Below are 72,089 nucleotides of genomic sequence, written 5' to 3'. Positions count from 1 at the left end.
CACAAGGGTTTATGTTCACCCTTAGCAGGTGCTCATGTGAATGGAATAATATAAATGGAGTATTTCAACAAAACTTTAGAAGTATTTGTCAAATTTGAGGATGGAAAGAATGCATCTGAGACCCCAGCCTTACGTGCGGGAAGCCTTTTGTGTTGATTGAGCTCTGGGGTTTGTAGGAAGAGACATTTAAGCTAAATGTGTCTGCTGGAGGCTGAGTAACTCTCAGGAAATTTGGAAAGGCATTTTCTCATTCCCAGCTGAAAGGCTCTATATGCCTCTAAGTGCTAAGGATTTAAACTATGCCAAAAGAGGAAGAGAAGAGGTTATAGTATTGCAAATTAAGGAGATGGCAAAGAGGTTTCAAATAGCTTAAATGTACTTATTTTCAGTGCCTCAAGAAAAAAGAGAGAAGGTGACATGACAGTTTAGGTACAGCAAATTCACTATTACTTCTGCAATCACTAAAACTCTGAATTTCTAAAATTCAGGTTCTCAAATTAATTCATTTTTAAGTTAATTAAATTTCATTATTGTCTTGATAGGAATGAAATGTTTCCTGGTACTCTGACAGAAGAAGTGATGCTGTTTCCTGCAAAAGACCACCTGCCACTTCAAGCCTACAGCCATGTATAGTGCAAACCCAAGCCCATTCCTTCTTCTTCATTTTAGTGATGTCCTTTAAAGCTTCATTCATAATGTAGGTCAATACCATGAAAGAAATGTACCATTTTCTAGCGCAAGGTTTGTAAATTGGGATGGGCAATTATATTACATCATGTAAGGATATAAAATATTGATTGCTATAATAAAAGCTATGATGTACTGGTAGTACACTTAGAATGCGTTCCCCAATAGTACTACATATGTAAAAGATTCACATCCCCACATGACGCCAGTTATTAGAATAATCCCTTGAGAAAGCTTGCAAAGAAGTGAAAAAGCAGTCCATATGGCATGCAGCAGTGTAGCATGTTTCAAAGCTGCAAGACTGTTCTGAGGACAATCTGTATCTTATTTTTACACAGAGTGACTGTTTATGCATCTTAAATTTAATTATTTTTTCCATACACATCTGGCTGCTGCTTAGTACCTCGCAACCAAATAAACAGCAGAGAATTGCACACCATTGCCGTGGAAGTGTTGGAGGAGAAAAGCAAATGTCACTCCTTGTTTGTGGGCAGAAGCCTTTCCAGGCAGCCCTATGAGTGGCAACTAAAGGTCATATTTATGCTGTGTTTCCCTGGTGACTGCTCATTTTGAATGGGTGTCTCTAATGATGAGGCAGGCCTTGGCCTAATGAAGTGGCAGAGGGGATGTCCTTCAATAAGTATTGACCATAAAATGCTACCAGGAACCATTAAAATAATGTTTTCCTGTACCTTCTTCCTCTGCTTTGTTTTAATCTATGCTGTTGTCCTTAATTTATTGAATAGTCAGTGATTAACCTATGAATGAGCTGATAGTAGAGGTACCTATATTATAGAAAAAATATCCAGCACGTTTCTACGTACTGGCACTATTTCCAGGTTAAAAATTTTCTTTCCTCAGTCTGTAAAACACATAGGATCTGTGCTACTGAACAAGGGAAAGGGTTTGTAACCTCATCTCTGCCATCAGCCAGCATTGACAGCTATAGGAAAGATATAAGGAGCCATTTATTACCTAATGTACCCCGAACAAAATTACACCCAACAGCCAGAGATTGTTCAAAATCCTGCAGCAAAAGACGGTTTTTTGACCCTTTCATTAACTGACCGTACTTAGTGTACGGAGATGTCGCTATTTTCAATAGGTCAATATCTTCACTTAAATGAAGGGCTGTGGCAGTTTTATCTCTGTGAAAGTCTTGTGCTCCAGTTTTTCTCTCCCACTGAATATTCCCTGTTTGCTGTGCCTGAGACTACAGATGGCCACAGTCCACATCTCGTATTTCTAGGTGGAAACGGCTGCAGTCACAAGCCAGTGTGTCGTGGTTTAGCCCCAGCCGGCAACTGAGCACCACGCAGCCGCTCGCTCACTCCCCTTCCACAGTGGGACGGGGGAGAGAGTTAGGAAAAACCTCGTGGGTTGAGATAAAAACAGTTTAATAGGACAGAAAGAAAGAAGGGAACAACAACGATAATACCAACAAAAGAATGTACAAGAACAAGTGATGCCCAATACAGCAATTGCTCACCACCCCGTGATCAACAGCCCGTCCCCGAGCAGCGATTTCCGCCCCCCGGCCAACTCCAGTTTATGTGCTGGGCATGATGTTGTATGGTAGGGAATATCTCTTTGGCCAGTCTGGGTCAGCTGTCCCGGCTGTGTCCCCTCCCAGCTTCCTGTGCACCCCCAGCCTGCTCGCTGGCAGGCCAGCACGAGGAGCTGGACTGTCCTTGACCGCTCAGCAACAACCCAAAACATCAGCACATTATCAACAGTTCCTCATCCCAAATCCAAAACACAGTCTCACAGTAGCTTCTGTGAAGAAAACCAGCTCTATCCTGGCTGAAACCAGGACACAGTGAAAATCCAGGATGCCTGTTAAGACTTAACAGGTGTGCTAATGACGCCATTAAACTATCATATCATCGTGAATTCAGAGTTAACAGGTAGGAATCTAAGCAGGTAAAACAATGGAAGAGCAGGACAGAAGCACTCGAGTAGTCTGACCCCCAAGCTGGCAGTAATGCTCTCATAGAAAGAAATGACAGCTAACTCCACAAATCTGTCCTCCTGCCCTTCCCTCTTTTCTGTTCAAATGTCTGAAAGGTCTGCAGATTTCCAGTTTTTGGGAAACCTCAAAGATCTGCATTACTCCATTTTTTGTAATTTTTGAGACAGTGGCATGAGACCACACAGTACATTTTCAAAAGAGCTGATTTTGAAATTACTTTTAAATATGTATCAATATAAAATGTAATTAATATACAATAGGATATAATTTTAATTGATTACTAAATTAAAATAATAATAATTATTATTTTAATTAAATTATATAAGTCATATTATTTTCTTGCAAACTAGCAGAGATTTTATAGATTATCAGGACAAGAGGCACCATGACACCTTACTTTCTCATTAATGCTGCTTACAGGGTCATCAAGCAGCTTGTGTCTTGGGCTGGTCAGTGGTGGCTGAGAGCAGTATTTGTAGTTCAGCCCTGAATTATACTCTGAGAGCTGCTGAATTCTGAAGAAACCTCTGAAATTGCTAATTACTTCTGATGATTGATAAGGAAAAATCCCATTTTCTGGTTTTAGTCTATCTAGCTGTTGACATCTAGTACTTGATCTCACTTCGTCTTTACCTGCTTACAGTTCAGAAATCAGTACAAGGAAGTAATTCTTTTTGTTAAAGCCAGTGGATTGCACTTCTTCAGACTGTTTTCCTGTAAAACATCTTCCTAAACTTGGATTCATTCTCACAGGTTTTTCTGAGTAGCCGCTGGGTCACCAGCTCCTGCTCAGCAGTGGTCATCAGAGGCCGTACGGTAGCCCTGCCCTGTACCCACAGGTTCCCTGATACTGCAGGCAGCGGTTACACCATTTTTCTGCTCCTACTATGTCTTCTTCTGGACATACACCCAGGTATATCATGGTGTCTGTGCTGAGACTTCACATAGTTTATCTCCCTTGACTCTAACCTCTTGGCCTATGTTATTGTACTCCAAAACTATAGTCACTATTCCAGAACAGGTCTTTTTATTTTTCAGATGTCTGAACTTGAACTTCTGTCCAGGAAAACTTGTGAGCTCAGCTAATCTGGCAATTTATTCTGTATTCAGCAGGCAAGCACTCTCATTTTGGAGAATATGCTCTCTAGTCTTCTTGCGAAATGTAGAGACTTATATGCAGATTTTTAATTTAAATGTAACTTAAAAAATTCACTGAGCATAATTTTCCATTTCAAAATATGCCTGTTTAAAATTCAATGTAAACTTAGAACAATCTAAAGTTAAGCAGATTGTAGAAGCAATTTAAAAATTTGACTCAAACTTATTTTAATATTTAATGCCTATGAAAACTATGGACTAGCGATGTGGAGAAGAGTTAGTACATCATAAGCCTAATGTAGGTAGAAAGAACTCCTCTCTGTTGACGATGGGAGTTGTGTGGCAAATAAAGCACAGATCAATCACCGAGAAAAGCCTCAGTTGTTAATGCCAGCCTGAAGATCTCAATTTGGTGTCCACTGCTGCCTCTGCTTCGTGGAGTGAGCCAGGTCCCTGCGCCTGGCTTCTCAGTGGCTGGTGAGCATCAGCTTCTGAATGCCTGACTTGAGCCCACCAAAACACTTGCTGAAACTGGTGGGAGCTGGTATATGCAGCGGAGTGTAATTTCTCAGAGTGCACTGAGCATTTGTAGTTATTTTGCATCTTAAATCCTCAACACTCCATGTCCCAGATAAAAAAAAAGGAGGAAAATCCCCACTTTCTTAAATATTTTGGGTTCACTAAATAGAAATACAGTAATGAGCATCACCATATTTAAAAAAAATTTGTTTCCAAGAGTCCTGTGAGGAACTTGGGTATTTGGGTTTCATATAGAATACTTAGAATAGTGTGAAGTTAATAAGGCAGGAGATCCCGCACTGAACAATAGGGATGAAACAGCATATCGAACAGTCACTCATTAAGGGTACAGAGTCTCTTTCATGCAGTAAATGAGGCACAGATGCAAGGGAAAACAAAAAGTTTATACCTAAAAATTGCATCATAACTTATAAGCGTATGGGGGCTGAACAGAGTCCGTACAGGTGCCTTTGGAGTTCTTGAATGCAGTTTTATTACTACATTAGTGCAATTTTATATGGAGCATACAGTTACGTCTTTCACTGTGCTCCAGCAACCAGTAAATGCTGTTTCAGTCTTACTGTTTTCAAATGATTCAAGCTACACATGTTAAGAAAAGAACACAAAATCTGACAAGAACTTTTTAATCTTTGTATTAGCATATGTAAAGCACATAGATGTTTTGACAGGGTAACTGTAAAATATTATTAGTTTATTTACATAATAAAAAAGCTCAAAGTTTCCTAAAATATCCCCATGCAAGAACTGAAAGATGTTTTTATCTTGTGCTTATTTTCAAAGAAAAGTATGCAAAAATATTATGTTTAAAGCCAAAAGCAAACTTACCTCCAGTGTTAAATCCCTCACTTGCTCTGAATGTAAATTGCTTTTATTTTAAAGGTTTTTATTTGTGCTATTATTGATACTCCTGTTTGCTCTTTATGTCAAAGCAAAATAGGATAATCGCTCGCTCTTTGCACAGACCTTGGAAGATACAAAGTTCCAGAAAGCAGAAGGAGGACTGCAGACTTAAAGTTTGTTTTTGTTGTTTGGCATCATAAATTGAGGTTATGAAAGATTAAGTAGCTCTCTTCAATGTCACAAATAGTGAAGAAAAAAAAAGGTCATTCAGGATCTCGTTAACCTGTATATGGATCACAGAATGAATTAAGCTTGGGCTGTTCGTAATGTGAACATGAAAAATTAAATTTTTATATTCTATCTATTTTTTCCCTACAGAAATTGCTAAAAATACTACAGAAGTACAGAAGATACACAAACGTGAAACACAGCTTTTTGGTGATTCAGCATGTCTAAAAAGCAAGACTGGGATTTGTGGCTTTATGACAAAAAACCACAATAATTGCTGTCCTCAACTTTTCCCAGTTTTGCAGATGATAAAACATCCTGTTATTGGTGTTCTGAAAGGAAGCAAAATAAGCTGTTTGCACTGAATTTAGGTCCTGGCCAGAACTTTTAAAATTCTGTTTTAAGAAATAGCTCCTGCTTTACGTACGAGATCTTCTGAGGAGTAACGGATTATACTATAAACTACCCTGTACAGAAGGTGAGGATTGAACTAATGGGATTTGTAAAGCACTCAGCTTGTTTTACAAAGGGTAGATGTTCCCTTGATCAAGTTCCCTCAAGATACTTGACTTAGTCCCCTCTTTATACAAAAAAGAAAAGAAAAAAAAATGAGGAAGACAGCAGATTTCCCAGGTTGAGGGATGTCAATCTCGCTCTGAGCTGGCTTTCACAGTGCAAAGTTGTGTTCTTTGTCCTGTCACCCCAAGGATGCCCCAACAAGAGGGTGTCCAGCACTCCGTGGGAGCTGTGCTGAGCCCAGTGCCCTGCTCGCACTGGCCTGGCTCTCCAGACGGATGGCATCCCCTCTCGAGAGAGGACACGGTGGCCGTGGGGCCCTGATGAGCAGGGCAAATGCTGCCCACCCGCAGTCAGGTCCTATGCATAACAAGCTGGACATGTGGAGAGGGAGAAGTGTTGGGAAAACACGTTCTGGGCAGCTGGGACAGGGACTCTGGAGATGGCAAGGTCCCAGTGCCAGGGCCACAGGTGATCCCGCATGCCTGGGGAGAAGCGGAGCGAGGACAGCCTCTGCGGGCCGGCAGAAAACAGCGAGAGCAGGACAGGCCCCACCGCTCTGGGGCTGCAGAGAGGGCCAGAGGTCTGCCCTGGGAGGGGAACCCGGCTGCAAGACACAGGCTCTCTCCGGAGACCGCCTTCAGGGGGGTCTTATGGGGTCTTGCCGCGCTCCTCAGGCTCAGGAAGGATTCGTGTTCACTCTCGTGCAATCTGCTGCAGCAGTCTGACACAAGGCAATGGCTCGTTTTGGGAGCGGGGGGAGGGGCAGTCCTCCCCTTTTATTTCCCTCTGGTTTGGGTTTTTTTGTGGTTTGGTTTTGTTGGGTTTTTTTTCATCAGTTTCCCTCTCAGTTTTGTGGGAAAGATCAAGTCAATGCCAGCCAACTACCGAATGACAGCAGAATTCAACCGGAATCACTTTTGGGACTTTTACCACCTTTCCTCTGTTAGATCTAAGCAGTTGTCGTGGTTTAGCCCCAGCCGGCAACTAAGCACCACGCAGCCGCTCGCTCACTCCCCCTCCCGCAGTGGGACGGGGGAGAGAATTGGGAAAAAAAACCTCGTGGGTTGAGATAAAAACAGTTTAATAGGACAGAAAGAAAGAAGGGAACAACAGTGATAATACCAACAAAGGAATGTACAAGAACAAGTGATGCCCAATACAGCAATTGCTCACCACCCAGTGATCGACAGCCCGTCCCCGAGCAGCGATTTCCGCCCCCCGGCCAACTCCAGTTTATGTACTGGGCATGACGTCGTATGGTAGGGAATATCTCTTTGGCCAGCCTGGGTCAGCTGTCCCGGCTGTGTCCCCTCCCAGCTCCCCGGGCACCCCCAGCCTGCTCGCTGGCAGGCCAGCACAAGAAGCTGGACTGTCCTTGACGGCTCAGCAACAACCCAAAACATCAGCACATTATCAACAGTTCCTCATCCCAAATCCAAAACACAGTCTCACACTGGCTTCTGTGAAGAAAACCAGCTCTATCCTGGCTGAAACCAAGACAGCAGTCCACCAAACATGTAGCTACCAGCTACCACACATACCATGTGTGTATCCTCTGGCTGCAGTAATTGGTTTTGAAAGCAAAGCAGAACAAGAAAACAGTCAGATTGAAACTACGGAAATTATGGCAGAGGCACAAAAATCACAGGGCAACTTTTAAACTACTTTTAATACAGCTGTTGCCTAATAGATTTTTGGGTAGGGGAAACAGAATTTTTATGCCACCTAACCCCTTTGTAATAGCTTCCAAATATACAGAGGCTCATTTCACTACAATAACGGTTTCAGCTTGCCCTGCAGTATACTGCCTAGAGCTTTGAGGATGTCCTTGAGGTAATAAGCAGATTTAGAGTGCTTTAGTCTTCTAGAACTTTCCCCTCGGCAGACATTTCACGTTACCTGTTTGCATAAGCTAGAACGTTTGATAACATTTCTACCTAAGCGCCATTAATGGATGATAATGTTTCTGTGAAAGACTGTACCATACATCACAGAATCAGAGAACAATTTAGACTGGAAAGGACTTCTGGATGTTGCTAGTCCAAGTTCCTGCTCAAAGCAGAGTCAAATTAAAATTTGCATCAGTTTGCCCAGGGCCTCATCTGCCTTGGAAACTCCCCAAAGAGAAGACTCCAATACTGTTCTGGGTGTGTGGTTGCAGCACTTAACCTCATGGTGAAAACTTGTTCTTATCATAGAATCACAGAATATTTTGGGTTGGAAAGGAACCTTAAAGGCCATCTAGTCCAACCCCCTGCAATGAGCAGGGACATCTTCAACTAGATCAGGTTGCTCAGAGCCCCGTCCAGCCAGACTTGGAATGTTTCCAGGGATGGGGCATCTGCCACCTCTCTGGGCAACCTGTGCCAGTGTTTCACCACTCTCTTTGTGAAAAATTTCTTCCTTGTATTTAGTCAAAATCCACCCTCTTTCAGTTTGAAACCATTATCCGTTGTCCTACTGCAGCAGGCCCTGCGAAAAAGTCTGTCTCCTTGTTTCTTATAAGCCCCCTTTAAGTACTGAACCAAAAAAAATGTGATGTAAAATCAGAATTTCTCTTGCTGCAACTTGGGGCCATTGCCTCTTGTCCTCTTGCCAGTTGCCAGATCCACCTTAGTCTTTTCTTCTCAAGGTCAAAAAAGCCCAGCACCTGTTACCTCTCCTCATATGCCATGTGTTCCATCCCTCTGGAGGATGTGAGTGGCCTCCACTGCATTTTCTCCAGTTTGTCAAACCCTCTCTTGCAGTGGAAGAGCCAAAGCTGATCACAGTACTCCAGATGATACCACTGTACTGGTGTAGAACAGAGGGCAATAATTGCTTCCCTCAACTTTTTGACAGTCTTACTAATGCAGCCCAATATGTGGGTAGCTTTCACCACTGCCAGTATGCACTGCTGACAGTGTCATGTCAGCAGAACATCTTATATACTGCTTAAATACCCATCGGGCTAATAACATACAAGACCTAATTTTTGATATTTATCAGTAGATATGCCAATATATACATACCTTCCTAGTGGATTTTTGAACAGAAACCACTTTGGGGACAGGTGTACTAGACAGGTGGGTTTTATTCTGTATTCAACATCCTTGAGTTACAGAACACAAGTTATTTATTTCTGAAGTTCCTTACTACAAGAAGAATTTCCAGACAACACCTGAATCATTTAAAATATAGTATATTGAAAGGGAATTGAACTCTCCTTGGGGAGCTGCCTGCAACACAGCCAGAGCCTGGCCCTTTCCTGAGGGGAAGCATGAAATGCCCGACCTGTGGAGGGTCCAGCAGGTAGAAAGACCTCATGGATACACAGATACCCACATCCCCCATCGCCCCACAGCCTCCAGACCATGGGCTGTGCGGCCAGTGCCCAGGGCTGCTGTGGGAGTCCTTCAGTCCTACACCTGGCCGTGCCTGTTCCAGGACCACCCAGAGATCCTTGAGCCCATGGTGCCCTGGCTGCACTGGGAGATGGAGCTGCTCTTTGGGGCTGAGCGCTGGGAGGTGGCTGTGGTGGAGGACCTCATCATGTCCAGCCTGTCCACCTTTGGGCTGAATGAGGAGGCCCTGATACAGCTGCTGGAGCACACCCTGCAAGGCTCCACAGCCTTGTTTGTCTGCTGGCTGATTAACTTCGTTGCACTTCAGTGCAGCGAGGATGTCTGCCGATGGTTGGACTTGGAAGATTACTGCATGGCAGGAGGGCCAGGATGTCCACCCTGCGGCCAACCTGAGCCCTGCTGCCTCCCTGGGGAGTGCTCACATCTCCAGCTTGGCCCCCTCTGGCAGCCCCCCTGGTCCCCCATGGCTGAGCTCCCCAGCACCTTGGTCACTGCCCTGTGGGGTGACCTCCATGAGGAGCCCCCCAGGCAGCTGGAGGAGAGGGCTGCGTGTCGTGTCCTTCCTGTCCCAGACAGGGCAAGGGCTGCTTGCATGGGGGGTCCCAGCACACCCGGAGGAGAAGGTTTGGCAGCCCCCAGGCCTTTTCACAACCATCACGAAGCCACCTGACCAGCAGCGCTAGGAAAGTACCCCAGGAGCTGGCAAAAGCAAGGCCAGACCAGCAACTGGGGCACGTGGTGATCCCTAAGAGGGCTTGGAGGCTCTGAGCAGTAATTTAATAATTTCTGAAGAAAGTAGAATTATGAAAACTACAGATCGAGTCTTAGTCTGTCGTTACTAGCAATGCAGTGGTGTTGCTGCTGGAGAGGCTGGAGGTGGGCATGCAGACGATGAGGAAAGTGGCTCCAGAGCACAGGCTGGTGCTGCTGCAGCCAGGGTGCTCAGGCAAGAGGAGGCATGGAGGTCCTCAGTCCTCCCAGATGGGCACAGCAACTTGGGGTAGAGCCCCAGGAGACACATCAACCTGCCCTGAAGGTGTGCTGGTTGCTTTTTCAGCCCCAACACCTTCAGACATGTTTTCTGCCAGGGTCGTGCTCCTGACCACATCCCTGGGGCTGAAATCTTCCAGCCACATCCTGTGATGAGACAGCTGGAGGTGATCAATGACCTCAGACTAGGGGGCTGGAGGACAGTGTCCATGACAGGTTTGTCCAGACCTTTTTCCTGGTGGAGATGGAGGAGCCCAAGTCCCAGCAGGTAGGAACTGTCAGGGTTCCTTGCCTCATGCCAGCAGGCAATGCCCTGGGGCTAAGGAGTGGTTCCTCCAGGGAGGAAGAGGAGGGACAGTGAAAAGGGTTGGGGACCCAGGGATCCCCCTGCCCCTGCCAAGGCACTTCCTCTTGCCTGGAGGGAAAGTCACAGAATCACAGAATCACAGAATCACTAGGTTGGAAAGGACCTTCAAGATCATCAAGTCCAACCATTAATCCAGCACCACCATGTTCCCTAAACCATGTCCTGAAGCGCCACATCCACACGTTTTTTGAACACTTCCAGAGATGGCGACTCCACTACCTCCCTGGGCAGCCTGTTCCAATGCTTGACCACCCTCTCAGTGAAGAAATTTTTCCTAATATCCAATCTAAACCCGCCCTGGCGCAACTTGAGGCCATTTCCTCTTGTCCTATCACTAGTTACTTGGGAGAAGAGGCCAACACACTCATCGCCACAACCCCCTTTCAGGTAGTTGTAGAGAGCGATAAGGTCTCCCCTCAGCCTCCTCTTCTCCAGACTAAACAACCCCAGTTCCCTCAGATGCTCCTCATAGGACTCGTGCTCCAGCCCCCTCACCAGCTTCGTTTCCCTTCTCTGGACACGCTCCAGCACCTCAACATCCTTCTTGTAGTGAGGGGCCCAAAACTGAACACAGGATTCAAGCTGCAGCCTCACCAGTGCTGAGTACAGGGCCACAATCACCTCCCTACTCCTGCTGGCCACACTATTTCTGATACAGGCCAGGATGCTGTTGGCCTTCTTGGCCACCTGGGCACACTGCCGGCTCATGTTCAGCCAGCTGTCAACCAGCACCCCCAGGTCCCTTTCCGCCGGGTAGCTCTCCAGCCACTCCTCCCCAAGCCTATAGCATTGCATGGGGTTCTTGTGACCCAAGTGCAGGACACTGCACTTGGCCTTATTAAACCTCATACAGTTGATCTTGGCCCATCTATCCAGCCTGTCCAGATCCCCTTAAAGAGCCCTCCTACCCTCCAGCAGATCAACACTCCCACCCAACTTGGTGTCATCTGCAAACTTACTGAGGGAGCATTCAATCCCCTCATCCAGATCATCTATAAATGTATTGAACAAGACCAGCCCCAGAACTGAGCCCTGGGGAACACCGCTTGTGACCGGCCGCCAGCCGGATTTAACGCCGTTCACCACAACTCTCTGGGCTCGGCCATCCAGCCAGTTCCTCACCCAGCGAAGAGTAAACCTGTCTAAGCCACGAGCAGCCAGTTTCTCCAGGAGAATGCTGTGGGAGACGCTGTCAAAGGCTTTACTAAAGTCCAGGTAGAAAACATCCACAGCCTTTCCCTCATCCACTAGGCGGGTCCTCTGGTCATAGAAGGAGATCAGGTTGGTCAAGCAGGACCTGCCTTTCATGAACCCATGCTGGCTGGGCCTCATCCCTTCGTTGTCCTGCAGATGCCCTGTGAGCACTCTCAAGACCAACCGCTCCATAATCTTCCCCGGTACGGAGGTCAGGCTGACAGGCCTGTAGTTCCGAGGATCCTCCTTCCAGCCTTTCTTGTGGACGGGCATCACATTGGCAAGCCTCCAGTCGTCTGGGACCTCCCCTGTTAACCAGGACTGCTGATAAATGATGGAGAGTGGCTTGGCAAGCTCCTCCACCAGCTCTCTCAGTACTCTTGGGTGGATCCCATCAGGCCCCATAGACTTGTGGGTGTCCAGGTGGCTTAACAGGTCCTTTACTGCTTCCTCCTGGATTATGAGGAGTGTATTGTGCTCTCCATCCCCATCTTCCAGCTCAGGGGGCTGAATACCTTGTGGGTACCTGGAGTGGCTATTACAGACTGAGGCAAAGAAGGCATTAAGTACCTCAGCCTTGTCCTCGTCCTTGGAGACAATGTTCCCCGCCATATCCAGCAGTGGATGGAGATTCTCCTTGCCTCTCTTTTTGTTGTTAATATGTTTGTAAAAACATTTTTTATTATCCTTTACAACTGTAGCCAGACTGAGCTCTAGCTGGGCTTTTGCCTTTCTAATTTCGTCCCTGCTTGACCTAACGAGATCCTTGCACTCTTCATGAGTTGCCTGCCCCTTCTTCCAGAGGTGATAAACTCTCCTCTTTTCCCTGAGTCCCAGCAAAATCTCCCTGTTCAGCCAGGCAGGTCGCCTTCCCCACCAGCTCTTCTTATGGCACATGGGGACCGTCTGCTCCTGCGCCTTTAAGATTTCCTTCTTGAAGACTGTCCAGCCTTCCTGGACCCCTTTGTCCTTCAGGACTGTCTCCCAAGGGACTCTCTCAACCAGTGACCTGAACAGGCCAAAGTCTGCCCTCTGGAAGTCCATGGTAGCAGTTTTGCTGACCTCCTTCCTTACTTCACTCACAACTGAGAATTCTATCATATCGTGGTCGCTAAGCCCAAGATGGCCTCCGACCACCACATCTCTCACCAGTTCTTCTCTGTTTGTAAACAGCAGGTCCAGCAAGGCACCTCCCCTGGTGGGCTCACTCACCAGCTGTCCAAGAGGGGCAAGCATGGAGCATCTGGGGAAAGCCACACCAGCCCTAGCAGAGAAGCTGCTTCATTCATCTGCATCTACTCTTCCTTTTCCTTTGTTGGGCTTGTTGACCCCAGGGTAATGGCACCTGGTCTCTGTTCTTGCAGGGGTCTTTCTCCTCATTCAGGCACCATGCGTCTTTGCACTATGGGTTTGTGGGAACACTTTTCCCTGATTTGATCTCCATTGAGCCCTGCTCTCTGGTCTTGAAGGGGCTCTGTGCCCTCCTTTGAGCATCACCGAGTCTGGCTGACTGGTCAGACTGGACCTTTTCTGCCTCATTGGAGAGCTATGGGACTTAGCCCTCCACTGTTGCTGGGGTGATTTTTCCTGATTGGAGCATCCCTTTCCCCTAATACAAGCAACATGGTGCTTAGCCCTCGATCTTGCAGATCCTCTTTTGTCACCCTTGAGCACCATGGGGCCCTTGAGCACCATGGGGCCCTTGAGCACCATGGGGGCCTTGCCCACTGCTCATGAAAAGCTTTTCTGCCATGATTTGGGCAGGATAGCCTGACTTTCCAAAAGCAGGCTGCCATGGGGCCTGACTGTGCTTTTCAGGTTCTCTCTGCTCTGCGTTGACTGCAATGGGGCCTAACTCCTGCACTGGAAAACCACTTGAATCCGAACAGAGAGGCCCTGCAGAACCCAGGGCCAGGCCCCAAGGTGCTCAGCTGTGCAGAAAGAGGCACTGAGAGAGCAGAAGGCCAGGCCCCAAGGTGCTCAGCTCAGGGCAAAGAGGTCCTGCACAAGCAGAGAAAGATGAACATGTCATTGCCCTCAAACACAGGCTTTCCTCCCACTCTGGAAGATCCAGCCTTGGCGCTGGTCTTTCTTTCCCCAACTTGGAAAAGACCCTTCTTCAGTAGATGGTTGCTCTCCATTCCCCAGCGCCCCTCACCATCACCACCACCTCCCCATTGCATGGTCTCTGCAGGACTTTCCCCAGCACAGCCACTCTTTGCCACAAGTGAACCCTGCAGAAATGGTAGCAAGGTGCAAAGGTGTTTTTCACTTGCACTAGGATCCAAGGATCCCGCTGTTAAACCTGGGGAGTTAGACATTAGTTGATGACCCTTGTAGGGAAGGCATATTCAGAGAGCAATGTTTCATGGCTGTTTATCACTCCTTTGAAAGGATTTCCTTTAAGGGGGAGGCCTCTCCTGGAGATTTGCCTGGCTGGTCTCCCTCCGGTTGTGCAGGGGTGTGCCGGGTGCCTGGAGGGCAGCCTCAGCCCGTGATGGCTCCTCGTCCAGCAAAGCCGGTGTCCCCAGGGAAAGCCAAGGTCTGCAGCCAGCCCTGTGCGTTGTGAAGATTTTCATGCCTGGCAGAAAAGGAGTGTCCTGGTGTGGCAGGAAGTGCCGAGAGCCAAAAATCAGGCGTGTCGGGGTAGCAGGAGGAGCACTAAATCTCCTCCTAGTCTATTTTGCGATATGAAGCTGAATAATCCTCACCATTTGCAGCAGTCTATGAACGAGCTCTATGTTCTTCTCCTCACAAATATGAAGCATTTTAAAGTCAACTGTCCTCGCAGGAGACCACAAGCAGGGAGTCACAATAGCATCAGTCTGACCCTGCACTGTAAAGCATGACTTTATGATACAGATTCAGGTTTTCTGCTCAAGTGCCACATTCTCTCATTTTCCATAAATCTCACCAACTTCATAGATATCTACGTTATCAGCTCAAAGCCATGCATTCTCAGCACCCATTGAGTGTACCTGTTCTTATACTGGTCTTTAATTATTTTAATTATTTTTCAGTTTACACCCTTGTAACTACTTGGTTTACTTCTTGAAACACTCTCTTCTTTACTGATTTTTGGACTTAGCATTGTAATGGGGAGAACAGCACAGTTAGTATGTGAGCAATACCATGATCTGAGGCAACAGCAGGTGATAGGAATTTCAGTGTCTCTGATTGACTAGAAAGGACACTGCAGAAAGATTTTGGTTAATCTAGTAAACTGCCAAATCTGCTACCTGAGAAATAAACTCAATTGCAAATGCTTGATAATAACACATGTGAAGAAAATTCGGAGGTTTGGGGATGATTATATTGCGTAAAGGAACATGCCCTGGGCCTGAGCAATATCTTGTAACCTTACCATGTTACATTAAGTTTTCTCATGAGAGCAGAATTTATTTTACTGTCAGTTAGCAGACATTGTACCATCTGAGTCATAATTCATGAAACAACTGCATACAGCAAGGAAAACAGCATTAGTTATTTACAATGCACTGCAAAATGAGAATTCCTTAAGTTTGCTCTAAACTCACCAAGAAAATATTTTTCAGGACGTGCTGAAAGCATTTGTATTTTGAAAAGTATTATCAAGGTTACCACAGCTTTTGTAAGTCTATGGAATCTGATTTTCTCTATTTCCACAGAGCCCCTTAAACCATACATATATACTTTCAAATACTTAGAACACGTATGTCCTCATTAACTTCCCTGTCTTTTCTTTCTTATCATTCCTGTTGCATGTGTTTAATATTCTCTTTTATAATGTTTCTTCTCCTGGCTGACTGATGCAGGATTGCTGTTCTAATTTAATAGTAAATATAGAAAAGTCACAGATGCTGCTTGTGACATTGCAGCTGTGAGCATTTGGAAGAGCAACGAAAAAGAGAAAAACCTTATTCATTTACAGACAACATTGTAATTATCTGTGATGGATAATGCGAGTGGGTGGAAAGGCTCTGTCTCTCATTTAGCAGCCACTTTAATACCACCCTTGGGACAGGGGATTCCAGAGCAAACCATATCTGATGCCAGGAAGCAGGGACTCATAAACAGGTTTTGAAGCAGAGCTGGCTGTTCCACCTGACCATTTGCAGGATTTCAGTACAGATGTGCAATCCAGTGAAATATGTGATCCATTCAGTCTGAAACTGACAATGCAATTACAGTCTTGATTACCATCTGACATTTAGGTAAATTGCTGTCCCTTTTTGATGTTTCCCTGTCAGCTTATGAACTGAACCCAGTGATTCACTCGTCTTAGCTATGTAAACCCAACTGAAAAAAACTGCAAGGCTGAGTTTGTTAGGGAGTGTTGAAATTTGTGTGGCAATAGATGTAGCCTACTGTGAGTCAAAAATGCTCCCTAGAATTATTTTGTTAGTTTTATGGTAAATGGAAGCCAAACATTCCCTCAAATACTTGGGGGAAAAATGCCAGAATTGTCTATTGCTTGCATGTATGTGATGATAAGCTACCTCTGCAGAGACCAGCAGGAGCTACGGCCGCTCCCTGTCTTCACAAAGGCAAATTCAAGACACTGTAGCCTTTAAATTTTCCTAAGAGCACTGCCTTGATCTGTCTGTGGCATACACTGGTCCACTTGAGGTCAGACGATGTCTGTTATGGGTTACTTTCTCATTCTGTTGGGCTGTTTGATAACCAGGGGAGGGACAGCACTACTTGGCAAATGTATGCTGCTCTGCTTTGCAAAATCTTCTGCTCTGATTATCATTCTGTGCTAAGAATGTCCTCCAAACCAATGGATTATTAGTGGTGGTTGTTGTTGGGTTCAGATACCAATACTAACCTACTAATACAGTCTCAGGACTGCAGATCTTGGCAACCAAGAAAGGCTTCAGAAATGCCTGCAACCTCATTTTTGGATGGGTGAGGTTGGACGTATGTGCAGGTGAGAGGAGAGACAATAAAAGGGTCTGGCCACTGAAATGAGGTTTGAGATCCCAGATGCAGCTGGCTAGCAATTTACCTGACACATTCACTAGTGTGAAACCACATGTAACACTTGTCATGTAACCTCCTTTTTCTGTCAGATGTCCCTCTTTTTTTCTCTTTTTAGTCAATATCATGCATTCATCACTGGCTATTTGAAGTAAATAGAGGAAGTAGTGGAGTATGAAAGCAAATCTGGCCAGTTTTAAGACTGACCACTGTATATGCAAGAGAAACTAGAAAGAAAAGGAAGCCATAACTACAAACAGAAGATGACGGCCCTTGTACTGCAGCTGTAAGACTTTCTTCACCATATTCTTCTGAGATTATTTAGTCTATTTTACCAAATCAATGAATAAAAAACATCCTTCTGTGCAAGTACTGTGTTTTTAAATGTTGCTGAGAAGTATTTTAAGATGTGCCCATCAATACATTTCTTTGAGGTTTTTATGGGTATCAAGTCTCCCTGCAGGTTCCTATTATTCTGTTCTTCAAGCACATTCACAGAAGCAGCATCATTTTAACTCACTGGGATGACTCATGGGCACAAACATACTAATTATAATATATACTAATGAGATACAGCCACAAATAACATTTTTGCAGGACTTAATTAATAAAGGGGAAAAAATTAAAATCACTGGAGTTTGTGTCTAATGTGAAAGTAATCACATTAACAAATTTGTAGATTATTTATGTTACTTAATATCTGTGTTGCCCAGCTATGGACTGAAATTTAGTTCAGTCCTTCAAGAGAGAGATTCCTTGTACAACAGAAAACAGACTTGGTGACAGTGACTGTACAGGAGCCAGACTTTCTGTTTGGTGGCAAATTTTACAAGTTTAACAGAAAGTTTTGGAAATAACTCTCATGAAAAAAAAATCCTTTGTGGTTATCAAAACAACATGTCAACACCCTGCAAATAAATTTTTAAAGTGTGTCTAATACAAAAATTCTTTTCAAAATGAAAAACCAAATTACTCCATTCTGGAGCTGTTCAAAAGAATGTTAGTGAAAATTCTTTCCCCTTCTTTTCTTTATGAGAACTGGTGTCAGAACTGAGTATTTCTGTAAAATGTTGCTGTTTTAAGCAATTGGCAACTTCTGATGGGGAAAAACATTGCTGGTGAATTTCTGATCATCTCTGAACAGCAGGATCTGCAAATAATAAGTGTAAACTTGTGGCATGCCACGTAAGTATTTCTCAGCTGAAGGACGAAGTTTGATTCAGAAAGGAGATTTAGTCCAGCTTTTATTTTACGAATTATTTTAATTAATTCATGTTGATTTTCTCACTCAACCTTCTCCAATGTAATACTGTGTAGCTCTGTAGACCAAGAAATTTTTGTTTGTTAATGCAGTAAACTACTGTTTTTCCTATGTGAATGAGCTGTATGCATCTATGCAGGGCAGAATTACAACATCCTTCTTTACAAATCAACAATATCCCACTGTTATGTGAGCTTGTGGTGCCTTTCCATTAGCTTGGGCATACCAAAAGAAGATGCCTGGGTAGTTCCGAGAATTGTTAATGGACTAAAACACCTTTTTATGTAGTTCATTGGTTTGGACAGCTGGTCGTTTTCAGCGATTATGAAGAGTTGATATAACCCGTTGGCTCATTTTGTAATCCCTTGCTGGGAAGCAAATTGGTAGTCTCAAGCCAAATGCCAGTGAGAAAGGCTGCAGTAGCAAAATCCACCACGCAAGCTGCAATACCCTGGCACCTTCATCCAGGAGAGCTGCAAGCGAGCCAGGAGACCCGTCTGTTGTATGAGGGTGACCCCCATAAAAACTGGCTTGTTGGTACCCCGTTTCCTGGGCAGCTGCTCCCAATGGGGCTGCCCATGGAGTTTTACCCGCTGTATGCCAGCACTAGCAAAACTAGAGCTGTCTGTAGGAAATGGAAGTGAAGTGGGACCTGAACAAGGCCAAGAGTCCTCTGGGAAGGTGCTATGGTGGCTGTCCCCTGGAAGAGCCACAGGTGAAGTGCCCTGGGGGCCAGATGGAGCAGTGTGGATGGCTGAAGGAGCTGGGATCTGCTCTGCCTTGGTCCCCTGAGGCATGATAGAAGAAGTGGGGATATGACTCATGCCTGAAGTAAGGTGCTCCAGAAGAAGTTTGAGTGTTTGTTTTTTCCATAAAATTAAACCAATGTTCACCCAATGTTCAAATGCATGGTACCATTTATTCAGCTCTCTCCTTGCCAAATATTGACTTTTGTCCTTTTAGACTTTTTTGGTTTTCTCTTCTTCTTTTTCTTTTTAATCTTCTCAAGAGTTGTGTAAAATGAATCCATGACTGTTGCATGTGATTGAGGCAAGTGCCTGGTTTTCTACTTCAGTTTTATTCCTAAGTATGTGGGAGGATTTTTTTTATTCACTTCCGCCAACAAACTTTCTAAGTACGTAATCCAAAAGGCAAGCCTGGAAAATTTCTGACAGAAAGGTAAGGAGTGTAGAAAGTTAGGTATAACTGAAAACAAAGGTTTGTAACAAAAGCAGCTCAATACATTTAATTCTGTTTGTTGTGGTCATTGCAAGTTCAGCCATAAGGCAGTCCTCATATAGTACTACATCATATTTCTGGGGAACTCAGAGAAGAAATTATAAATATAAGATTATAGATGTCTGGGTATCTCACTTAGAACGACCACAAAGGAATCCCTCGGAATATGATTGGATATTAAATGAGATAATTTGTTCTTCTCTCCATCTCTGCTGGAAGTTGCGTGTTCTTATGCACTTACATTATCCTCCTGTTTTTGATCCCAGATGATTTTATTATCCACCCTGAGTGCGTGTATGGATGTTCTCTTCACATCCCAGAAAAGATGAAGGGATCCTTGTGTCTGCCAGAGAAACCTGTGGATGACCCCTCTTGTTTGTGGGCTAGGTGTATGCAAGAGAAGTTGCAGCCTGGTTTCAGATGCCTTAAGGGGGAAGCCTGGGATTTGGATCTAAAGCATCCATTCAGGAAAAATGCATCTTAAGGGTCTTGTTGTCAGGCTATTTGGTTTAGAAGTTGGATCTCTAACGCAGTTTTCAGCAGGATACTCAATGAACTAGCCTTCACAAAATAGGCAATAAACCTCTTGGCCTGGTTAACAGTAATAGCACTGGTGAACTGATTGCTGCAATATTTTTTCTACCCTTTATTAACCTAGAAGTGAGTGATGAGTTTTCAGTGGATTCTGTGTCTGCTTTTCCCCAAAATGTAGAATAAGATTTCTTTTCTTTCCTTAATGTTTGACTCCTTTCTTTTGTCACAAAAACATTATTTAAATTGATCCATCCATGAACGGAAATGCTCACAATAAAACCCCTTTCACTAAAAATTGTCCATCAGGGTAAATTCTGCATCCTTATCCATTCACCCTGTAGTTGATATTGACTAATGGGGGATAACTGGGGCCTAATTCCCTAATGCAACTGGTATATCTCTGGGCTTTTTGAAGAAGTTGTTATCTGCAGCCTAATACTTCAAGTTATATTTCTTCAGTGCTACACATAGGAAGATTCTATTTTGTGGGAATGATAATTGTGCAGCTAATTTTCTATGAGAAATATGGCAATAACTGTAACACATGCTTGATTTTTGTTCTGCTAGTGGTATTGCAGGAAAAACTTCCTGTGGCTATGTTGAAAGAAGGAATGTGGGGAAGATGTTCTTGCTTTTTACTCTGTTGACACCACCTTTGCAATGACTTGAGGGTTGTAGAAGGCTGCCTGAATAGGCTGGACCTGCTTTAGGACAGATACTTCTTTAAATTGACCTTTGCTTTCTTTTCTTGCACCCCAAATTCAAAAGGAGAGTTTCCAAATTAGTGTGCATAAGGAATATACCGTATGATTCTTGTCAAAATGATTTTCTGAAGGAAGGGTTTCTTCAACTGTTGCAATCTCAAAGCCACCCAAAGAGGCAAGTGAAATCATAGTGAAAGAAGACAGTGCTGAGTTAGAGAGAAAGGTCCTAGAAAGAAAAGGTAATGTAAGCATCTACTGTGAAGTGCCATTAGCTCCTTCCCCTTCAAAGGAAAGTATCTTGCAAAATCAAGATATTTTCTTTGTTTTCTGCTTATAACAAATGATTAAAAAAAGGAAAGAAAAACTACAAGAAACATAATTAACAAACCACACAAAAGTTAATCCAAACCCTGGAGAACAGAAGTTTTTGTCCCTTTTTTAGGCTGATGGATTCAGCGTCTGATGATTTGTATGAAAAACAATAAGAAACATGGCTTTCATTATTCCATTGCGCCTTTGATTCCTCTACTCAACTGTTAGTTGTTTATTTGTTCAAGCTGTCGTGACTCTGAGTCACTTGTGATGTGTGGAGCTGTACAACTCTGAGCTGGCTGGCAGTAGTTCACAAGTGGTTTCCTCTAAATGAAATCAGAATGTAACTCTCCTGACCACCGTGTTTCTTATGTGAGATCAGCAGAAAACCTGCATTTTAGGGGCTGTGTTTCTTGTACCATGCCCATCTCCACAGTGAGTCAACCCAATACACAGATCGGAGTACTGCTGGGGGAATATTAAAGACCATCTTTGGTTTGGCCCTGTGTGACTCTTGCTTAGCAAGAGCCATGATTTCCCTCCTTCCTCATCAGCTATATGATCACCCATCTTCCACTTCCTCCTTTTCTTCCTACACCTTATCCCAGTAGAGCACTTGACCTCTCTCTGCTGGCAAGATACCTGTGCTCCGCGTGCCTCACTTCCCAAATTGCACCATGGCAAACTGAGAAGTTTTCCTAACTTCTTTGACACTCTGTATTCTGGCTAAGGGGTGCCAAACAACAAACTTGTTAATAGCTAGTTAATGAAGCAACTAATTATGCATGCTCAATATAGCAAGGACACCAAAGAATGTGATATCAGGCATCTTTTCTATTGACAAAAAGTTTATAGCTAGCACGTCTCAGAGTAATTCCTTCAGCAGGTAGGAGGATGATGGCTCATATGGTAGCAGGTCTATTTTTCCCTCTGACTGCAGAGGACTAGACTAATCCTTCCTACCAGTGGTTACCAGTCCCTCCAAAGGCCGGCTTGCTGGCAGTCAAGTAGGGGTTGTTACTACCAGCAGTCGTGCCCTTGAAGCTGGTAGCAGCACTCAAAAGAGGAGAAAAAAAGGCAATTTCAGGTTCTAAACTTGTAAATCAGTGCAAATATTTCAAGACTATGATGGCAGTTGAAAACTATGGGGAGTGAGCAAACTAGGAATTTGCGTGGAGAAGAGAAGCACCATGGGACAACTTATTGCAGCCTTCCAGTACTTAAAGGGGTCTTATAAGGGGTCTTATAAGAAAGATGGGACAGACTTTTTCACAGGGCCTGTTGCGATAGGACAAGGGGTAATGGTTTTAAACTAAAAGAGGGCAGATTTTGACTACATATAAGGAAGATGTTTTTCACAAAGAGTGTGGTGAAACACTGGCACACGTTGCCCAGAGAGGTAGTAGATGCACCATCCCATCCCCAAACCCTTCTAGGTCAAGTTGGTCGGGGCTCTGAGCAACTTGATCTAGTTGAAGATGTCCTGGCTCATTGCAGGGGGTTGGACTAGATGACCTTTAAATGTCCCTTCTAACACAAACTATTCTATAATTCTATGATTACTGGAAAGGGAAAATCGTTTTCTGACTGCAGCATGTGTTGGATGTGAGAAATTTCTTTCTCTGCTCCTTCCTTCCTCTCCTTTTGGAATTTCCTGATTTGGAAAGACTGGAGATGAGGGAACAAAGGTGCTCTTCTGGGTGCTCTGGAAATAGCAAAGGTCTGATCTCTTCCACTGGTGGGAGAAAATTCTGTACCAATTTCTGGCTTTTTGCTCTGACCCTTTTTTTTTTTTAAAGGAACTTTTGACCGTTTTGGCTGTTTAAGCTCTGAATTTCATTTTGGTTTTGCAAATCCCACAGAATAAATGGTGGGCTGTTTCTCACCCAGTAAAAGGTACAAGAGCCTGTTAGCTAATTAAGAGGCATTCCCAGACAGAAGAATATTTGCTCACAGAAAATACTCCAGATTTTTTGCAAGTAGGGCTGCTACCTCACTGACTGAGAAGCAGCTAGAGGTATCCCTCCTGGCACCCTTTCTGCCACGCTGTTTGGGCAAAACTGACGGCGCATTTCCTCGCTGTTGGCTTCCTGAGGGCTGCACTGAAGGGGACTCTGCTTGGCTCCATGTGGCACAACCATGGTGGAGGACATGTCTGTCTCCCTCCTCCCTTCAGCTTAAAGTCTGAGGGGCAGTTGTGGTCCAGGAAAGGGAGAAGGATGTTCCTATGGCAGAGACCACCTTCTTCACTGTGTAAGTGGGTCATCCTTGCACTGACTTTTTAAAACAGAGATGAACATTTAGTAGCCAGGGTTAGTGATGCGTCCTTAGCTCATGTAAGTGTTGTTAATGTGGATGGTCTGAAAAATTGCACCATATTTATTGGTGCCCCTGTATGCAAAGGAACGGAAAACATCTTGTCCAAACAAGAAAATCTGGATACTGTGTTTGTTACAGATGGATCTAAGTTCTGGAGCCAAATGCATTCCTAATTTAATTTCATTGCTATCCCTTTGAATTGTGGCAGAGACAAGTTTATTCTGTAGTCCTTTTTATAATACTATTTTTAGTGGCAAGTTCAGAGACTAAACATTTTCCCAAAGTTTTGCAACAGTTTCCAGCTTTTGGGGAGAAGTGCCTTACTACTGGCATTATGCATTAAAGCATCAGAGGGCTAAGCATCTGAGAACGGATCTTTAACAGAAAGAAAACCAACACTGTGATCATCTCTTCTTTTTGTTCTCTGAAAACTGGTGGCAGACAAATAGAGATGAAAAAGTTAAATTATGAGATATGCTTTTCTCCATTTGGAAATACTGACTTCAACATATTGCTGGACGTGTGTGAGTAATGGCATGAAGTATAATACAACCTGCCTGTCTAAAAGGAAGAGATAACAATAACAATGATGCAAAGAATAATTTCATTTTTCAAAATTCGTATAAAATAAGATTACATCTTTGCAATAAATCCACAATCACTCACTCTTTTGCTTGAGAAAGTAAAACTGGTTCTGAAATGTTTAACTGTGATTTTTGATTTTGGCTTGTAGACCAAAATTATTTTCATTAAACCTGAAAAGTCGTAAGCTGAATCTGTTGAAATCAGTAGGAAGCTTTCTTGGTTTTAGTTGTGTACCGATTTCCTTCATAACACTTGTCACTTTCTTTTTTGGTCCTCTTCCTTTATTCTATTTTCAATGTGCATCTAGGAATAAAAGGCGAAATGGGGGGAATTGTTAGGAGGTATGGTATGGCTACCATGTGTTTTCAAATGCTCTACCTTCCTTTTAAAATATGAATTTCTTTTTAGATGCCTCATATAAAAATTAACACTGAGTTATGATGTTTCCAATTTTACATCTAAACAGTGGCACACAGACATCTGTGTCTTTCAAATCATAATATATACTCTCTAATAACAGAGAATGATAGCTGATCACGTTTCAAAACCAGTATTTTTGTTACATACACAGAAAAGTACCTCTTGGCTTCTCAAAGTAGCTGATTCTTTGTTTATAGACAGGGAAACTGAAACACAGAAGGGTCGAGGGATTTGCCAGACGGATTTATATCCACAGCAGATCTGGAAAAAAACCCTAAATTTCCTGACTGAGCAGTCTGTTATAACCAAAACCGTATAACTTTTCCCACTTTTGAATGCTGATGTTTCTGAACTGACATGCAGAAACCATTGTCGGAAAAAACTGTGATACTGGTAGTTCAGGGCAGGTGGTGATGGCATGCCATACTTTCTGGAAAAAGCATTTACCGAATGAAAGGAGTTGGAATGAATTTTGACTTCTAACGCAGTATTTGAGAAGGTAGCTGAGCAGTTCTTTTTGTGTATTTCTCATAAAAGAACATAATTTCTCTCCCCCACACCCAAAACAATAACTTTGCAGACCAATGGGAGCAGCTTAAATATACAACATTTTGTCGTGTATTAGTGAAATAAAGCAGGGAGGATCTCTCTTGGTAGGCTGTGCTGTCTGCTTAGTGCTTGTTTCTGATGGCTGGGCTTTGCATTTTATCGCTTCTGTTTCCTCAACTTTTATTTTTCATAATGCACATGAATGGCCGTTCTGTTTTCTCAGCTGAGAAGCAGACTTGCTTGTCTCAGCTGCCGAACAGCAGACTGGGGGTAGGCTGTTTCTTGCAGACTTGACATGGTCACTGCATTGAATGTGATTTCCCGTCGGCTAATCTCCTCCCCAGGCATGGGAACCGTTCTGGGTTGGCTGCAAAGGCAGCATGCGGATGAGCGGTGGGGGCCTGAGCACTGGGTCACCAGTGGGGAATAGCAGCCCTTCACAACCAGCCTGGTAGCACCAGCAGTTGCAAATAGGAAGGAGGCCGGTTTTGGGGAGACACCTGCAGGAAGAGAAAGTCCTCCGATTCACAAAGCCTTTGTACAGAAGGCTTTATACAAAAGGCAGGAGAGACAAAGAGAATCGCTGAGCCTTTCCCAGGTGCTGGCTGCCAAGACATGAAACCCATCCCGGCATCCTTGAGCCCGGCTTCCGCACCCCAGGCCACTGATCTGAGCATACGCCTGTGCCTCTGGGGCAAGGTGCTGAGGCACCTATGCCTGCCCCGTGTGCATGCATCCAGCGTGACGTGAGCAGACAGAGATTCAAAGTTGCTCATTGTATGACAAGAGCAAACCATAAATTAAAAATAAGATGCTGTGGCAGGGCTTTGGGACCTGGTTTTGCAAGGGGACCAAGAGACGCCCAGCAAACACAAGTGGACCCTCTGCCTGGGTGCCCAGTTTTTGTGCTGCACACGTGGCTAGTAGGTGCCTATAGCGAGCACATAAAATAGGCCTTACTTTTTACTCAGGTTTTTTTGCTTGGAATATGAGTGGTATTATGATTAATTTTTAAGTACCCAAAAGAAATGAGTTAAGTATTAGATGCAAACATGTTTATTTCCCCTTTCATAAGTACACGTGCATCCCTGCTCTCTTGTGCTCTCTCTTCCTCTCTCTCTTCTGTGTTCACATCCTCACAGACAGTTCTTGTGCTCAGAGCTTTCTGTTAAAGGACTGTTTTATTCTTTATAAAATCGAGACTTATAAAAGAAATAAATCTTGGTATTGTTCTCTTGGGGTCCAGCTGTGTTAAACTGTAATCATGGGAGTTGAAGCAGGTTTCCTCTCACAATAACATTTATATTCATTTCCTGACACTCTTTCCTAATAACATGAGTGTCTTCAGCTGACCACGGGGAAAAAAAGCCCTCTGCTGAGCAATTCTGAAGGTAAAATAATACTTGCTCAACACTATAGTTACTGCTACATTACAGCATTTTTTATATTTCACTGCACTGGATAAAGATCCACTAGATCTCTAATTTCCAAGTTAATATTTCCGTTTCCCCCTGTTTCTCCTCTGGCTGAACTTTCTCCTACTCTTGAGACATCTTATTGCACTGAGGGTTAATTAAGGCAGGCTTTACCACCCACCTCACCTGCTTCTCTTTTGCTTTTTCCTCAAGGATGAGCACAAAAGAGTGGACAAAACATCTGAGAAAGAGGCCAAAAAGAGCTTGTAAATCTCATGAGGATGGACAACCAGGACACTCCCAGCTCATTGAGGTACTTCCTCTGACTTCTGCAAGCAAGAGTGAAATGGGTATTTTTTCCACCTGGAAAAGTTACTGGAATAGTAAAATGGTGTTACCTGCATCTCCTCTCTGTGTCCAGACCTTTGTTAAAATATTTGTCTAAATATTAGTCTGATTTTAATCAGTGATACATACAAAAATGTGATACTCTCACTTTGGAGAACAGATGTTAGAGATTGATACCTTAGTGACTGAGAGCTGATCTTATCCCATTTTAATAAAAGGATGTCTTTTCCTCTCTTTTTTTTTTTTTTTTTTGACATGCCAGTGAATAAATTATGTTTACAAAGCAGCCAAGAGATTACAAATATTTTTGAAAACGGAAAGGAGTGAACTTTTTCACTTTTTTTTTCATTTCAAAAGATGTTGCTCTTGAAAGCAATATCTGCTTTAGGTAAGTGTGAAAAGCCATACAGAAAACTCACTTTTTGAGGTTAATATTTGTAACCAATAAACTGTCTTTGTTTGTATATGAGAGAGACTTCCAAGCCCTTCAGGAAAGCCTGCATAAGTGTATACAAACACAAAACAGCCCCATGTTGTGTTTGCATCTTCCATGTCTGCCCTGCAGCTGACACATCCCCCTGTATGCTTTAAGAAGACTAAAAGCACTGTGAGCCCTTGTTATTGTAACCTTTCCTTTAGCACAGGGGAGAGCCTGGATCCGGTACTGAGTAAGAAAGAAAATCACATGAGAAGATGGAAAATAACATGAGAAGATGCTTTTTTTTTTTTTTCCCAGGGGAGCAGGGTCATGAAAATTATAATCTGCAGGATGCAATGCCTGGGTAAACTGGTCGTGTGGAAGGAGCTGCCAATAGGATGAACATCTGTAAGGGGCTCTGTACTATCTCATCCTCACTGTCTCTCTGTTATTATACACCAAAGAGTACTTTTCGCTAAGTGCTGTCACAGACCTTTGCTGAACGTAATCCTTAGGGGCAGCATAACAGATCCAGTCAGAGGATATCTGACCCAGCTGGTGAGTATCTGCAGAAGTGACTCAGAGCTGCTCTTCTCTCCCCTTTCCTCATGTCTGCAGCTCTATGGGAAGTTAACTGCTTCCACTGGTTAGTAGAGTTACTCACAGTAAGGTAGAAACACAGACCCTGTAGATGCCACCCATATGCAGAAAAAAAAGAGAAGAGGACTAACTTCAAGTTTGAAGAGGAAAGCATCCATCTAGTCTGGAGTCTCTACCCTACTGTTCATGTGTGTTTTATTTGTTGCTCCAAGACAGATATAAGTCTAGAACAGGAGTTTTAAGAGCATATTGGTCACATCCTTCTTGTTTAGCCTAAGAGGAGCACAGTATAAAGTGGGTATTTGAAGCACAAGGTAGCTAGAGAGAAAGCAGAGACGTGGCTGCAACTAGGAAGAAGGCATTTTGGACTGGTGCCTTTAGAAATGGGAGGGCAAAATACCACCATTGAAGTTGTAAGGGCTTATGTGGTAGCAAAGGTGTTGAAGGAGAACATAAGAAGCATGAAACTGATACAATGAAGGAAGAGGGGGGTGGAGAAAGGAAAATAGTTCTGGTTAGAGAAAGTTGCTTTTTTTGGTGAATTTTGTTTCATCTAGAAGGGAGTGGGAAGTCTGTTCCACTGATGTCCATGACATCATTTGCCTACTGTAGACTATTCACGAGCACAGCTATTTATATAAACACAGCATTAAATGGATTTCACAGCCTGACTTCAGGAATGTTGGATGTCACACTCCTTGAATGTTATACAATATTTACACTGCTCAGAAACAATCATCAGGAGTGTACTGAAGGGCAATGACATGCTGGAGACAAATGCCTGGCACTGGAAATCAATGGCCTGACTTCAACTCTTTGGAAACCTGCAGCTTACTATGAGGTCCTGGGAAAGACAGTCAATGTGCATTTAACGTGTGTCAAGCCCTTTGGCATGACTAACCATTTTTAACATCTGTGAACTTCTGCGAGATCTACAGAGGAAAGCTTGGGAAGCTTGGTGTATAAACCTAGCCAGAGCCCACATCTCCAGCATGACTCACTCGTAACTTTCTCTTTCTCCTACCATCCTGAAGCTGTGTACATGGGCTTTGCCTGAGACTGAATTGTTTTTGAAAATTTGAGGAAAAAAAGTATAGCTACACCATGTTGAAATGTGAGATGAGAGGAAGGAGGAAGAGCCCTAAACAAACAAAAATGAGCAAATGAATCCCAGTGATTTTATGTGAACATCTGGTAGTGTCAAAAGCCACATGAGGCCAAAGTCTGAATTTCTGATTCTAAGAAAGGACTTAATGAGTATAAGTGCCACTGATTGTCTCAGTGAAAGATAGCTGTGATTTAGCAAAAATGAACCTCTGAATGCCATTGTTCCAGTAGATCCAACCATAGCAATATTTTTAATCATGATTCACTAAATTTCCAGTGGAAGTTCATATGCTTTGTTCATGTCTGGATGGGTAATTAGTCTCTTTACTAAAAATACATGAAGTTAAAACTGTTGTTTTAACTTTGGCCCTGACCTTACCAAAGCAAGGTCACTTTAATTACAACTACTCAAATAAAGGTAAGGAGTTAATAGGTTTACAAGAAGAAGGCTTGAATCTTTAATTTGTTATTCAATTACTTGTTAGTTATTGATTGCTTAATGATAGAGTGTGCTCTCTACCTATGATACAAAGAAATGTCTAATTTTAGCACAAAGGTGACATAATTCTTTCTCTTTTCAAACCATTGAAGTCACAGAAAACCAGTTTTTCCTGATTTGAGCTGAAAATGAGAAGAAAAATTTTTGCCTAAAAGCCAAAACCTGCCCTTGGATGCAAGCACACACCTCTTGAATTAATTTGGAGGCAAATGTCTGCATCTGAAAATAGAATACAGCTTGCCTGGTTTGGATTAAAATTCAGTGCTGCTGTGCCAGGAATGAAGGGATTATTATAGATTAAATCAGAGATGATCTTCCCAAGCACTGATTAAAAAGGCTGAAAAAAAATCACCCTAAATTTATATGGAAAGCTGTGTGTTTTGAGCAGCACAATGGACTTTGGCTTAGTAAATCAAACCTGAAGGAAGGTATTTCTTATGCTACTTATAAAATATTTCATAGGAAATACTTCTCTGGTTAGAGAAAGTTATCACGCTAATACCGATATAAACAGCTTGTGTGAAAACTCTATAAACTGCAACTTTGTGGGTTTGCCCTGCCTATGCACTTGTCCCGTGAAGCGTCAATGCAAGTTACTCTGCGTTAACTTGAATCCATATTACTGGATCGATAATCCATGTAACTGGATCAATACCTGTCATAAGCTCTTTTGACGTTCATCCATCTTGTGTCAGAGCATTTTGCAAATAAAGAACAAATGAGACAAAATAAAATATTAAAAAGTGTTATTATTTGTGGTGCTCATGCTGAAAAAGGATGGGAAACTGTTAAATATTTACAGAGAAGTGTTGAGTAAGTTGCCAGTATTTTTTCTGAAGTAAAAATGAAAACTATAGCATTGTTTCCTTCTTAAAACTTTTTTTTCCTTCTGAAGCTTTCCCATGACTACAAAATACATCTCCAAGAATATGAAACATTCACTGATCAGAGTTCTGCCTGCTTTATATTTCTTTATGTATGTGTACTGACAGTGTATTTGAGAGGCAATACATAAAAAATGCATAGTGGCAGGAGAAAGGTTCATTCTCTGAAATTTTTCTTTTAGCTGTGTAACAGTACAGCTAAAAACACTCATAGAATATGTATGCTAGCAATGGGTAACATGATCTGCATAATCTGAACTTCTGATGATGTAAGAAAACAGTAGCTTCACTGATCTTATTCTCCTGTGGATTTATATTAGTCTAACAAAAGGTAGAAGTTTCCTAAGTATTTCATTTTTAGTTGAGGCTGATATGGTGCAATAAGTACTGCAATGACACTGTCTTGGAAGTAGTTTGGACAGAATTAGAGGTTTTTTAATAAATGGTGTCAGAAGGCCACATTGTGGGTCAGAATGCTTCTTTCATGGGAATAATTCTAGAGCTAAGAACTTCACCTTGGCCAAAGTGTTTCTCTATCAGGTGATTTCCCATCATGTAAAAAAAAATTCTTTGTGCACTAAACCATCTTCATTGTTTGACAGTGCAAAAAATTCAGAATTCATGGTCACTGACTAAAACAGGGACGTACTTCCATTGCGAAATGTGGTAGCAGGAAAATTATTTTAGCCTTGTTCTCTTTGTGAAATTCAATAAAGATTTGGCTTATGAGAACGATACAAAGCTGACTGGATTTTGTACAAGAGCATAGTTCAGTGACTCTACGTATGAAATTGGTGTGTAGGTTCAGAACAATTTTCAATTTAGGCCAAGTAGAAGCAGTCAAACCCACCAGCATTTTGTGATTTTTACCTATCCAGCAAATGAAAAAGGGGTGTTTGTTGTTGTCATGTTCACCCTTTCAAGGTGGATTAGTCAGCAGAAAGCCATTAGAAGAGAAAAGTGAGTGGAGGTTACAGGGCTGGGTGGAGAGAATGATCTTGCTCGGTAACACAGTTAATTTGGATGTGCATTGAAGAGGGACGGCAGAAGTGTGAGGCACCTGTATCGCCTGGGTGGGCAAATGATGATGACACCAAGAAATCTCTGTAGGGACATGGTAGTTTTCTGAGTCACCGAGCCAGGATACTGTAGGTCTGCTAGGTGTTTAGCACTTCCCAAATGTTTACAGGGTGTGATTTTATGTGATGTATTGCATGTGTTTCATATTCAGCTAATTATGATCAAGTTGTTAAATTGAAATTAAAAAAAAACCAACACACAAATTTTCTTTTAAAGCTAATTGTCAGGAGTTCTGACATCCTTAGCAAAAAGCCACTGCCCAGCAAAAGTTTCCCGCTATTTGCAATAATGCTGTGAATGATAATGTTTATAGGCACTGGAGCCGAATAACCATCATGGTAGCAGAATGTAAACTGATTAAATGATTTAAATGTCATTTAATATGACACTCTTTCGTTCTTTGTGGCTGCTTTGTGGTATATACACACACAAAGATACACAGACACAGATACGTACTTATATATTACTGACAGCTGGGGGAATGTCCACGACAAGTTAATCCCAGACTAGCTAAATGAATACAGTCTTTAAGTTTGTGCCATTTTTATTTCCCTCTGCACCAAATCAGCCAGTCAAGGATGTTTGTTTGCCCAGCTGATTGTTTCTGTTGAGACAAAACCAAAGTCTTGGTCTTTTGGAAAAGCTTTGTGCTCTGTGAATAATTAAAAAAAATTTTTTTGAATTAGAAAGGAATGATTGCAGCCAAAACTATTGCTAAGTTACCACCTGGACTGTGAGGAAAACTCTGTTCCACGTTACCGGCAATCCAAATAGGCAAATGTGTGAAGGCAACAAGCTTAGAAAGAAAAAGTTACTTTTCCATTGCTGCTAGGAGCAAAGCACAGTCTTCCAACAGAATAGTTGCCTTCCTGCTGACTTCTACCTGGCCAAAAACCACCCTGATTTTCATCCCAACTTAGAGCTGACATGGATGTCTCTGAGGCAATGCACAACCTGTATGTTATACCGTATACAGCACAGTACAACATGGCAGACACCATCTCATATGAGAAATGTATGTCTTTCCTTGGACAGTGTTAGAATAGTGACTGTCAAGTCCTCCTTCATTAGGCAGGCACTGAACTGTATATCCTACTGCTGATCATTTTCATGCTGTTCCAGGAGCAACTGAAGTGCTTCAAACAGTGTTAATCTTTCTTTAACTCCTCATGTATGACAATATGATTACAGGCATAATTTTGTACGGAATTGTTTTGTTATTTGCTCCAGAATCCAAATACTCCAATGTTTACAAACCCTTGTGCTCTTCTTGATCATAATGAACAAGGTAGCTTCCACATTCCAGAAAAGGAGAAGGCTCTTTGTCCTAGGCAATGTGTAAATTTTGTATGTGCTTACATAAGAAATTTATAAAACATTTATAAAATTTGTATATACTTTAACTGTGCACTGGTACATGTAGCCCAGAGTGGTGGTGGAATCTCCATCCTTGGAGATCTTCAAAAGCCATCTGGACATGGTCCTGGGCAACATGGTCTAGGTGGCTCTGCTTGAGCCGGGGGGGTTGGACCAGATTACCACCAGAGGTCCCTTCCAATCTCAACCATTCTGTGGTTCTGTGAAACTTACAGAGAAAGCATATCTGTCCTTCCTAAGAAGCATATCATGTCTAGAGGCAAGACAGACAAGAAGGAAAGGCAGAAAAAGGGTGAATGAAATGTAGTTTCATTTCTTTTGTATTTACAAAGAAATGTAATGATTTACTGATGGTTGCTACATGAAGCCCAAGTAATTCTAAGACATGAACTTGGATTTCTTGAAATGTGATGACAACAATCAGCTTGATTCTCTTTTCCTGAACTGAAGTTTTCATTTTCTATCAAAGGAGATGCTTTACCATCCTACTTTCAGTTTTGATGTCCTGCCTAAATTCATCTCTCTTTATGTGACCAAGAAAACATTTGACCTCAAAAGATGCTGGAGTCCTTTACCAGCCACTGAAATTGAAACTAAATTCAGTGGTGCTGTGAATATTAATGAATGGGAAAAGGCTCTGCACTGGCTCTTTACAGAAGCAGACTCAATGGTTAAAAAACACAACTATAACACCTTTTCATAGACTGAAGTAGCTATGTATGAAAGGTAGAAATGGAGCTCTAGACTTTAGTAATAATTATGTTTTCAATGACTTTGGGATGTTAATTCTTCATTCCTCCTGGTGCAATTCTTTTAGCTGGATTTGGACATTAAATAAATTTTTTATGTGAGGTAGTCATTTCTTTTATAGGAGGTGAAGAATAACAAGGAGGGCAATAGTAGTCAAAAGAATTAGAGCTAGAATCTGGAAACCATGAAATGTGGCCTTTGTGTAAACCTGGTGACAACAGATCCTTTAATCAGAAGTAGAGCATGCAAACTTCTGTTGGAAGCAGACACAAGGAAGCTATGTTTAAGTTCTTGCTCCTGAAAGATTTTTCCCTGAAGCAGATTTGAAAAGGAAGAGGTGGAAATAACAAGTGGTTCCATATGACTTTTTTTGGAAATTACTTTTTTTTCCAAGATCATTTCTGCTGAAATCAATTTCCTCTAATGGAACTACCCCAACTACTGTTCTATATTAAGGAGCCAGGTGTCCTGCTTGGTTTGTTTTGAATAAATGGCAGAGTATTTCTAAAAGACAATTTTTCATTTCTACTTCATCATATTTATTTGGTCTGTTCCTGTTTCAAATTGATGACCTGGCTAACCTAAAATTAAAGAGCCTGCACTGAGAACTGTCAGCTCTTGCTGGTTTTAATTAGAATTTTAAAGTGATATTATCTTCCAAGACAAAGTTGTTGTTCATAGCATTTGAAATACAGAGTCATGGCAACAAACTGATGGATCCTTCTTGGCCAAAGAAGTTAGTCAGGATTTTTAAAATGGTTTTACCATAGAAAGTGCAGTTTCTACAAAACAACATTTCATCAGGAAGCTTTCAGTCTGTCTGAGGTACGGCATGCTGATGTTTCACACAGGGTCACAGCCCAGGAGGCTTTGTGACATTCTGGTTTGTTCTAACAACCCCAAATATTTCTTTCGTATTAATTAAATAAGGATGGATTTCCCTACTGTGGCAAGCTGCTGCCTGGGAATCCCACTCTGTTCAGCTCTCATGATGCAGTGTGTCATTCCCCCAGCTAACAGCCCACTGCCATCTGTTTGCAGGAACAACTCATGTGGTCAGTCACACAACAGGTCTACTCCCATGAGCATCTGCATGAATCTCCGTGTGTATGAGTTAAGTGTCCAAATAAGAACAGCAAGAGGTAATCTATATTTTTGACTTCTGCAAGACTTCTGCATGTTTATAGTGACATATACATTGGCACTGGCTTGCAGAATACACTGGAAACAGAGGGGTGTATGAACTAATTGTGTCACATTGCTTGATTCTGATTAGGTAGTGCTGTACCCCTGCTGAGGTAATTACTGTATTAAATTCAGTGCCCCTTCTTTGAGAAATGGAGATAAGTTGTTTCCACTAAGGAAATTTTCTAGTCTGTTAAAAAAGTTATTATTGTCTGTAAAATCAAATTTATTCTGACTAGCTTTACCTTAACTGGTCAGTTTTAATGTTGTTCAGATAAGCAGTAGAAATACAGAAGCATTTGACTTTCATCATTGTATGACATAAAATCCACACTCTTTCAATGGAATAAGGTTCTTGTGGCAAAAGCAGCAGGAAATCAGGTGAGAAATTATGCAAGAAAAAGAAGTAGAAAATTACTGTAGATGGCTCTCTGTACAGTAACACAAATCTACAGGCTAGTACAGGACATTAGACGTTGTCAGGATGACAGTCAAATTAGGAATCTGCTTGCTGCCACTTTTGCAAGGGATTTCTGAAAGAAGAGTTGGAAGATGTCCATGGATTTCTCTGAACAACAGAAAATAGGTACGTTGCCACCCTTGTATGTGAACATCAGCAGTATTTTTCTGGTTGTTCATGCAAGGAATAATTATTGGCTGTGGTGTGTTGACATCACAAGAAAGAATAAGATGGAAAATCTTGTGGGCTGAGATAGGGACAGAGTGATGACTTAGGAACTACAACCACATGCAAAACAGACTTGACTTGGGCAAAATTAATTGACGATTAAAAGTAGAGCATGATGGTGAGAAACAAAGACAAAAACTAAAACAACTTCCCCTCCACCCCCACAGACCCAACTTCACCCCTGACTCTTCTACCTCCTTCCCGCAAGCAGCATAGGAGCATGAAGAACAGGGTTTGTGGTCAAACCCTAACAGTTCTTCTCTGCTGTTCCTTCCTCCTCACGCTGTTCCCCTGCTCCAGCATGAGGTCCCTCCCACAGCACAACATCCTCCACGAACTTCTCTAGTGCGGGTCCTTTCCACGGGCTGTGGTTCTTCAAGCACTGCTCCAGCCTGGGTCCCTCCCATGGGGTACAGTCCTTAAGGAATAGACTGCTCCAACATGGATATCCCATGGGTTCACAGGCCCTGCCAGGAAGCCTGCTCCCGTGTGGACTCCTCTCTACAGGCTGCAGTTTCCTTCACCTGCTGTGGTGTGGGGTCCTCCATGGGCTGCAGCGTGGATATCTGCTCCAGCATGATCCTCCATGGGCTGCAAGGGGACAACCTGCTTCCCCATGGTCTCCACCAGAGAGGGTGGAGGTGTTGCTCTCTACATCAAGAAATGGATAGAGTGTAAAGAGCTGTCTCTGAAGAATAGCCACGAACAGATTGAAAGCTTATGAGTAGGAATCAGAAACCAAGGCAACAAAGAGAATCTTGGGGTTGGTGTCTGCTACAGGCTGCCCAATCAAGAGGAGCCTATTGACGAAGCTTTCTTATGCCAGCTACAGGAAGCATCGTGCTTGCAGGCTCTCGTCCTGCTGGGGGACTTTAACCACCCCACCCCATCTGCTGGAAAAGTAGCATGGCGAGCTGTAGGCAACCCAGGAGATTCCTGGAATGCATGGAGGATAACTTCCTATGCCAGGTAATAGACAGCCCTACCAGAGGGGGTGCCACACTGGACCTGTTTGTCACCAGTGCAAGTGAGCTAATTGGTGATGTCATGATGGGAGGCAGCCTGGGCTTTAGTGATCATGCACTGGTGGAGCGCGCAGTCCTGAGGGACATGGGGCAGGTGAAGAGTAAAGTCAGGACCCTGAATTTTAGGAAAGCAAACCTCCAGCTCTTCAGGGAGTTAGTCAATAGGACCCCCTGGGAAACTGCCCTCGGGGACAAGGGGGCAGAACAGAGCTGGCAGATCTTTAAGGATGCTTTCAACAGAACATGAGAGCTCTCGATTCCCACGTGTAAGAAATGAGGAAAGGAAGGCAAGGGGCTGGCATGTCTGAGAGGAGACCTGCTGATCGAACTAAAGGGCAAGAAGGAAATGCACAGGCAGTGGAAGCAGGGACAGGTGTCCGGGGATGAGTACAGGGACACTGCCTGGTTGTGTAGGGATGAGGTCAGGAAGGCCAAGGTGTGGCTGGAGCTGAACTTGGCAAGGGGTGCAAAGAATAATGAGAAGGGCTTCTACAGGTATGTCAGCCAGAAGAGGAAGGTCAAAGAAATTGTACCCACCGTGATGAGCAAGACTGACAGACTGGTAACAATGGATGAGAAGAAGGCTGAGGTACTCAACAACTTCTTTGCCTCAGTCATCACTGGCAATCTCTCTTCCCACAACTCTCAAGTGGATGGCCTGCAAGATGGGGACTGGAGGAGCAAAGTCCGTCCCACTGTAAGAGTACATCAGGTTCGAGACCACCTGAGGAACGTGAACAAGTCTATGGGACCTGACAAGATGCATTCCAGAGTCCTGAGAGAACTGGCCGGTGTAGTTGCCAAGCCACTCTCCATGCTATTTGAAAAGTCATGGCAGCCAGATGAAGTCCCTAGAGACTGGATAAAAGGTAATATTGCACCCATTTTTAAAAAGGTTAACAAGGGAGACCCTGGGAACTACCGATCTGTCAGCTTCACCTCTGTGTCTGGGAAGATCATGGAACAGATCCTGCTAGGAAGACAGGGAGGTGATCTGAGACAGTCAGCATGGCTTCACCAAGGGCAAGTCCTGCCTGACCAGCCAAGTGGCTTTCTATGATGGAGTGACTACATCAGTGGACAGGGGAAGAGCTACCAATGTCATCTATCTGGACTTCTGCAAGGCCTTTGACACGGTCCCCCACAACATCCTTCTCTCTGAATTGGAGAGATATGGATTTGATGGGTGGACCTGTTAAGCCACCTGGACACCCACAAGTCTATGGGGCCTGATGAGATCCACCCAAGAGTACGGAAGGAGCTGGTGGAGGAGCTTGCCAAGCCACTCTCCATCACTTATCAGCAGTGCTGGTTAACAGGGGAGGTCCCAGATGACTGGAGGCTTGCCAGTGTGACGTGCATCTACAAGAAAGGCTGGAAGGAGGATCCTGGGAACTACAGGCCTGTCAGCCTGACCTCCATGCCGGGGAAGATTATGGAGCAGTTCATCTTGAGAGTACTCACAGGGCATGTGAAGGACAACCAAGGGATCAGGCCCAGCCAGCATGGGTTCATGAAAGGCAGGTCCTGCTTGACCAACCTGATCTCCTTCTATGACCAGAGGACCCACTTAGTGGATGAGGGAAAGGCTGTGGATGTTTTCTGCCTGGACTTTAGTAAAGCCTTTGACAGCGTCTCCCACAGCATTCTCCTGGAGAAACTGGTGGCTCATGGCTTAGACAGGTTTACTCTTTGCTGGGTACAGAACTGGCTGGATGGCCGAGCCCGGAGAGTTGTGGTGAATGACGTTAAATCCGGCTGACGGCCGGTCACAAGCGGTGTTCCCCAGGGCTCGGTTTTGGGGCCGGTCTTGTTCAATACCTTTATTGATGATCTGGATGAGGGAATTGAGTGCTCCCTCAGTAAGTTTGCAGATGACACCAAGCTGGGTGGGAGTGTTGATCTGCTTAAGGGTAGGAGGGATCTTTAAGGGGATCTGGACAGGCTGGATAGATGGGCCGAGATCAACTGTATGAGGTTTAATAAGGCCACGTGCAGGGTCCTGCGCTTGGGTCACAACAACCCCATGCAATGCTACAGGCTTGGGGAGGAGTGGCTGGAGAGCTGCCCGGCAGAAAAGGACCTGGGGGTACTGGTTGACAGCCAGCTGAATATGAGCCAGCAGTGTGCCCAGGTGGCCAAGAAGGCTAACAGCATCCTGGCCTGTATCAGAAATAGTGTGGCCAGCAGGAGTAGGGAGGTGATCGTGCCCCTGTACTCAGCACTGGTGATGCTACTTGAATCCTGTGTTCAGTTTTGGGCCCCTCACTACAAGAAGGACATGGAGGTGCTGGAGCGTGTCCAAAGAAGGAAAACGAAGCTGGTGAGGGGTCTGGAGCACAAGTCCTATGAGGAGTGGCTGAGGGAACTGGGGTTGTTCAGTCTGGAGAAGAGGAGGCTGAGGGGAGACCTTATCACTCTCTACAACTACCTGAAAGGGGGTTGTGGCGATGAGTGTGTTGGTCTCTTCTCCCAAGTAACTAGTGATAGGATGAGAGGAAATGGCCTCAAGCTGTGTCAGGGGAGGTTTAGATTGGATATTAGGAAAAATTTCTTCACTGAGAGGGTGGTCAAGCATTGGAACAGGCTGCCCAGGGAGGTGGTGGAGTCACCATCACTGGAAGTGTTCAAAAAAATGTGTAGACGTGGCACTTAGTTTAATGGGCATGGTGGTGGTGTGTTGATGGTTGGACTTGATGATCTTAAAGTTCCTTTCCAACCTTAATAATTCTGTGATTCTGTAAAAGAGGGTAGATTTCTAATAGATATAAGGAAGAAATTTTTGACAATGAGGATGGTGAAACACTGGCACAGGTTGCCCATAGAGGTGACGGATGCCCCATCCCTGGAAACCTTATAGGTCAGGTTGGATGAGGCTCTGAGCAACTTGATCTAGTTGAAGATGTCCCTGCTTATTGCAGGGGGGTTGGACTAGATGACCTTTAAAGGTCCCTTCCAACACAAAATATTCTATGATTTTATGGTTTCTTTATCCACCTATACATACATGCAGACAGAATGTTGGTAAAATTGTGTAATGTGTTAAATCAGGTTATTTTCAGGTACTGTGTTTTCTTGATACTGTCTCATAGTAAATGAAAATGATTCTTTGAGATTATGTCCATAACTGCCAGCATGTATAAAGAAGATTGGGGGTAGCTGGATTATATAGCTAAATCTCATTTAACACTTCTAAAGGATGGGAGAGCATCAACTCTCTTAATACAGAAAACATCGGGCAGTGAGAGGTGATTTGTCTCCTTGGCTTCCTCAGTTGATATCTCTGGCCATTTTAGACTATGCCATTAACTTTATTGTGTTTATCACTCACCCAATTTCCCATCCTTTTTCTTTTTTCTTTAAAATGTTTCAGTCATTGTTTGTGCTATGCTATAGGCTGAACTACAGAGCATAAAAAGCATTTGTAAAGAATGGGCGAGCGTAGTGTTTCTAAAAAAAAAAAATATTTATTCATCCCTAATATTTAACAGTCCACAGCTGTTTGCAGTCACATGCTGTCTTAGAAGTTAGTTGCCATGAGTTAGCTAGCACAAAGTAGAAATTCACTTTGCACCGCCATTATACAAAGCTGAAGGTTACCACTTACTAAGAAGGTGTAAATTCATGTCTGCATGGGTGAAAGCCATCTTAGTAGCCTAATCTACCTTCTGGACTCCTGTAATAGAAACACACAACACACAGAAAGCCTTGGTGTCTCCATTACCAGAAGTCAAATAATGACTATTGAGTGGGATTCTGTTATATTACAGGAAAATATCTCATGGTAACTTGAACCACTACAGTCGTTAAAAAGGAATTCCTTGAAATATTAGTCCATTTTTATTGTTTATGTGTTGACTTAACTCAGATTAGAAGGTCAGACTATCCAGATCACTTTTCCTTTCTGTCTTAGAGAAAGATGAATAGCTTAATTTTCTCAGTAATATTTTCGGCTGCCTGACCGAAGAGGAGCAGGCTGTCCAACTCTCTCCTTAGCACTGCCTCAATGTTATATTCATTTCCTGGTTATTTCCTGGCCACCATTTACTACATCACTTAACTCTCTTGTCTTTTCAGTTTCTCAGTCATAGTTCTCTCTAAATGCAGGATGCTCATAATTTTTTGGCTAAATGGTGGATGCTAATGGATGGTTCCCATTCCCCAGTTGCAGCAGTGATTCCTAGCAGGAATGCTAGGCTGCATTCAGGGACTGTCGTTTCAGCTGTAAATACCCTCTGCAGATCAGATAGATCAAATTCCATTGGAATAAAGAAAAAGAGCCTGGATTGCAAATGAATTGAAGTGAAAAATCTTTGTTTATTTGTATCTATCTATCTAGTGCTCCTTTCAGCTATGTACAATATACGTCACAGAGAAACTGCATGTATTAATATCAGAGAAGCAGGGCTTATAGTTATGCACAGCCATAAAGCACAGGCAGGACTGCAGAGACTTAATTCCTGATATAAATAACATGCACTAGAGAGTTTGGTTAAAGACATGTTAATTTCTTAGCAATAACAATCCTCTTGAAGTTTATGGCCACTGCAGAAAACAAAAGATAAAAAGGCTGTCGTATGTCTTGTCATTCCCCAGAATATTACAAAGCCTCTTCATTTTTCCCTTCTTTAATCTTTTGTATGCTGTGTTTTTCCTCAGGGCTTGCTAAGGCTTTTTGGTCAGATACCAGTTTTATGTTTGTACGACTTCAACTGCGGACCAGTGCTTTGTGGGGTTACCCTTTTCTTTCAGTCATTTAGAGACCACACAGAGAGAATGTTTGGATTTTTTTTGTGCCTAAAAAGGCTTTCTGTGTGTGTAAAAATGCATTGCGTACTTCAAGGAATCTCTTCGTCTGTATGCTTCTTAGATGGGAGAGGATGAGTTAAAAAAGAACAGCTGAAAACTGAAACAGTCAAATACAGAAACAGTCAAATACAAAAACGTCTTTGCTTGCCCAGAAAAAAGTTCACAAGAAAGAAGTTTATTTCTAGGCTGAAATGACGTTCACACCTTGTTTGCCTGGAAACGTCTTGCTCTTTCAATGGCACACTTTGGTTGGTAAACAACCATTAAAATTCTGAGCAGATCTGCATAGCTTGCAGGAAAACCTCTCAAAACAGCTGCAGCCTCCTTTCAGCAGATGGGAATTAATAATAGCTTTTGTTCTACAGGCTCTTCCGCTTGCACCCATGAAATGGGGCAAAAGCCGCTTTTCTCAGACCGCTGGTGCCCACAGGAGCCTGACCCCCAGCCCCGCTGTGGTGTGAGCCGTGGGTTGAGGATGAGCCGGGGAAGGTGAGTGTGGCACCAACCTCTGTCTTCCCCCCACCCTTGCTGGCCTCTGCAGATAACAGCTCTGAGTCCTGCTGGTACAGTGAGACACAGACCCGCTCCCCCCGCTTACCTCCCCAAGGTCTCCCCTTTCAGTGTGGGCCAACCTGTTGGAGATGCTTTTACTGCCAGAATGTGTCCAGGAGATGCACATTTGGGACCGAGGGCACAGCTTGGCGCATGGCCGCAGTGCCACCGTGGACTTGGGGACTTCCAGCAAAAGATGATGACCCGTTGCCAGCAGGGATGATAACTCACCTCTGCTGGATAAGAGAAGCTGCCAAGTGGTGTTGCCCTGCGTGCAGCGGGTGAGGCCTTCCCGAGCTCTGGGCATGGAAGCAACCCCCCACCCATGAGGTCCAAATGGCCTCTGTAGGTGCTTAGATTGATGAGGGGTGTGGGACCGCACCAGTGGGTGACTCTAGCAGGACCCCTCTTTATTCACCCAGAATGTATTGCTTTGACTGCAACAAGTCCAAATTTCAGCTAAAACCTCTGGCTGGTCCCTTTACCCTATGCTCGCTATTTTTTGCACTGGAGCTTTTGGCTCTAACAGTGGGGGAATTGCCAGGAATGTCTCTTGCTTCTCTAAGCTGTTCTTTGTAAGGCCTTGAGGGCGCTGGCAGGCCATCTGCACTGAGCTTGGCCACTGTCTGTGTCATCTGGAGCCACCCCCGTCCCTCCTGCCTGCATCCTGCTGAGCATCCCTGTGCCCTGGGCTTTTGTCCTCACACTCCCCCTGGATCAGGACCTGACTGCCAGAGAAGCCACCAGCCCCTTTGCAATGCCCTGAGACAATATTGTCCCCCCGGACCACAGGGCAATGAAGAAAAGAGGGAAGCATGTGAGACACGGAGACAAAATGTTCTTGGCTGAGGGCACTCATCTGTGGCCGGAGCTCCTCGAAGAGATGAGACCCAGCCAAAATCCCTGGGATATAAAAGCACGCTGCAAAATCTTCCAGTTCATGGGCACTTTCCCACCTTCCCTGAATGGGAGGATAAATCAGCACTGCCGGGCACAGGCAGGGCTGAGAGGCGGCCTCGGGGTCTCTTGCAGGTGGAGATGAGGGGCAGAGCGGGGTCCCACACCAGCAGCAGCAGCAACACCAGGACCACCACCAGCACCACCAGCACCAGGCTTCACAGCGCTGCGCCGAGGCCCAGCTCCGCGCCGAGAAGCTGCCGCCGGGCGCCTCTCCCTGCTCCCCGTTAGAGGGTGCTCCTCCGCCGTCTGCTGGCGGGGCGGCGGCCCCGGGGCGACCCGGCCCTGCCGGGCTCCCGCCGTGCGCCGTCGCGCCGCTGCCCCCGTATAAACCCTCTGGCGAGAGCATCAGTCGCCACCCTCTGCCGGTGTCGTGTCTGTTAGCGGGATGAGTGAAGTTCCCTGTTATGAGTTCTTAGGCGCATTAAACGCTGTTAATTTGCCTCTAGCGTTGTGGTTAACTTCTGTTCAGGAACCTAAAAGAAGTGCTTAAATATTGTGATCCGGGCAGTGTTGCCCTTCCCCCTTTCCCCTGTTTTAAAATACGGAATGAACAAAACTGTATCGCTGACTAAAAGAGACTGCAGAACACATCAGTGAACAATAAGTTTTCTCTAGTGTAAACTGCTGAGGTCTGCCGAATTTCTTTCATAGTGCCATTTGATTAAAGAAGGGGAACACATCTCCCAATCCTTTTTAATTTCAGTAACTTCCCTGCATTGTTTGGAATTGTTTAGGCTTTCTTATTTTTACATACATGTTGATGATGTGTGTCTCAAAATCTTTTTACTCCAACTATTGCCAGATGCCCAGCTGCACAAAGATGCGAAGTTCTAACTCAGATGGCAGTATGAAAGTGTTGCAGAGAAACAAGAAGATATTTTCTGCATAGTAAAATCTCAGACAGACTGAATTTTCCTTTCCTGTTCTCTTTACCTACCTCTGCTCTGATCATATGTTATTTCTTCCTACCAAAAAAATGTCCTTGGATATGAGAATTAATACCACATGTATCTGCTTTATTTTCTTTCATTATGAGATGGGAGCAGGAAGGATACTTATGCTATTTGATGACAGGTTGATTGAACTATTGACTTAAGGGCAGTAGGATGCATTTTTATGTGGCAGCATGACATCTCTTTTAACATCTAGCAATATAGGTGTATTCATGACTACCTAGGCATGTATTCTTTATTACGCTTAGAAGGGAACTCCTCCACTTCCCATTACTAGCGTTCAATGTTTTGAAATTAGCTAAGGCAATAGTCTACGATGTTAGACTTGCAACATCGTGTGAAAGCAAACTTAGCTTCCAGATAAAACTGGTTTTGCCTGTTGCCTCATGGGCACAAAGGCTGCTCCCCAGACAAGCCCCAGTTGTCCTCCAGATGCCAAAGTCTGCAGGGCATCGGCAGGGGGGCAGTAAGCAATTCAGGCTGATCACCATCAGCAACCATCTACTGCTGTTGCTCTTTTCTGATGACTCATATAATCACCTTGTTTGGCTCCATTTTATAGAGGGAACAAACATCACTTCAGTGGCAGAAAAAAGGGAGCAGAATTGAACTGAAAATGTCTGTGCTTTCTAAAGGAAGAAAAAGTCAAGAGGTTGCCTTTCAAGGATGACTGCTCTTCAGGTACACTGGGTGGGATCCAATCAAGTACTGCATCTGAAATGCACTCAAGATAAATTCAGGATAAGCTCATATTAGGCCTCCAATTTTTTCCAAATTCATAAAGATTCAGTTAAGAGTTTAGACACATCTCTTAGCTACCTGAGCCATAAGTTAGGAGGTAGAAATCAAAGAAATAAAACCCAAATCTCTGTAAATTCCATCACAAGATGCACTGTAAGTATGTATATGGTTTCCTTGTAATCAGTTTGTTAAAGGAAGAAATATATATGGAAATGCAAAGAGGAGTTTATTTTCTCCCAAACAGGAAGAAGATTAGTTTACTGGGGTATGTATTCCTATTAATTTAATTGACAGTGGTTATACGTAAAGCTATTCATACAATGCTTGCAGTACAGGACAGATGTTCTATATATAGCTTATCAGGGACCTCTAACTGTGAAAAAGATTGCAGAACATCTGCTTTGCTTTACTGGAAAAGCCTGTTCACATTTCAAGGAAAAGTCCCAGAAGAAATGGTACCAAAGAGGTGAAAGGAGGAAAAAGTATATTCTTTGTATTTTCTGTTCTGCGTTAAAACTAAAGTGAATAGTAAAACATGTCCAAAAAGTTACACTCAAAAGAATTCTGTCATAAAATGGAAAGTCTTACAGTTCGGGATCAAGAATAATAAAATCAAACAACCCAAACTCCTGAATGGTAGTTGGGAAATGAAGGAACTCATGTAGATAGGCAGCTGATGATTTCAGAGAAAAGAGGACAGTTAAAACAAAGTGAACTGCCTCCATCAGATACACGAGGACAAATTGAAAGGGTTTTATCAGTATCCTGAGGAAATAGCAGTACTTGGTAGAAAGTCCATCTGTTAATAAATTGGGATGGAGATTAAGTTAACAGACACTTAGCATGGTTGAAACACTGAACTTGCTTTTGGAGTCATCTGAAGAAAAATAATAGACAAAGTGGGTGGAAGAAAGCAACAAATGCAAAAGGCAGTAACCTACTAACAACAAAAAAAAAAAGAAAAAAGAAGTGAAACAAGATATAGGGAATCTGGGCACATATGGGTCACCTGGATGACACACATCCTTAGGTGTTAAAGATACTGTTTCCTGAATAATTTTCTGCCACTTACTTACAACTATTTGAAAACCGTGGGCAACTGTTGAAGTGCTGAAAGATGGAAGGAAAGGAAATACCACACCGCTTTTCTAAAACAGAAAGCAGACCAATTCTAGCACCATTAGTCTATGGTCCCAGCTCTCCCCAAAACGGCACCCATAGGGGCACCCCCTCCCTCCTTTACCCCCTGTCCCTTTCAGCTTAAAGAAACACCTCAGCCTTTCAAACCCAAGTTTACCTTCAATGACATGTAAGTTTAGGTGTAAGTGCTTACTTGGATCTGTGTCCTTGAGAAGAAAATAATTTCTGAATTTTTCAACTCAGACTGTTGGCAATGGTAAAGGAACATGCAGATACACAGGAGATGCTGGAGAAAGAGATGAATGGGATATAAATACTATTTTGCTTGATATTAAACATCCAAGATTAGCACAGCAAAATGCAGATGATCTGAAAACTTATAGAGTGAAAATATGTTGATGCAGCATACCATAGTTTCAAGATTAAAGCCAAAAATCTGCAGCAGTATTAAAAAAATACAAAAATAAAAATAACCCTATTCCTCAGGCAGGATGCCACTGATTTTGTCTTTTGTATGCTGAATAAACTGGGGAGATACAAAAGAAATCATGAGATTCATTTGCTATTTTTAATATACAGCAATGAATTTTAGTCCTTAAAGTGCCCCAGTGGGTGTAGATGTGGATGTGGAATAAAGAGATGCATGGAATTTCACAATGATGAACAGCTCAACAAAAACTTGCAATCTACTGGCATTATGAAGAATATCAGGATATTATTAATTGTGGTAATTTTTTTCCTGTTTCAAGAGAGAGCTTTTCTCTGTTGGGAATGTAAATATACTCACTGCAGCTTTATTAAAGGGTTTCATAAACTAGGTTTCATTAAAGGGAAGATCTGCAGCATTTCATCATGCCTCTAATGTCTCATTTGGACAGATCAGCTCCTTGATCTAAGCTTCTGAAACTTGTCTAGTCCTGATTCAGGGAAGCATTTATATTCAGAAACAGCCCTTAGTATCAAGCATAGGCACAAGTGATTTTCTAAATGGGAAAGGCCTCAAAGACATATTTAAATTATTGCTTGGCTCAGGGCTTGCTTGTGGTCTTTCATGATGCTGTGAAACAGGAACAACTGTGATGATTACCAAGGTGTGAGCGGTGAACTGCAGCAATTTCAGCTGGAGATGCCCTCCTCTCTGGGCACCCTTGCATAGCTTGATCCCAAAGTAACCGGGACCCTGCTTTTACTGGGTTTATCTCTTTTTCTTCCTTGAGGACCTAGCAGTAAATAAACTCTAAAAAAAAGCACACATACGAACTTTTTAGTTCAGCTGTTGAGTGGAGTATCTGCAGGTCTGTCCCGGGAGAAATTACATCTTGTGGGAATAATGCTGTTTCATGGGAGGAGGCTTTCATTCAGCAGTGCTCCACGCCCGTGGAGTAGCTCATCTGACATCCACAGAGCAAGATTTCCCTGCCTGGAAATCCAAACTTCCCTTCCTTGAAACCAATAAAAAAACCCATTGAGACCACTTGTCCAGGATGCGTGAAACGGGATTTACACTGGGTGAGTGAGATCAGGTACTCCTGCTTATTATGATGATCCTTGAAAGAGGATTTCTTCTGGGATCTGATATTCTGCTTCTGATATTTTTTTTTTATTATTATTTTGTCCTTTAATTTTGTCCATCAGGTTATAAAGTGGTTTGTGGGTTTTGCTGGGGTTTTTTTATTGGTGCCTTTTGCACTTCACAGAAGCATGGTTATGAGGCAAGGTTTAAAAATACTCACTTTAAAATGAATTCTGAATTAAATCCATCCTCAGCAATTTGACTGGTAGAAAACAGGTACATAGTATCACAAGAGGAATACTTTCTCATTAACCAGTTAGGTGGGAAAACATTTCACACAGTCAAATTGGTTTGCAAATCTTCTCCCCATCTCAGCCTCTGCCACTGCTTTTCCGTGAAACCTTGGACAAGCCGTTTTGCTTCTGAGTGCTGTTTTTTAACAGTGCGTTGCCTGTCTTAGCTATTTAGGATGTAACCTTTGAGGGCCAGAAATTTGCAAGGTTTTTTTGCCTTGGGAGTGTTACACAGGTATCTACCCTTGCATTTCGTTCAGACGGGCTGAGAGGAACCCTAACACAGACTGTATTTAAAATTGCCTATCTATCTCAGGCTTCCTTACACTGCTGACATAGAACTTTCAGGACAGGTTTTGTTCCAAAAAAAGCCACTCAAGACTTCCGCTTACCTAGCATGGGGCAAATGAAACATTTAGCACCAAGATATACATCAGCTGTCCTATTTTTCAATTTTACTTCTGCATGTGATGGCCCTTTCTTATAAAATCACAATGGTGGCAAAAGAGAAGCTACCTACCCGTGAGCCTCCTGATCTGTTGGACCACAGGGAAGATTTATGAAGACGGATGATCATGCAGTGAAAGCCTGGCTGTGGCTTATTGATCCTAAATTAACGCTCACCGTCCCTGGGTGGCTTGTGGCACTTGTGCCAACCATTAACTCAAGCAAGTGGTGATGGACATGGAGCCGTCTCCTCCAGACCACAAGATCTGTCGCTGATCAGCTGGTAGATGCTGAAGATTGCAACCTCCTGATGTCCACTGGGGTCTCTGGGTGGCCTCTGCTCTCCTGCGCCAGCACCGCGGGTCAGGAGGAGGCAGGCAGGGCACGGTGGGACCCCTCCGGTGGCACCGGCTGGCATCTGCCAGGGAGCACCCTGCGGCAGGGAGGTCTGACCTGCTTCAGGACATGGGGCAGGACAGGGACACCCATGTGTGGGGTATGGGGCCGCCCCAGAGCTGAAGCCCTGTGGGGAAGGGCTGCAGAGCCCTGGCGCGCAGGGGAGGGGGAGCACTTCTGCTTCTGCCTCCCCTTTCTCTCCGTTTCCCCTCCTCTTGCCGTGTCTTTTTCTCCTCAAAGTGTTTCTCCCTCAGCCCCCACAGCACCACAGGAAACCTCACCCACTCTACCTATTTTTGCCCGATGGCGTGTGGGCAGGTATACCTGCCCTGCGTGCCTTAGCTCAGCGCTGCATCACAGAGCAAGCACTTTTGTTCAGAGCTCTTTTTAAAGCTATTAAAATTAAAAAAAAAAAAAAAGAAAGAAACACGCACCCTGAAGCCTGAATAGCAGCATTTCTATCATCTGTTGTCATGACACACAGCTGACGTGGGAACACGGCAGTAAGGCTGACTGCTAGATGGGTTTAATTTTGGTGCAGAAATTTGCTAGAAGAAGCTTTCAAAAATATCTCTGGGTGGGAGGAAAACAGGTGGGTGCTGGTTATGTGTATGAAGCAGGAGGAAATAGTTGTCAATCTTACCTAAGCATTACTCCACATCCATCAGCCCTTTAGTACCCTCACTAGTCAATGGGGGAAATAAATGATACTGTCTCTCTCTGCTCCTCTCTCACCTGGAGAAGGTGCTGGTGGGCCACAGAGTGCAGAGAGGCTGAGCATGGGATGACAGAATAGAACCGCGATTGTCTTGGTCGAAACACACCCTGCCCATGCAGTCTCAGTCAAGATGTGCATACAGGACGGTGATCTCAGTATCATCCACTGGAGCCAGAAGACAGTGAGATCCATGCAGGAGAGACTTCTGGACCAGTAGCGTCTAAAATGACAACTGACACTGGTGATGGGTGGTGAGTAACGTACAGTTTGTAGGGACACCTACCCAGACTGAACATAATTTCTGTGGTTGTCCATGCAGGTGCATGAGTGAACTCAGCAGCCCAGGTGGTCTGTTCAGCCCTGTGTTCATATGCCCACCCCCCCCCAATTTTGTTTCAAAAATATCTTGTTTTTCCCCATCAGTGTCCCTAGGTAAGTCAGACCTAGTCTGGTTTTCAGGCATTCCTGAGCAGTCACAGCTTCTACTGGCTATGAGAGAGTATAGGTGTTCAGAAATATTCTCTAAAAATCTCTCTACTAACCCATTTGAAGCTCATTTTCTTCTATCACAACTACCCTCTATTAGGACATTTCTCATCTCTGTTAGTCATTTTGACTGATGACTTTACTCGTCTATACTAGTTTACTCACCCATTTCAATACTTTCGCAGATCACAGGAACACTTTGTGACTTAAGTAAGTAATCAGTTAGAAGCTCAGAAATCTTTCAATGAAAAGTATTATGTTTTATAAGAACAAAATACTATGATTACATGACTGAAAAACAATTCAGTGTAGGGTCTTTCTTTCTCCTCCACATTTGGTGTTTGGACATCCACAGTAACAATGGTGGCAAAACTGGAACTGAAGACTCCAACCACCAGCACTGAGAATTTTGAAAGCAGGCATCCACACTCTTGCAAGTTGGTTGTATGGACTGAGACAGAGGCAGAGGAAGAAGAGGAAGAGCTTACTTGGAGAGGAGGTATGCTGGAACAGAAGGACATGTAAGCCTGTGTGAGCAAAGCAAGTTAGAGCTCCTCTTGGGGAGTATATTTTGTACCTAACATAATCATAAAGCCAAGAGAACTATAGCATTTTTTTTTATTCCACTTCCATTGTGTTTCAACTTGGTTTGAGAAGCTGGTTTTCCCCATACCACTGCTGCTCTTTTCCCAATGTGTGAAATGGTTTCTTTGAAATTCTCCCTTTAGGGGTCCCAAATGAGAAGCCTTCTTGAATGAAAAATTTGATAGCAATGTATCCTTGTCATTCTTACTTTGCTTCTTGGTTTTGGTCCTCTCTCTTTGTACTCCTCTGATTCTCCTGCTACTTTCTGTTTCTAGCCTCTACTCTGACCACAAAGTGCTCAATAAAGATTGAATGGTTTCCACTTAGAATTCTGAAAATGGTTTGCCATTTCCAGAAAGTGATAGCACCAATATTATTGTCAGTCTTTTATGCAAATTGCCACCTTGTCACATCTTGCCAAAGTATCTCATATTTCTCTGAAATCAGGCTCCACACTCTTCCACTCAGATGCCCTGGGACTCCTGACCTTCCCACTGGAGGTGCCCAAACCATTGGTGTTCACCTTGCTGCTGGCCAGGGTAGATATTAATTATGTAAGAGCTATGAGCTGTTGTCTACTGAGGAGCTGTTCTTGTCAAGCTCCTCCTGCTCCAGGGTACGTCCATCTGGTTCAGTCTATCAGAAGATTGCATACTATGCCATTCTCCTGGAAAAAGTGCTCAGTGCCAACCGTGAAAGCAAGTCTGTGTTTGGTGGGTGACATTAGGTCTATGGGGGAAACTGGGACCGGCTATGTGGCATGCTACCCTCCCTTTTGCACACAAAGAGAAAAAAAGAGAACCAAGATGGTTTCTTTGAATTCTCGTTACACTTCTTTTTTCTTTTTTTTTCTTTCTCATCTAAATTGTAGCGAGCTGGGAAAAAAATCAATTCTGAGTTTGTCATTGGGGAAATATAACCGTCTGGGAAAAATATAAGCTCTGGCTGTAGGGGTAATCTAGCTTCCCATGCTAAACAAAGACATTGATTTTCCCTTTCTCCTAGTTATCGCACTTCGCATAATTTTTTCAAGCCACCTTGAAAAGGGAGCCTGGAATAACATTCTTTCTAAATAAACAACTCTGTCTTTAGTAGAAAGGTTGCTTTGCTTTACGTGAATAGCAGCCATGTGCTTTCAGTCAGAAAACCCTAAACAAGAAAGGACTCAATTACTTTTTTAAGCAGCATGTTTTCTTCGTAGACTCTCTGCTGCCTGCTCCAAACTGAAGCCAAAATGACTGCCTGTCTGAAGACAGCAGATGTCTCAGAGATGTAAATGTTCATCACGCCTGAATCAAAGCCCCAGCATAGCTGAATACACTGCTGTATAAAGACAATATTGACCGGGTTTGTGTTTGTTTGCTTTTTGTGTAGGGGATTGAAAATGCTCGTGATGTTTAAACACCTCTTTAGAGTCATTACAAGATATTGTGCAAATATAGTAATTTTTCCCTAGCAAGCACGCATGAAATGCACATTTGCTTATCAGAATGAAACAGTTCCAGGGGAGGCCTTGATGTCTGTCAGGTGAATCATTTAATCTCCAGATGTAATGTATTGAATTGGGTAAATAAGTCACTTTTTGGAGATGTCTAAATATATATTTCCGTGAGAGCTTTGCCAGTCTCTAGCGTAAATAAATCATGCTTATATAAAGGTTGTTTTTTTGTTTAAACGATATGATTACCTGAATAAATAACTGTGGTATAACCATGTAGCACAGACACAAAACGTACTTAATTCCATACATTTTTCCCTGTAAAAATGCCTATTGCCAAGCTGCATCAGCCATTTAGGATTTACTAATCTGTCACAGGATATTTCCCCTTCCTACTTAGGAGAAAAAGTAAAGCAAAAATAAACCAGATAGATACAAATTTCACAGTCACTAAAACTGCCGTACCTCTTAGGAATGTTTAAGTTATAACATGCCCTGACAAAAATCAGGAAATTAAAAAGCAAAACCACCCCTGTGTCCTTAATTGATCTCTTTGTGCTTTTTTTTTATTATCGTGCAGAAGAACATGACCATTTCTGCTGTGAATCTTTGCAACACTAGCTTCCCTACTGCATTTTCAAGATGACTTATTCTGGCTGTTAGCTACCTTCAGAACTGTTACGGTAGGTCATCTAGTCCATCTCTGCCAAAATGCAATTAATCCCTACTGCACATTTACAAGGGCTTATCCTGCCTAATGTAAATGTCCTGTGTTAGCTAGCTTTCTCTTTATCTCTGCTTTACCACAGAATTATTTTTCAGGCTAGGAATATGGTAAAAAAACCCCAGATTTAATCAGGATTTTTCCCCTGACATCATTAACTTTGTACTAAACAGTGTATTTGGTATTTCCCTACAGTTGCACAATGTCCTTTGCTGTATTTTCATTTCCTTCCCAAAATCCAACCTATGGAAGTATTGTCCTCTTCTCTGACTATTTGGAACAGGGCAAGAAGTACTGCCCAACCTTTGGCCTCCCTTTTGGGATGGGTCCTTTGCCCCCAGATCCCCCTTTGCAGGGCTGTTGTGCTTTGTCGCTTGCTTGGGAGTACCACATTCTCGGTTTGCCTGTCTGTCTGGGGTCCCTTGCTTCACGCACCGAGAGAGTACCGTTAAAACTCAGCCAACGTTTGTTCAGAAAGTGGTCTCAGGTCAGACACCATCCACCTCTTTCTGCCTTTCTTTGCAGCTCCCGACTTGGAGATCCTGCCTGAATTTGAAAACCCTCTAGGGAGAGTAGAAGGAAGAAGCAGAGAAAATATTTTCAGAACTTTTATTTTCATTGATGTAAATTATGAAGAGCACTAAGCAGGAATGTATTTACTAAAAGTAAGTAGCAGTATGACTTTGTACAGCTGATGGACGAGAAACAGATGATAGAGTATCACTGTAGAGTCCACTCTGCTGTTATGAAGCTGGGAATAAAATGCAGTACCTTACTGACAGCCTTTCACATTTCCTTCGTTTTATTTCTCTTACTTTTAACCATGATGTGAAACTGAGCCAGGAGGCAACTGCTTATTAGCCTTGCTAAGTGTGTTGCTGATAGCAATTCTGCAGTTTTGCTGGCATCCAGAGGACTGAGCCAGGCACAGGCTGGTTTTGGAGACTGTGGTGCAGCAGAGTTAAGCTGCGGTTCCTAAGCATTCTCATTCTGAAAATAAATACCTGGAGCTCAGATCCTCCATTGCTTTATATTTACAGGGGATTTTGCTTGGATGCCTTGATTTCATTGATAGTGGGAATATTTAAATGTTAAGCACAAATATTTGTATTTTTATTAATAGTATAATGAGGAAAGGAAAGTAAAAGAACTACATTACCTGTCCTTACGTAGACAACAGAGCATGTTTTTTCTTTTTATCATCTTACATCTTTTAGCGCTGAATAGACAGGGGTTTTCTTCATAAGCGTTTTCTTCATTATTTACCCTTTGTAAAGAACAGCAGCATCCCCATTCTGCAGGTGAGTAAACCAAAGACAGAGACTGTGCCCGTTTGTCTAGCGTTCAGGTAACTGAAGCAGGGGCCAGACTGCTTTCTTTGACACAGGAGTAGAGAAGAATAAAATTTATTTCAGCAAGCCAGTGCCAGAGAAGACCACAGGAGGGAATATCACCGTTTTCCAACCACTTCTGGTTGTACCTGCCTTGTGATCCAGGGCTAGTCTGTGCAGGGACAGGACCTGCAAGAAAGTTAATCAAAGTCACTTTCAATGTATTGGTTAAATTACATTACCTCACTGTGGTGACATTTTTATTTTGATTTAAAATAGGCCTTAATTCTGTTTCTTTTATTTCAGTGGTCTGTAATGTGGTTTACCTGATCCAATTTAAATTCACACCTTAAATTAGCTCAGCTTACCTTTCCTCAGCATCCTCACGTAGGCAGGACCTAATTTTGCTTTCTAAGTCTTGAAGCTGTATTCTGCCGTCTCTTCTCAGCACCACTAGGAAATTTCTTATTTCTGCACCTCACAGATTGCTGCATGCCCTACCATCACACAGTTAATTTAACCAGTTGTTAAAAGGTCTGTGATACTAGCAGCTTTTGTCTACACAGAGTTACTTAAAAAGCTGGTAATTAAAGAAAAGGTGAAAGAACAGGCTGAAATATTAATTCACATAGTAAAAACGATGAAGTGATGGAGTAATTACAGCCTGAGAAGCCCAAAAAGGCCAATGCGACCACCTGTGGGACTTGTGGCAGTTTCATTAAGGTGAGGGACTGAAGAGAGGATGTGAATATGGGCTTTTAAAAACCGTTTTCCCTGCATGGGGGATGCGGAGAAGCTGGGTTTGCACTTGGTGGCAGTGCTCTCCCACGCTGCCGGCAGCCCTGGCTGCCCAGGCTTCTGCGGCTGCTTGCAGAAGACACGGAGCAGGAGTGATGACTCTGCGCAACCGGGGGCTCATAATCTGCCTAATATCGTTGCCTTAATTCCCTTTAAAACTGTTCCTCAGCTCTGCACTTTTGGAGCTTTGATTGTTGTCTAAAGGACTTGCTAAAAGGAAAGAGAGGAAAAGAGGTGGTGGAAATGGGTGAAAATGTTTGTAATTCAGGACAGGGAGAGCCTCTGTTATCCAGGGTCCCTTGAGAGTAAGAGTAGGTGGTGGTAGAGAAATGGGTGGGATGTCTAAGGACCACACGTGATATTTAATTTCTGCCTGGCACAGTACTGCCCCTCATGGACTGGCCCTACTTCTGGCTTTCCATCCTTTTTTCTCTAGTTCCTTCCCTCTTTCCTTCCCTCCTTTCTTCCTTCCTTCCCAAGCTGGCTGTACTCTTGTAAAGGAAATGCCGTGCCTTCTGCAACCTTAGCCATGACATGTCTGAAGGCAAGGAAACACAGCAGCCTCCAGCAAACACCTGTTGCCAAGGCATTTATTGACTGTCCTTCAGCTCTCCAAGAGGATAGGACAACTGGTGCTGGAGGTCAGGTTCATTGCAAGGTTTACTCTCAATGACAGCATCAGAAACCACAGGCTTCTCTCAAATGAAGCTCTGGTCTCTATGGGATTCACCAAAATTACAAGGACTGAGTGCACTGGACACGAGCTGTTGCCTCTCCTTCAACAAGACACCCATAGCATCATAACTGTGAAGAGAAAAAGGGGAAACAAAATGCCCTGTTCCTTGTGTAAGGGACATCTTGCATTTAGATAGTGTCCTCGTTTACTCTGCTGGTAACAGATGAGGGTTCTCTAGCACCTCTCTCTTTAGGATGAACTCACTGATGGCCTTGCAACCTGCGGTAACGTAGACCTACTAATCCCTCTGATGTATTGTTAGCTGGAGAAAAGTAGTGTGAGTGTAGTATAGTCATGTCTCACAATCTTCTTATGGATTTTGTAGCATTAGATGCTTTTCTCAGAGCTTCAGTCTGCATTCGTACAACACACAGAGAATCTCATCTCTCTTTCCTCTTCTTTATAAAGGGAATGTGTGGCTTTCCTGGTGGTGTGGAACAGCTTGAAAATGTGAAAAAAAGAGGTTTCTGATGGCAGAAAACAAATTCCTGCCATTTGTCTGAGAAGATGCAAGGCACTTTAGTCTCATGATTCTTGCAGGCCTCAGGTGGCCAGTGGTCAGGATTAGTGGAGTTGTCTCTGCTGCAGCAGCACAGACACACTTTTAGCGTAACAAAACAAAACGTGCAAGACTCTGCAGCTGCTTCCCCAAGGTATGTTGGTTGGTAATGCACCATGGTGGAAAGAACTATGTAATTGGAGGATAATAACGTTGGCACAAAAAAAAAAAAAAAAAGAAAGAAGGGTCAAAACTGACCATGTGTAATTACAGAATGGAAATAGGAAGACTTGTAAAAATTACAGTAGAAAGAATCTGGAGGCTTCCTTGTAAAATCAGCAGGAGAGGGTAGTCAAATGGCTTTTTAAATGCGATTTGACTTGCTCCTGAGAAGAAGGTGAGGTTCACAAGACTAACCTCAATGGCACAGGACAGCGCTTTATCTACTCCTTCTTGGAGGTTGATTATGCACCATGTGAGTTCTCATAGTCCATTCTAGGTGCAGAGGTTAAACATTCGGTGCTCAAATGGGCCCAAAACATAGAAATCGTCTTCTTTCCTGTGACACACAGTGAAAGGTGAGGTTAATGTGGTTTCTGTGGCTGACTGGGGCTGGTTGTTCAGCAACAGACATCGTTAATGGATTTATCTATCAGCAGAGATGAACCTCAGTGCTTTTACAGTTCAGTGGACCTCCTGATCAGACCAACTTCGGTAATGAACAAAGGCTGTGAAATAACTTGTATCCTCTATCAGAGACAAACAAGCAAGAACAACACCACTTAAGGAAGCAACATAAATAATGAATGAGTAGAGAAATATGGTCCTTTCTGACAGAAATTATGCTGGTTTTAATTTGTGTTTATGGCACCTAAAGTAATGGGCACATGAAATATGCATGGAGAGAGAGAACCAGGAGAAAAATCCCTGCAGAACCTGACCACAATCCCCTGGACCTTAACCAAAACTTGCAGTGGGAAAAGTGTAACCAGGAAAAAGAAAGCTACTGTAGGAAGAGAAAATAATAAACACTGGAAAAATACAGTGCATACTTTTCTCTGATGTCAGCTACACTAGTGGAAAATCAAAACACTACTTAGGAAATGAGCTCAAAATGCAAGATTGCCTAGTGAGACAGTCTTTAGCATTTGGCATAACAGGGGCAAATCTTCATGAAGAGAAAGAAAGTGTTTCAATGCTGCTTGTGTATAGAAACTCTTTGTTTAAAATATCTGAATCCCTCTTTCAGGACTCATTCAAGGTGGCTTTCTTCTAAATTTAAAGGTAGTATGTTATGAATCAGATTAAAATAAGGATGTAGCCCATCATCTTGAATCTTCCCCTGGAAAACTAAGTTAAGTTTAGCTAAGTTTTCTCCTGAAGAATATTTTAGAAATTTGTAAAGTTATTTTAGCTTTCAGAGCTGAAATAAGCTTCTTCCTGGACTTTTAAAAATCTACGGAGGTGCTAATGTGTCTGAATACGATGAGTAGGGCTATAAAATTGTACATTTTTTGATTGAGCTACTGAACAATAATGTCCCAAACCTGCAGTCAATCAGACTGATTACAGGATTTTATTTTTTTTTCCTGGAACAACATTGCAAAAACTTTTGATTGAGCTTGACCATAAAGTCTGATTGACCCAAAGTAGCACATTTCATCTTCATCCCAGGAAACAACAGGCTAGTTTCTTCAGCAGGGGTTGAAATGGAATGGGGTACAGGTGTTATGTGCTTCAATTTAAAATGTGGATTTTTCTAAATGGATTTTTCCACAAAGGTGAAATGGTACCATAGATTTCGTAACAGGACTTCTACATGTCATAACAAAGCTCCTGTACTTTCTTGTCAACAACTGTCCAAAGCCATGTGGCTAGAACACCCCAGTATGTGTGTGACCAAGGTGTTAAAACCACATCTCCAAGAACAGTATCTTATCCGTCAACATGTTATAGTTATGAATCATGGAAAGACTGTGCTGAAAATTGTTATTCCAAAAAGAAGTGAAAGATAATAGTCTTCAGAGAGGTAAAAGGTTACAGTAAAGAGAGAAGAAAACTTCATAAGAAGAAATTCAGAAAAAAAAATGTCTAAAGGTAAAAATAGCAAAGGAGTAGACGCCTTCATTATGGAGTATCCATCACTGAGATATTAGAAGAATGTCAGAGTGCAATTTCTATCCAACATGGCTTTGGTACAGGCGGTTCTGTGGGATCATGACATTAACAAGCATGTGGGCAGCGAGAGGCTGCTCAAGGTCTCTTTCAGTCCACTGTTTCAGTCAGCTAATGAGATCACCCCATCGCTTGAGGATTCATGGAAGTGCTCAAGTTGCAGGATGGTCCTAGTAGTACTTAATTTAGATTAATGCTACATCTAAGTCAGAAGGGGGCTGTGATGTGCAGCGTCCAACCTGCAGGGCATACAGAGGTCCTTCTATCAACCGTCCATATGTTTGCTTCCTCCCTGGCTGAAAGATTTTGTCCACATGAAATGGAAAATCAGCAGCGGTCAAGAGTAAGCAGAGCCATGCTGGACGCAAGAGCTGTAGGAGAGCACAGGTGGGTGAGGGGTGCAAGCCTGGGCTCCCCTGGGAGTTTCACCTGCTTCAGGGATCCGATGGCTGTCCTGGCAGATGAAGGTGGAACAACTCCATGTTTTGTTACATGGGCCTGAAAAGACGTTTGAGAATGCATCTTTCTGGTATTTTCTCAAAGAGGTACCTTCAGCACTCATGAATTATAGTGTCATTTTTATTTCAGTTGAAAGTCCTCCACAAATCCCATCTGAATCTGCAGAGAAGTCTGGCCACCGAAAACCTGCATTTTCCAAAGAATTTGCTGAGAGGGGGATGGGGAAAGAACAAAAAGGTCCATCCTTAATGACAAAACCATTTGTTTGCAAGAACTTCTCACAGATGACACAAGAATTTCCTGTTAATGTCTTTGGGGCTGATCCTTGCATGATACAAATTGGACTGTGTCTCTGTAACACAATCTTTCTCTTTTATTGATATTTTGGAGATTCTCTTTGAAGTGCCCCCATTTGCACAAAAAATGGACTGAGGCTACAGCCATGCCAAAATGTATCAAAGAGATACAAGCTTGGATCTTCAGCTGGTGAAAGTCAATCTATCTCCATGATTTTGGACAGTTTATATAAGCATTAGCTGGTCTATGCAGTTCAGCAGGGACATGGGAAGAGCTCAGCATTCCTGCGCAAGGACTCCCTGACAGAGATTTCTCATTCTCACTTGTTCCTTTCCCCGAAACAGCCCATGAAAGCCATTCTGTGACATTCACCAAGCACTGGGTGGCAAGCAGTGTAGCAGAAGAGCCTCGGCAAGCCTGAGATGCACTGGGTAAGTAGGGAGGGCTGTAAAGAAGTCCTCCCTTTCCAGGACTCTGATGGGAAACATACACAGGCAAAACTGTTTTTTGCTTACATGCTAACTTTTGAACTGTGGATTACCTATTCAAAGTCCTTTTGAGCAGAAGGCAGTATAAATGAAAAAAATACCAAACTACTGTTAGAAATGTACAAGCCCATTAGTTGCTCTTCAGAAGGGTCTCTGTGCAATGAACGTGGATCAGACCTCACGATGAGATACATCTATCATGTGCAAGTATACCTGTTAAAATCTCTTTGTGTGAAAAGTTAAACAACTAGGTTGTATTTGAACGTCTGGAAGACCAAACACCCTCCCACAGCATGTAGGATCATATTTTTTGTCGCATTGTGCTCTGCAGGAATCCTGAGCTTAAACCAAAACAAGAGAATTGTTGCTCAGCAAATCCCAGGTCGAGAGTAAAAGTGAAAAAGCTAAATAACAGAAAGAAAAAGCATGACTATCACTGCAGAATGAGTGTTGTTTTCAAAAGAAAACATTTTGGTCTCTTCCAGGGCTTTTGCTTTCTTCTCAGTTGTGTACTAGTGCGTAATGGTAGCCTCAAGATAAGCAGTAGCATTTCAGTGCCACAAGAACTTGTTAACAGCAGAGCCAGTGATGAGCTTACAGAAACCTTTCCAAACCTAATGGGATGAGGTTTGGTCTAGACCTACTTTGACAATTGTCACAGTGCTGCTGTGGCCCCTTTCATGTGTATTTTAAAAAAGGTAAACTGTGACTCATAAAGCCAAGACATCTCTGCTGGTCAGATAAGTGAGACATTCTCAAGGAGCCCTCCTGTGAGACATTTAACTTTTCAAAGTGAACAACATCCTCAACAGCAATAACTTCCCACTGTCTCACCCAAACCTGTGATGGGTGATGCTGATTGAAGATCTAGTCCATTTGGTGGTGCTGGAGTAATCCTGCCAAGGAAGATTGTGATTCTGGAGGGCAAGGACCTTTGTGAGCTACCCAAAGTTTCTTAGAAATACCTGGAGTGGGTTCCCTTCTCTTGCACAAGAGAAAAGGCAGCGAGGTAGATTTTGTACTATGGATAAAAGTCGGCTCTGCTAAGAGGATCTAATGCTGCAAATTCTTAGACAAGTGTTAACAGGTCCACGGTCTTCGTGTGGTTAAAGACAAGAGAACACACAATTTGCAAATATACTTACTTGGAGGAGCTGCTTGACTAATTTTTTGACTGTGCTTCAGCTGAATACTTTTCAGATAAAGCAAGGAAATAAAGCACAAAGTGGACTTGTAAAGAGACACCACAGCCCCAGTTGTATCATGCACAGCTCTAAAATAAGCAGATCTTTCTTTGATAAGGCACTTTGATTATTTGAATGTTGACCAGGAAAGTATTCATGGAAGAAATTACTATTTCTTTGCAGTGGGAAGACAGAATTTCCTGGAACATGGGCAGGACAAAAGCTAAAATCCCTGATGAGTGTTACTAAGGACATTATTATGCAAATGTAATCTGTCATAGTTCTTCGAAGGAGGGATTTCCTGCCACAAAAGACCGTACTATTTTAATAGTTATTTTAATCAAAACATGACCAAATACATTTGTTTAGACAGTTTTCTTTCCTTTTTTATGGAGCAGGAAGTTTTTGATATATGTGTTTTTTGGAAAAGCTGATGTTGAAATTGCACTGAAAAGACTCGCCTTGAAGTAATGATATTTTCATATTTTATCATACTGAAATTCTGAAATACCAATCTGAAACAAAAGGTTTCACTTCCATATATTGATTCAACCCAGATTTTTTTCTTAAACATTTCTTCTAATATCAGAAAATCAGAACATCAGTAACATCAGAAAATATCAGCACTGTCCCCCAAAATACAAAATGTTTGTGTGATTCCATTCTCACTGTTTCAGTGGAAAGTATTAGCCATCATCAGAGTTCATTCAAAAATTCTTCCCACTGGATTTAACTCTATTACTTGCCAGGATAGGACATTTTTCTACATTACATATTTTTTGCATCACACAGTAGAGGCACCACAGTTCCTGCTCCAGTCGTGTGCAGAGAAAATTGAAAATGGAAAAGCATCCAAAGTCTGCTGAAATTCTGGAAATCAATGGGGAAGGCTGACCTTTTGCATGTGGAATGAACATATCACACAGAAATTTCAGATTGGTGCCAGCTCCATCACTGATTTTTTTCGGTACAACTGCTGGTTGGCCATAAGCTGGGCCAAAGCTGCCAAATTCATCTCCCAAACAGGACTGAGTGACACAGGCAGGGACTGGCCCTGCCTCCACACAACTGCAAGGACGAGAGGTGTGCATGCTGCCAATTCAATCAGGCCTTCTCTCTGGAAACTTGCCTGGCATTAGGTTGCTTAGGACTATCAAATATTTATCATATTGTCATAGGATAAAGCAAGGGCTGATTGATGTCTTCTATAGCAGAGCCCAACACGTTAGGCTGTTTGATAATGTGTGAGAGAGTTTCCTCAGCACTTCAAGGAACAGAGCTGCTCAGCTAGGTGTCTTCATATTTATCAAAGGCCCAATTCATCTACACAAAGCTGCCAAGCCATGAGAAGATGCAAGTTGCCATGCATCCTATGGATTGGAAAGAGGGGCACACTGCAAGCCACCTTCGCTGGCCAGGTCGTGCAGCCACACTAAACACTAGAAGTGCTTCGACTGGCCTCTGTCCCTGCAGGTACAACAGGAGGGGAAGGGACAGTGTTAGGACCCAAGACATTTTGTATGGAGCTGAGGAGAAAGACACCACAACCTTTGGTGAAAGGATGCTGACAGCAGCTCTGGCTTCTGGCTGGGAAACAAAAGAGAGTTTTCTGTGGTTGTCATGATGTGATGGTACTTTCGATCCTGGACAAGGCAGAGATCACACAGAGAAGCAAAATAAAATCCAGTGAAAACATTAAGTTAAGGTTCAGATTGTCCATATTTTACCTCAGTTGATTCATTCTGTCTCTTTTTTCATCCAGCCAGGCCCTTCCAACAAGATTTTTACTGCACAAAGAACTTGGGGCATCTGAAGAAATAAGGGTGTGGGGTCTGGAAATGCTTAGTTAAAATTTTGGCTCTTTCACTACCTTGTGCAGTTTCCAGCTGGCTAATTCATATTTCAGTGCCTCAGATAGTTCATCAGTGAGGCAGAGTGACTGCAGTGTCCACACAGAAGTAGTGAATAGAAATACAGCTCCTAATGACTTTGTGAGGTCAGGTTTTAGGTTAGTCACACGTTGGCAGCTGTCAGAGATAGCCATCTGGATATGTATTTGTATATCTTAAAGATTATGGTAAATTACTTGGTTTTGATGCCTATGTTTGAAGGCTGTTTAAGGGGTGGATTGACTGTAATGTGGAACACAAAGAGATAGAGTTTGTTCTGTCCATGGGGGTATAACTCCAAATCTATGGCCAACTCTTACGAGTGGCTTTACAAAGCCAAAAAGAAATTAAAACCTCAGTTGAAGAGATGTCATTCTTGGTCAGTGTTATGTGAAGTTCAATAAGAAGTTGTGAGCACTCTCCCTCACCCCTAAAGAAAGGCCCCTGCTGTCATTTTAGACATGAATCTTCTCTAATATTAACTACATTTTGGGAGGGCTTGTGCTGTTGGGCCAGAGTTTTCCATGGAAGTGGCCTGGTTTTATTTTCACGTTGACCTCCAATGCTGTTGTATATGGCTTTGTTTCCTTGCATAACATTTCCCACAATGTAGAACTTAACTTTAAAAAAAAAAGAGTAGGTTTTTTTTTTGCCATGGAGATCGATATAAATATTAAGAGCAGGCACAGATAAAACAATAAACATTCAAAACTGTGAATTTTAAATTATGCTTTGTTTTGGAATAGATTCCTCCAAAATGTGCAGATTCAGAGATATATGATTTTCCCTTGGTACTGAAAACCGGGAGGGTTTCTGCAAGTCATCTAACCATACAGCATGGTGTATGTTATTCAAATTCTTGCCCACACTGCACTGTTGGAAAAGATCTCCCTCCCTCTCTGCCACAGACTATGGTTGTTTTAGAAAAATAAAGACCTGTAATTCCTGGGATTGTTTCTGCTGCAGAGAAGCGATGAGCTGACTGACAGCCAAGTGCATGGTCATCGAGCTGACTGACAACTGAGTGCATGGTCATTGTCTTGAGCTAGCAGGTGTGTCCCACTTTGAGAAAACGAGAGGAAAGCACATGGGGTTTTTGTGTGTGTGCATTTGTTCATCCTGAATTTCTGTTGTGGTGAGTCTGGCTCTCTGTCAAGAAAAATTTCTCAGCCTGACACTGAACTGCTATTTGAAAGCCTTTTCTTGGTTTGCACAGAGTAAGTCTTGACACATTGGTACTCACCAGAGCCCCTTCAGAGGGACCTTATATGGGGAAACCTTCTTCCCTGTGGGCTGACCCAGCAACGGGGCCCTTGGTATTCAAGCATGGCTTAGAGGCACAGTCATCCTGGGGAAAGGCACTTGGTTGTAACACAAGGTCACTGAAGAACAAGGGTAAAATGCTCGCTTTATAGCTTTCTTGAACACGCAAGTTCTCCTGAACTGGACTTGCAATACTACCTAAATTTCTTGGTGCTTTCCAGAAATAGGGGGTATGGCAGGGTATACCAGCATATAGCTGCTGCATAGTACAACAGATGGTGGAAGTTGATGTAAGCCCTGCACAAAAAGCTGTATTCTTCTTTCCCCAGACAGAGGTAAAGACATAAGGACTTAACAAAAGGTTCTTATGTCACCTCGTAGATTATTCCACCCCTCGTACTTCTAGTAAGAGATGATTCCAGAGAAAAAAACAACTGTATTCTTATGATATATCTGAAAGGACAGATTTTGAGATCATAAGAGGTGTTATTTAAAAATATACTTTCTACTCACCTCTATACACATTTATTTCTCGACTACATTTATTTCTCGACTACAGTTCCCTACACTCAGTAGAACTAAGTCAGTTCCAGCTGCCACTCTGCAGTCTGAGTCCAAGCTAAGCCATTCTCTGCTTTTGTTTTATACAGGAGTTGACAAGGCAGAAAAAGATGGGAATGCTGCTCACGAGATTTGCTGGCCAAGAAAGAGCACACTCCCAGAATTCCCAGAATTAGTCCCCAGACCTTGTTTCCCCAAGAAACCTGCTTCTCTTTCCAAAATGTGTGAATCAGCAGCATTAAGTCAACAAGATTTGTGACATACCCTTTGGGAAGAAACCACTGCAACAGTACATGTGAAGATTCACTGGGTGATAAACAATTCTCATCATATGTCACCTTAGCTTTAATAAGGAAGTGTATTTTCATGTTAAAGCAGTAGACATGAATATAAGATTATCTATAGTAGTTTATGGTCTCTGCTATAAGCTTCCACTGTAAGTTTTGGGAAGTTAGCCCTATTCTTCACCTTTAAAATGTGGAAAACTTGACAGTAAAATACCCACTCCCCAGTGAAACTAGGAAAAGTTTTGCCTATAAATTCCTTACAGGTTATAGGAGAAGACTTCTGTATTTGCAGTTTCTAAGCTCCATTACAGGGGTCACCAGTTTGTCTGGAAACATCATTGTTGTCATTGTAGGCAGTGCGTGCAATGTAGTCTTGTAGAAGAGGCTGTGTAACTGCATTTTTAGCTCGCAGTATTTCAGAGCAGTCAGTTTCTTTTGAGGCTTGGCAGCATCATTAGACTGCTGGACTCTAATAACTCATAATTGCATAACCCACGAATTGGGCAAACGTCCAGTTTTGAGGTTTTTAGACTCTGTTGATGAATTTAATCACAATTGAAAAGCTTTGCCAGATGGGTATAAAGAGGTTTATGCAGTGTAGCACGCATCTGCCCGCTCAGTGTTGTTGCTCTCTGTTTAAGTATTGCAACTGAATCAGCAGTTTGAAACCCTTGAACTTTGCTGTTCCACTTAAAACTAACCCCCGGTTGCTGCTGGCCCAGAGGACTCCTGGAAAGGTACATACCAGTGGAAGAGGAGAGAAAAAAGAAAAAAAAAAGAACAAAAGGCTTTTAACTTGCGCCATACATGATAATGATAGAGTGCCTTCAAAGAGCACTGGGGTTTTTGAAAATCACAGGAGTGCAAAGAGGTCACCCATAGATATTTGAATTATTAACACATGTTTAACCATTAAAGAAAGATGTATTGATAGAATATCAATGTGATTAATTATTTAGTTACACAAAGTACAGCACAGAAAACAAATTAAGTATTCCCCACTCTTTGGGAAGGATGGACCTTGAATAAATGCATCATAAAAGGGTTTGTTACCACAAGGCTTGTTAATAACAGATCATCCTAGAGTATCACAGAGAATGTGTACATGTTGGTTGTATTTATTTTGGTTACAAGATGAGCCTTCATCAGTTGATCTATAGTGAGATGGAATGGAGAAAACCACAAAGAACCGACTTTGTGTTTGATGGGAAGTGTGGCAGCTGTCTAGCTTGTGGTGACCTATTAAAACAAATAGGTTTTCAACGGAACTGCGTACAGCTATTTGAAGAAGAAAATCCACCTAGGAAGATACCTCACACATGCCGTTTTCTGTGTCTGTACTAAGCAGCCTTGCCTGCATTGCTAATGCAGATTCTGTGGGAAGGAGAGAACATCCCTCTTTTAGCCTTTGTTGGCAGGAAAAAAATATTGTGCTGTTGGAACCTGTAGCTCACTTTTTTTGTCAGCTGTGGCAAATAAAAGCTTGAAGCATTGCATATCTACTGTTCAATATAGTCATGGATGAACTTCCTTCAAATTTTGATTCCAGTATATGGTTAGTGCATAGTTTCTTTAGTCATTGGTCAATTATTCAAACATTCCAAGCAGACATTTAGTATGAAGTCCCCATAAGTATGATATAAAACCAGTGTTTTTTCTCTATGCATATGATATTAGAAATGTTGACTTAGTAAGCATAGTTTTGGGAAAGTTTCCTAAAGGCCTGCCTTTGTTTTATTTATAGTTTGTGGGCACTCAGTAGAGTTACGTACCCAATACGCAGTTGTGTGTTTCATCGGCAGTGCATAGTTAGGCTGAAGTACCTCCCACACGCTTCGCTACCTGCAGTGTTGGGGGACTTGCCATAGCAGGTTGGCTATGCGCTAGTGTTTTCCATGCCTAGAGAGAAGCAGGATAAAGGCTACTGGTATATGTGTATCTGTTTTTCCCTTGGTTGAGGCAAAATGAAAGATGACTCCTCCATTTTCTAGCATGTCCTCTTCCCCAGGCACTGGAGAGGCAGCTCTCCGCTAGCTGTAGCCTCGAGGGGACACTCACGATGAGTGGGAAGCAAATGACTGTCCACAACCCCCAAGGGGGCAGAGGGAGGAGAGAGTCCAAAGTCCACTTAGGACAGCCGGACTGTCTGTGGCATAAGTGGGAAGGAGGAAAATTTTGGTACATCTGGGTATAAACTCAGGAATGAGCTGCACTGGGACACAAGTATTGACCTACACGCACCTCCTTCGTGATGACTCCAAGATGGGAAAAGTAATTTCAACCATTTGGATGCCTTATTTTTTTATCACTGTACTTTTCAGATGCCAGAAAATTTACTTTCCTTCTAGTGTAAATGCATGAGATAATATTTTACATAGCCAACTGGACAATCCATCTGGAAAACTAGTACACATGTAGAGGAAAGAAAAAGAGGAAAATGCAGGAATAAAAAAAATTAAAATATCACATATTTGTAACATAGAATTGTACAAGAAGTTCTCATTGTGCTAGAAATTAAATAGAAAACCAAACAGCAATACATCATATGACTTCTAGTCTCTATAGTGTCTGAAGAACCATATCTGAGACATTTTTGTTGTTTTGTTTGTTTTTGTTTGACAGCTGAAGATTTCCTCCTTGTCAGTTGTGTGTGTATTATTCAGCTTATTTATTAGTATAAAAGCATAGCAATCATTTTGTAAGAAGTCACACAACAGTTTATTGCTCCACTTTGGCAACTGCAGTTATCCAGCAATTGTGGGATAGCAAACTCTGGGCTCTGTGGGAAAGTCCCATACTTGGAAACAGGTCTCCCATGTATCTCACTCAGGAGAAGAAGCTCGTGAAAGGTGTTGGGGTACAATTCAAGCTGTAACTACCTCACAAACCGAAAGCCTGTCTTTAGCCTGGTGGAGAGCAGGCAACCCTCTGTTCAGGTCCCTTCAGTCCAGTGGACCTCTGATAGACCTTGTCCTCCTGGCTTGTCTTGGAATGTAGTGCCAGGGGAAGAGAGGCAAATTTTGATCCATGGAATTGGGATAGGAAACACAGGGAGGCTGTGAAAGCGGCCTTGTAGTATTTCTGGGGGAGAGCTCTCTGTACCTTGCCCCATAATTTTAGGGAACTTGCTAAATAATTTAGTTCTAATAGACTGCAGGGACTTCTCACATGGAAGTCTTCTGCCAGTTAACAATACTTAGTACATATATTGCTCTTCACATCTGCAAAGCACTTTGCGAACATTAACTAATTAAGCCTCACAACACTCTGGGGAGGTAAGTATAAGCAAGTTATTATTGTTAAGTAAGAAAGGCTCTTGGCTCTTCTCATAGTGGAAGTCTTAGGGAAGATCCTAATCCCCCATGCTGCAGCCCCTTCTGGTTGCTAGTCCCTCCTGCAAATTACATTTACGGAGTGAATTCAGAAATGAAGCTGCACTCCTGCTCCTTGCACTTCCACAAGGAATTTTTGAATACTCTGCAACTCCTGAATCACCATTGAGTCCTGGTGCCAGCACGGACAGCTTTAGGGTTTGCACAGGTCTTCTGTGATGGTTCTCCTGGGTGTCTTTCCTTCCAGAGAATCCAGCATCCTGAAGGGTTGCAGTGATCAGAAATATAATGATGATTTTCTTGGAGGAGTCAGAAAGCTCTGGGGGAAAGAAACAACCAGCACTTTTAAGAACAGAGTACAGGGAAAATTGTATGAATTTGCTACTTAGGAAATTAAAGCTGCTACTTTAAAGCCTGACCTCAGCTAGCAGTAAAGCTCCCGTTAACATCAGCTGTGCAGGAACAGGCCTATAACAAAATTATCAGAAACCCCTGTATTTTCAGCAATGCATAGATTTTCAGCATGAAACTTCCAGGAAAGCCAGTGGAAATTACGTGCCCAAGTCCTGCTCATCTGAGAAGTCGATGGCATTTTATAGGGGAAGCAATCCCCAAATGCAATGCCAGTAAAAGCAATAAGGACCATCGGTTTTTCCGCCTTCCAGAAGACTTTCCTGCAAACCCTGGATCAGTTTTTGACTTACACCGAGGTTTCTGGCAAGGTCTCATGCAGGGATGCTGCACACAGAGGACTGAAAACACTGACAGCCCCATCTGTGACCAGCTAAGGCTTTGGGAAGTACATGCCAGAAGTGGTAGAACATGCCCCACGCGTCACGTCATGCATTTCTGACAGGGGATCACTCTCTGCGTCTCTGATGGCAGCTCCATTGGAAAATCACATCCCCAGAAATCAAATCTCTGCTCAGCAGAGCTCCTTGCATGGATCTGAGGTTTAATATTTATAGTCATAAAAGTGCTGTTAATATACCACATTAAACAGACACTTTGAACCTCTGACAAGGGGAGTGAGAGAAAACAGAATGGCAGCTGCTCTGTCAGTTACTTTCTGTTCTATGGGAACCAGCTGGTTGTTATTATCACTTATTATTTACCATTTAAGCTAGACATGTTACAAAAAAAAAAAAAAAGATGACCTACATGGCCAGAAAAAAAGCAAAAATGGTCTTTGGGGACTTTGGAAAATTTCTGTGGTCTGATACATATTTAAGTTGATGGCTTTTCAATAAATCTCTTTACTTCCTCCTCCTGCCACCTCAACTGCCATATTAAAGTAATCAAGTTGACCACAGATTTACTAAACGGAAATATGCAGTTCACTTAGTCTTTAAACCACATAAATACCTAAGAGGGATTTCTCCAGTTTCCAGCGTTCATCTTGAAACTACTGCTTAATGTTAAATCATTAGACTTTAGGCTTTTTTTGCACAACCCATAAGCAAGAACTTAAAATCTCAGTCATCTTCCTCTAGAAGGGAAATGAGTATGCCTTGTGCAGTAAAACACCAAGGGCAAGTTTCTAGTAACGCTGAAGAATCTTGAAGGGGTTAGTTGGTTAAAGGTGCAACATGCTTGAAGATAATCTGACCTTTTGGAGATCCCTGTTTTCCAAGAACTGCCTGTACCTGTGGCTGCTTAACTATGTGTTTTCAAGGGAACAAGCCTGTGCGCACCTCGCTAAGGCCTATCTTGGCTTCTGTGCTTTAATTGTGCATTGAATGTTGTCTTCTCTGTTGTTTGGGGGGGTGGGGGAAGACAATGACACACATGTGTGCATTTACTTACCTAGGTGCTTTCTGCAAGGAAGAAAAAAAGAATCAAAGAAAATCACTCTTTGATAAAGACTTTTACATCTAAAATTCTCTAGCAGCTCAAAAACAATTTTAAAATACCTTTGATTGCCACTCACACTAAGAAACTAAGGAGCAGAGCACTAACATAGCCATAAGCAGGGACCATCCTGCACCTTGCCCCAAGCCCTTCATGCATGGAGCAAGCTCCCTGCAGAGACCACCCCACTCCATGCTCCCCTCTGGCAGGTCCCTCCTTAAAACTCTTCTCCATCAGGACCCCCATAAAGCACATGACAAGGGCTAAGCAAACAGCTGCTGTGGGGTAACTACTGCTTATTGTGCTCATCTGTGTTGGCTTGCTAGGGCCTTCTGTACCTCCCATTTGCTCATTACATCCATTTGCTATCTAGTGTCTTACAACTTAAATCAGGCCTTGGGTAGATATGTGTGGAGGGATGGAAATCAATTCTTTGTATGATAGTACAATCTCTAGAACAGCTGGACAGTATCCATGGACAGTACTGCAGGACAGCCAAATGATAATAATCAATATGGCAGAGAGTTAGAGGAAGAAACTGAGAAAAGAAGCAGTAGGCATTTTTGCTTTTGATGAGGCCCCCAAAATGTTTGGAGCACGTACCTCATTGGCAGGGAGGGACAGTTAGCCACCAAGCCAAGAATCCCACACAAATTAACACAGATAGCCCAGATGAACGCAGCTTTTGAGGCTCCTCCAAAGTACGTCAAGGTGCTCTCATTTGGATGGTGCTGGGAGCAACACAGGGGAAAACCCTCTCCCATGCACAGTGAGGGAAATGCTCCCAGGTGTTGCTGTGTGCCCCAAGGGGATGACAGCACCTTGAGTTGCCTTCACAAGCACACGACAAGCAGGCTTTGTCAAAGATACCCACACCAGTCAATAGAAGTTTGCCACCCATCTGTCTTAGTGACGTTTGGAAATTCAACACCTGCTTGCAAGTCAGTTTTGTAAAGGGTGGTGTTAGCCTGCTCGGAAAGTGAAGTTTAAAAATGCCTACTTTTGTTTTTTCCACACCAAACCAGCACTCCTTTGGATTGAGGTTTTCGCTGCTTTTTCATAAGGGCTGCCCCAAACAGCATAAGGGCAGCAGTCTGCCCTCATTCTCCTGGACTTCAGGGAGATTAAAAACGATGATGTACAGAATTCTTTTTGCATCAGCAAAATTTGGTTTTCTCCTTTGTTTGTACAGGATCCTGTTTCACTAAGGAATCTTGTATCAACATTTCCACTTTTCCTTTCCTAGATATAATCAAGTACAAGTTTATATCTCCTCCCATTCCTCTTCATACACACAGCGTTCTTAAACATCTGATCTTTCTGCGTTGTTTGACTACCTGTGAAGTCATTGTCCTTCATTCCTTGCTCCAATAAACTAAAAGCAGTTTTGTTGCTCCTGCTCCCCCAGTTCAGAACAGCTTTAAGCAATTGAAGTTTCTGGCCTGTAAGCCAAATTATATTCTTACATGGTTGTGTATGATTTCTGTAGCCATTGCATGTACATTTCTGAAGGTAGAATTTGCTCTGGTGGCATACTTCACCATGTGCCCGCATGAGGGAAAATGAATCAGTATTCTAAAAGAAATGTATCTCAATTAACATGGAGTGGGAGTACATCATGCATACACTACGGATTTTTGTGATTTGATGTTTTCACTGAGAGGATGGTAGTAATTTGCACAATATATTTTTCTCTGAAAAACACTCTTCAGGCAAGATTTAAATATTTATGGGTGATCCATGGGAGTATTTGGTTTGCAAAGCCTTTGTTTCCCTTGGGAAGTGTGCTTCTGCCAGGACCTAGAACTTGCAGTCGGGCGCCATGCACACAAGAAGGAAATGTGCAATTCAAGCATGTGATTTATATTTGCAGGATTCTCAAAACTGGCTTGTTTACTCACACTCAGAAGTCATCATCTTTTAATAGCTTCCTCACATAAAGCAGAAGTTTTAGGCTTATTCTTTAGCAGAAACGGGTTTGCTTCCATGATAAACCTGGTGGTGACAGAGAAGAAATAGCAGGTCGAGGTGAACCCTGTGAGGTAACCATCTAACCGTGAGTGGGAGAGTTGAAGGTCCCACAAAGCACTCACACTGAAGTATGGGGCACTGCTCCTCTTCCATGCCAAAGTCACAGGGGATATGAAGTCGTTACAACTCTTAACTGCAAAGCCACAGCTGAAATTACAGCATATGACGCTTTTGCCAGCAAGGAGACCTTTGTTTGATTTCTGTGTTGTTACAGAGCTGAAGGCTGTCACTTGGGCATGCTGATAACGATGTTGTTCCAGAGCATAACTACTGCCCTTATTTCACAGGCTTTAGTTGTTCAAATACTATTCTTTAAGGAGAAGAGACAATATTTTAACATGGGAGTTTTATAGCCAGCACTAAACAAGCAGAAGCCCCATGATTTGGTTGCACCAGCTGAATTCTTCTGCAAATTCTCCAGTGGCTTCTTTTGGGCTTGGTTTGGAGAGCTACGTGCTGGGAACCACGTCCTTCTCTTTGAGCTCAGCAGCCTTGAGCCCAGTGTATCAGTCGTCTGCACTTTCTTTCCTCCCTAAAAATTTTGTGTTAAATATCAAGACAGGGTGAGGGAGAACAATGGTTCGATCGATATGAATTATTGTATTCAACAGTTACAGTAAACTGTTATTTCAAATAAAAGTAGCTCAAAGCATGGTGTGACAGAAAGAACAAGGAAATTTAAATACTGGGTAATAAAAACAGCCCTACTAATCTAATCCTGAGATGAAGCAAGCACCACACCGTTGACTAAGGTAATGTCTGCTCAGTGTTATGCCAGCCTAGCTCCCTGGTATATTTAAAGCCCAAGTTGTTTATAAGGTTATTGCTACAGATTTCTCTCTGTCTGAAGCCAAGGGAGGAAAGTAGTGACTAAGGTGAACGTTGCAAGGCCCCCAGACTGTGTTTCTTTTTGCGATTTACGATTCCGATACAGACACCCATTCCTGGTAGAAATAGCCTCGCCGGTGCGTTTGACAGCGTGTTTCAGTAGGTGGTTTTAAGCAGAGACTGGAAACAAAAAGCGGGTAGTTGAGCTCCTGAGTCTCAGTCTGTCTGTGGTGTGCAGCCCTCTCCTGTTCCCCGAGGAGGAACCTCGTAGTGCGTTTCAGCTCC

Source organism: Phaethon aethereus (genome assembly GCF_964289735.1).
Source record: "Phaethon aethereus genome assembly, chromosome: Z".
In the NCBI taxonomy this organism is placed as follows: domain Eukaryota; kingdom Metazoa; phylum Chordata; class Aves; order Phaethontiformes; family Phaethontidae; genus Phaethon; species Phaethon aethereus.
Note: the sequence above shows the minus strand (reverse complement) of the source record.